This window comes from Lynx rufus, unplaced genomic scaffold (genome assembly GCF_022079265.1).
Source record: "Lynx rufus isolate CCGP_SWC_20201006 ecotype Redwood Valley unplaced genomic scaffold, mLynRuf1.p SCAF_6, whole genome shotgun sequence".
NCBI classification, from domain to species: domain Eukaryota; kingdom Metazoa; phylum Chordata; class Mammalia; order Carnivora; family Felidae; genus Lynx; species Lynx rufus.
Genome location: NW_025814878.1, coordinates 61,377,310 through 61,449,398, shown reverse-complemented (window position 1 = coordinate 61,449,398; position 72,089 = coordinate 61,377,310). Strand labels below are relative to the sequence as shown.

Sequence of the window (72,089 nt, the reverse complement as noted above, 5' to 3'; positions counted from 1 at the left end):
ATAATGTCCTTCAGTATGTGAATGAATAAATGATAGGACATCCAAACAATGAAATATAATTCAGTGTTAAAAAGAAATGAGATATCATGCCATGAAAAGACATGGGGAATACTTAGATGGATATCACTATGTGAATGAAGCCATATGAAAAGGATACATACTGTATGATTCCAACTATCTAACATTCTGGAAGAGGCAAAAACTACGGAGACATTAAAAAGATCAGTGATTCCCAGGCGTTGAGTATGGGGAGGAAAGAAATCATCTATGAAAAATCACAGATGATTTTTAGGGCAGTAAAACTATCCTGCATGATGCTATAATGGTGGATACATGCCATTGGAACCCACAGAGAGTACAATACTAAGAGTGAAAATGTAAAGTTTGGGTGATAATGATGAGTCATTGTAGATTCATCAATTATAAAAAATGTATCATTCTGGTGTGGGATGTTGACAAAGGAAGAGACTGTGTTTGTGCAGGGATTATAAGAGAATTCTCCTCACTTTCTGATCAGTTTTTCTGTGAACCTAAAACTACTCTAAAAATAAAGTATATTAAAATATGTGAAAGTAAGTAATGCTTGATCTAGTGGTTAAAATGGTATCACCAAGGACTTGACTTTGCCCCACATCTCTTTTTTGCTTTCTGAGGTGTGTTATCTCTAATATTCTTTATGGTGGCTTCCTCTAGAATCTTCCATGCCTATAAATTATAGTGGCAGCTTAAGTCTTACATTCTCACAAAAATAGAGAATATAAAAGAGATAGTCTCTTCTACAGAGACTCATTGACATATTGGGGAGAAAGTGTTTCTCCCTTAGAAACAGAATGTTCTCCCTGAAATTCATTGGCCCTTATTAAGTTTTTGTACATCCCTGAGTTAAACACTGAGACAGTGGTATAGAACAAATGGATGGACCAAGGTTAATCAAAGAAAAGAGGATAGAAAACCCAACACTGATAATTTGTGTAAGTGAATAGTTCTTGAGAAGAAATAAAACGTTAACAGATGTATTTTTTAGTTCTTATTTCTTCCTGTAAATTTGGAGTTATCATTTGCTGGTGCTTCCTTTCAGCTTGAAGGACTTCCTTTAGAATTTCTTTGAGAGCAGTTTGCTCAAACTCTTTTATTCATGGTTTATCCAGGACCGTTTTTTTTTTTTTTTCATTTCAGCTCATTTTTGAAGAATAAGTTTGCTGAATATAGGTTTTATTTTATTTTATTTTATTTTATTTTATTTTATTTTATTTTATTTTATTTTATGTTAAGAGAGAGAGAATGGGGGAGAGGGGCAGAGGGAGAGAGGGAAAGAGAGAGAGAGAGAGAGAGAGAGAGAGAGAGAGAGAGAATCTTAAGTAGGCTCAAAGCTCAGTGCAGAGCCCAGTACAGGGCTTGATCCCATGACCCTGGGATTCTGACCCGAGCTGAAATCAAGAGATGGACACTCAACCGTTTGAGCCACCCAGGCTCCTGGTAGATGATTTAAAAAAAAAAAAATTAACATTTATTTATTTTTGACAGAGAGAGATAGAGCATGAGTGGGGGAGGGGCAGAGAGGGAGACACAGATCCCAAGCAGGCTCCAGGCTCTGAGCTCTCAGCACAGAGATCTATGCACTATGAGATCATGACCTACACCAAAGCTGGACGCTTAACCGACTGAGCCACCCAGGCACTCCTAGATGACTTTTTAAAATCAGCATTTGAATACTGTACATTTTTCCAGTGCTTTCTGTAATTGTTCCTGATGAAATTTTAGTCATTAATCATACAGATAGTCCTATACATGATGATTTTTTTGTCTTCTCAAGATATTTTGTCTTTGGTTTTCAAGTCTGACTATAATGTTTCTAGAGATGATCTCTTTATGTTCATTCTCTTTGGGATTGGTTGAGATTCCTGGATCTGCAGATTAATGTTTTTCATCAAATTGTAGAAGTTTCCAGTTATTATTTTTTTGAATAGTATTTTCAGTCCCTTTCTTTCTCTCATCTCTGTTGGGAAATCCAATTATATTTACAATTGGTATACGTGACCTTTTCCTATAGGTCTCTGTGGCTCTTTTCAATCTTTTATTTTTGTTGTTGCTGTTCTTCTTCCAATCCATGAGCATGGAATTTTTTTTTTCCATTTTAGTAGATGTATTCTTAATTTTCTTTCCTCTTGTGAGTCCTACATCATTTGAAAATGTTAGAGGAGAGTGGTACCCTGAACTGCAACACCTCTGTACCAACACCCCCATCATCCTGGTGGGGACTAAACTTGATCTCAGGGACAACAAAGATATGATTGAAAAACTGAAGGAAAAGAAGCTGACTCCCATCACCTACCCACAGGGTTTGGCCATGGCTAAGGAGATTGATGCTGTAAAACACCTGCAGTGCTTGGCTCTCACGCAGTGATGCTTCAAGACAGTGTTTGATGAAGCTTTTTGAGCAGTTCTCTGCCCACCCTTAGCCTCCACCACCAAGAAGAGAAAGAGAAAATACCTGCTATTGTAAATATCTGTTCCCCTCTCCTGCCCTGACCTCTCAAAACCTTTGTATGCTTTGCTAAAAAATGGTGAAGCCTTTACGCTCAGTGCCAAATTTCTGTAACAGATTAGTTTTTCCATAAAACAATATTGAACCAGTTAAGAAAAATGCCTAGATCCAGGCATGTGTATGGGTGAGAAAGAACACTCAATGTTCAAGTCATTTATGTATCTCTCCTGATTTTTACTTTCTACTGGACCTTTTTGAGTCTCCTCTTTCTATATGCACAAGCTAATGATATGCCAGGAGTGTTTAAATAGCTCAGGGCCTTTCTAGTCCACTTTCCAGCTAGGTCTTTTTGGTTCTTGTGAAAAACAGTGACTAGGAATATGCTTGCCCAAAACCAAATGCAACATCAGACTAGTGGAATAAGATAATAGCTATACCTCACATGCTACTTCCAAAAGGTAATTTTTCCAGGAAATAATAACCCCCTGAGTCCACGGCGATAAAACCCTAGTGGTCCTCATGGCCTACCTTACCTTGGCAGAACTTTTACATTGCCCAAGCTTGGAGTGAGGAGGTGGTGTCAACTGTAGGCCAAAAGGACAAGATTCTTGCTCTCCTTGCCTCAAGTTCAACAATTTTTAAATATAAATGCTTTTCAGATTGTTTGGTAAATTTCTAAAGTCTTATAGTGGTTGTTTCAATCATGCTCATTTTATAGTTTTCGGGTTATATCTCATTCATCCATAAGTCCTCTATAATCTCTTTCATGAGTATAAAAACAAGGAATGATCAGGAGCTCATGAGCAGGAAGAATAAAAAAAAATACATGTGTTTATTTTTAAAGTAGTCCAAAATCCTCAGAATAAAATAATTAAATGTCTTTGCCATATTTTGGGTTTCTCTATGAAAATCTACATACTCTAATTAACTTCCTATTATTACATTTTTATAAAATTCCAGGCAGAATATTTTACTAAACCAACTCTTTATTAAGCAACTCATTATGTCTATTTTAGCTCTCCTTTGCTCGGTTCTTAAATAGCAAATCTTTTGATTTATTTATTTACTAAATTTTTACTACTTTTCTAATACATGCTAAATATTGTTCTAAGAAGTTAGAAGGCAACTGTGATAAAGATGCAGATTTTATATTCAGGGAAATCATATTCTAAGGGAGAAGTTAAACAAACCAAGCCCATTAAAATATCAGCTGATAGCACAGAATATATGTTATTTGACCTTCATAACACTTTCAGTAGAAAATTTTTACTTTACAGAAGGTGTTCTGTTGCCTCTGCCACCTTCTCTCCAACATACTTTCACATAAGCAGCATCTATTGGTCCCTTGTGTGTGCAGAGAGAAGTACAGAAACCTATACGGTTTTAGAAAGCTGCACCAATAAATTTTCTGGAAGCCACTATCTTTTCTCAAAGTCTTCCTTCTTTCCCAGAGCTTTCAGTAAACCCCCAGCCCCCATGGTTCTATTGAATCCCCTAAGCCTTTATATTTTCTAAAATCTTAATTGAGTACTTAAAAAAAATAAGAGTGAAACTACATGTTTTTAAAACAAAAACATTTCCAACTTTCTGTGATTAATACCAAGAAAACACAGAAATTTTCATAATAATCAACTAAACAATTATTCTTTTGCTGTCATTTTCAAGGAAATAAATGTCAAAGCATGGTTTTATAGTGAAACACTGCAATAACCTATAAATTTTCCAGTGAAAGCAGCTCTATAGGGTAGATTCATGATGAGATGAAATGAAAGAAGCAGGATTAAGCAACAGTCAACTGATATTAAAATGTCAAACACAAGGTGAAAATAATCCTTTGATTGAAGATAGTAGAGTTTGTGGAATTCACATGTTTTCACAAGGATGAACAACTATTTCAATAAAGATATTTTCTTTCATTTTTTGACAAGACACTGTTCTGTTGAATAAATTGAGGAAAAAAAAAGGAAAGAAATACCAATGCTTAGCTCCTGTATAAGTCAAAATAGGTTAACTTATGCTATGATAATAAACTAACTCCAAATTCTCAGCAGCTTAAAGCAATAAAAAGTTACTTCTTGTTTTTGCTGCAGGTTCCATGCTTCCACGCAGTGCAATGACAAAGTCTCTGCTCATTATAGGCATTGAGGCTGATGGAGGCTCTGTTTCAATACTTGCTTCTAACAATCACCAAGCCACAAGGAGAGGACTCGGTAAATTGTGCATTGATTGTTAATGCTTTTATCGAAAAGTGACATACATATTTCCATTCTCATTTCCTTGACCAAAAAAGTCGCATGGCAATTCCTAACCACAAGAGCAAGAATGTTAAGTTCTTCCAGCCACCTGGAAGTATAACCAGAATATTTGTGAGCAGCTCTAAATACTACCTCTGCTCTTCACACAATCTACAATCTAATGAGGGGAATTAGACATCGACTCCAATGTCATTATAAGAACAGATATGATAAGGGCTGACAGCATAATGATAAAAATATAATGGTAATGACAATAAAAATGTTAATAATGTCTAGGGTTTATCAATTTATTATTTTGCCAGTCATCATTCTAAGTGTTCTACATGGTACTACTAATGCATTTTATTTTCAAAACAACTCTATGAGGTAGGTCGTATTGTTATTATCTAGTTTGATAGATGAGAAAACTGAAGTACCAAGAGGTTAAGTGACTTATGCATAACATATATATTAGTGAGCCAAGATTAGAACCTAAAGAATTTGGTTCCTGAGCTTGGACTTTACAGGCTATAGGACATAATAACCTGCTTGCCATAGTACTTTGATTTTCAACCTTTGCTTTTAATTTACAAGACGTGTCTTCATCTAAAAGCTTACTTAAAAAGTTAAGAACTAATCCAAGTGACACATCTTTAGTTAAAGTGGGGCAGCATGTACTGTCTTCCAGTTACAGATCTAGAAAGTTGGCATTAACATAAAAAAAAAACCTTGACACTTATTTGCTAAAAATATGACTAATTAATATAACCCTTCACATCCTCATACCTTAGCTAAATTATCTGTTTGTAACAGGTGCTTTGTGACATTAAAAAACAGAAAAAAAAAAAACAAGTGTCCTGAGACACAAAGTCATGAGTCTATTGTCAGGCTAAAACTTAATAGACTAAGTTTTTTATTTCTAGAGTTCAATTTTTTAAAAACTTTCTCAACTACATGGACACAAACAAATCCAGGATTAAGAAAGCTGTAAAGGAAGAATGGACAATGCTCCATAAGAAGGCTGAAAAGCACTATCCTACCAGTTAATTATTAGCCAGCTGGGTAATCTTGTTTAATTCTATAAAGAGGCCAAAAAGCACAGCTATCTGGCAGCCACCAACAGAGAAGGAGAGTCTGAATACCCTCTATACTCCATGAAATCCATGCACCTGTCGAAAGTATTTGCTCTTCCAATCTTCAATGTGCTTCCCATTATTCATTCTTCATTAACATTGAAATGAGAAAAATACTGAGATTTATATTTTTCTAACTTCTCTACCACTAACTGTTTTCTCTTAAATTGTCTGCATATAAGAAAGAAACACAAAGCCAATATCTATATTTCTTCTCAGAATACAGCATTTAACTTTAGTAGTCATTACTACATATAGTTTTAAGGAGATATATACTTGAAAACAAGCAAATACAAATATTTGGCATCTTAGCTACCTTTAAAGCAATTAGGTGAAATATGAGAAATAATTTAAATAACTACAAAAATAAATAGATATATAGATATTATACACACCCCTCTTTCCTACACACAAACACAAAGACATTCATTTACTGAATACTTCCACTTTCTATGGTTCTCTTTTAATTAACCTCATGAATATATTAATGTATTTCAGCCATGCTACATAAAACTGTTTTTTAACCTCCATAATTATAAGTGGGTGTCAGTATGTTTTTTTAAAAAAGGTTAAAATATTTCATTTCTTAGATTATTTTCAACTCTACTGTTATTAAGATTAATTCATAACTGTAAATTTGAAAAAGCATTTTGGGTTTAGACAGCAAAACTGATAATATTTCAAATGTAGTTGTTCTACATTTAAAATGGAATCAGGGCACCTGGCTGGCTCAGTCAGTTGAGCATCCGACTTCGGCTCAGTTCATGATCTTGCTGTTCGTGAGTTCGAGCCCTGAGTCAGCTTCTGTGCTGACAGCTCAGCCTGGAGCCTGGTTAGTGTTCTGTGTCTCCCTCTCTCTCTGCCCCTCCCCAGCTTGCACTCTGTCTCTGCCTCTCAAAAATAAATAAACATTAAAAAAAAATTAATGGAATCAAAAAATATGGTAATTTAATGTTGAAACTAGTATAACATGAAGTGTTTTCTTGAAAGTGATTTTATATCTCTTAGAACCTTAAAATATAACTCTGGCATATCTCCTACATCTCTTCTTCATTCTCTGCAGTTTATATTACAGTGTGTGCTACTGAATGCAAAATTCAAAGTCTCTTTTAATTTTCAAAACACCTGTAAGTGATTAAGAGGGTTTAACTGAAATTTCTTATGGTCCTTGGAGAAGTTGGACATAATACATAAAAAAATCCTAAAAAAATAAAAACAAACAAAAAAATCATACTCACTTGAGACATTCTTGGTTTTTCAAATCTTGTCTTGTACTTCCTGCCAATGGTACTTTTCTGTCTGAGCTGTTCCCTAGTAAATCATTCTGTCTCATTCTCTAAGACATTTAAAATTCTTCCTTTCGGGGCGCCTGGGTGGCGCAGTCGGTTAAGCGTCCGACTTCAGCCAGGTCACGATCTCGCGGTCCGTGAGTTCGAGCCCCGCGTCGGGCTCTGGGCTGATGGCTCAGAGCCTGGAGCCTGTTTCCGATTCTGTGTCTGCCTCTCTCTCTGCCCCTCGCCCATTCATGCTCTGTCTCTCTCTGTCCCAAAAATAAATAAATGTTAAAAAAAAAAAAATTCTTCCTTTCTCTTTTGTTTACAGTAGTTTGTTCTTTCATGGAAATCTGGGTACTGGGTAGTAACTTTATATCACATTTGTGTTGAACAATGAATTTTCCCAACTAAATAGTTACATTTGTTTAATCAGGTTATTTCACTCCCAAGAACCCTGTTTATATTCTCAGTACTATAGGTATAAAATTTGATATTAGATTTATTTTTTTAGATTCCACAAGCATCTTCCATATATTTTCTCCTATATTGTAATGGGACATTTCTATAAAACACTATAGTCAAAGATATTATCATCATTGTCCCAGTAAACTACAAGGTTCCATTGCTGTCATTAAGGACTTATCTGCCAAGTTAGAAAACTTACGTTTTAACAAAAGTCTTTCCTGCCATCCAAATGGCCACAGCTGCCACAGTAATAAATGCCATCCTTCCTCAGTATCTATCTCTCTAAATCTCCAAAGAGTAATGTCTGAACAAAAAACAAAAGGGGTAAAATCACATAGAGCCTGATTATATTTTTGGAATGAGCTCTATTAGCTGTACCTGAAGAGTTTAAATGGAATGGGAAAAAAAATAGAAATTTTTCCCTAAGAGAATTTTTTTTCTGTACATATGAGTATTGGTTATGCTAAATTCTGAAGTTTCCTTCTCTGGGTTAGTAGGGCATTCTAAGCCAAATAATTTCATCTGGCTTTGAGAAGTGCCATTATTTCTGTTAAGCCAACTAGAAGTTTAGCAAATTTTCTAACTTCCCTTTGATTTATTATGTAACCTTAAAGTTCTTTAATATCACTCTTTTTTTTTTTTTTTGCTATCTGACCTCTCAGTTACATTGTCATACATGTTTCTTGCTCTCTCAAAGGGAGGTGATCTAGATTAATGAGTTTGAACTCCACAGATTAATACTCTATAAGTAGAAATCATTTTTCAATTGGTATTATTTCACTATTCAATTTTCTCAAATCACTCGGGACCCATACTAACCTAGAGGGATGACAAACAATAAGATTAAGCTAGAACAGCCATGATGTAAATTCTCACACAACCTTCAGAAAAATATGAGTACCAACGTTGTTAGGATTAGACCAACGACAAGCTAACTGCTACCAAAGCAGAAAGCCAATTTGTTCTTAAAGGATCTTACCAAGCTCTTTCCCTAAGGCTTCCCCTTTAACTAAAATCATGCCCAGGAGATAAATGGAAGCCAGTGAGTTATAATGTACAGAAGCACAGATTGTTCACTGAAGTTTGATCAAAGAGAATCAGACTAACAGAGCACAGAGACAGCATTGGTGGTGCAAATTAGTCTGGAAAGGTGATGTTACGGTTGTAACAGCCTTCCATAGAATCAGGATTTGTTAACATTGAACACGTGTTCTATAAATGTAGGCAGAATACTGTTGGAAAAATTAACAGATGGATTAACATTAATATTACACATTATCAATTATGTATTAAATGTTATTTATAACAATACCGTATTTTAGAAGGAAAAAACCTCAACACTGAGATTTTCATCATCTGTCTTTAAGAATTTCAGGTACTGTAACCCTGTTCTTCTAAGATAGTAGTATGGTGGTGGTAGGAGTAGTAATCGGAAGTAACTGGTAACTCCTAAATAATTGCAGTCGTTTGCACTATGTACCTTGTGAGTGACAAAAAAAGCATTCCTCTTTAAAGACAAACTGTTAAGGACACGTAACATTTATGATATTGCTTACTACATTGTAAGCACATACCAAGTGATTTACATACATTGTCTATTAGTAGTGAGGTACAGAAAGATACATTTCTCAAAAGTGCTTCAGTATTTACTGAAATTTGATCAAAGAGAAATTTGACTTTTTAAAATCACATTATACAATAAAATAAACTATCTTCATTATGAATATATGTTAGAAAGTTTCAATTAATTCATTGTTAAGGGATAATATGAATGGTGTTGCAAACATTTGATGGAGACCATATGACCACCAGAGAGTTTAGCTCTTTACCATCATATGATCATGTGAATATTCACTACAATAAAAATACTCTGAACAATTGTTTGACCAATATTTTCAAGATAAAAATAGAAGAAAGATGCTGCTAAAAGCTTTGAAAGTACAGCTTCGGAGTCACACGTGACCAATTACAGTGCTTTTGGGGTATAAATATTACTCCCATATTACAACTAGGAGGAAAAGCTAAGTATATCAAAAGTAAAAAGCAAAACAAAACAACAAACAAACAAAAAAACCAAACCCCACACAAAAAAATTAATATTTAAGTAGTGGTTAAGTGGCAATAAAAGCACTGTTAAGAGAAATTGTAGACGTAATTCTCCATTAATTGATACAACAAATTGAATATTATCCATAAGCCAAAGACAATCAAGTAAGTTTTATCAGAAAATAATTTAGTTAAGAGATAGATCTAGAAGAATTCAGAACATGTGAAAAGAGAGGAATATTATTAATGATAAAGAAGTTTTATGTGGTAATATGTAACCCACAATAAAAATGTAATAGAGTACCTTTATTTATGTATGTTTGATGGATGGTTTTTGAGCTGGTGACAAAAATAAATGGTTAATGTAACGTTACAAAGGTACTTTTGCCTTGGAAGATGTATGGAGAAAAATAAATGCTGGACAGTGTGTTGTAATCTTAGGTTTTACATAAACACCAGAGAGAAAAAAAATGCAATGAATTTGATTCCCAGTTGTCTCTTATAAAGATCTGATGTGTAAACATAAATTTAAAAATGTGAATTTCTAGGCAATTCAGAATTTCTTTTTTTTTTAATTTTTTAATGTTTATTTATTTTTGAGAGGATGAGAGACAGAGTGTGAGCTGGGGAGGGGCAGACAGAGAGGGAAACAGGAATTGAAGCAGGTTCCAGGCTCTGAGCTGTCAGCACAGAGCCAGACACGGGGCTCGAACTCACGAACCATGAGATTTTGACCTGAGCTAAAGTCACATGCTTAACCGACTGAGCCACCCAGGCACCCCTAGGCAAATCAGAATTTCAACAATTCTGTTCAGAATCTACTCACAAAAAACAAAACTTAAAATAAGTTTTGATGATTTCATGCAACTATCAGATAATTGGAAGCATTTTCTAAACTACCAAAAGTAATACATGGTTGTGGGATATCATCATGGAGGAAAGGAGTATGAAGTAAGTTTTAAAGGAGGGCACTTGTTGTAATGAATACTGGGTGTTATAGGTAAGTGATGAATCACTAACTTCTACTCCTGAAACCAATATTACACTATATGTTAACTAACTAGAATTTCAATAAAAACTTTTAAAAAAGGATGATGTTATTTTGAGTAATGAATAATATATTGGAAAATAGATTTTGAGTGTGTATTATAACCTGCTAAAGTTAATAATACTAATAGAACTCATTAAGCAAAGATTTATTGAATATCTTCTCTTGCACACAAACATGCTAGACCTCAGAAACATCTGAATGAATATTGAAAGATCGCCTTCCCTGAAGTAGTTTATAATTTAACGAGATAAACAGATATGCATCATCAAAGCAAACCAACAAAAAAAAATCAAGTCATATTTGACACTGTTCAAATATTTGTAATAAAAGATATTGATTGATTTGGAGAAGATGACCTTTGAATGTCATCTAAATTGATATACAGGTTTAATGCAATTCCTAACAACATTTCAGAAACAGTTGTGTAGATATAGACAATATTATTTTAAAGTTTCTATGAAAAGACAAGGAATCGGAATAACTCAAGCAGCTTTAAAAGAGAAAAAGGAAATAGGAGAAATAAGTCTACTTGATTTCAAACCAATATATATTTAAGTAATAAAGACTGTGGAATTAATTGGTGGAGGGACAGAGACATAGATGAATGAAACAAAATAAGGAACTCAGAAATCAACCCACACAAATGCCCACAACTCATTTTTTTGAATTAAGACTCTATTTTTTTAGAGAAACCTAAGGTTCACTTCAAAGTTGACAGGAAAATATAGAGATTTCCCAAATAACCCTTGCTTCCACACATTCATTGCCTACCCCATTGTCAACATCCCCAGCAGAATGGCACATTTTTTGTAACTGATGTACCCACGTTGACACATTATAATCATGCAAAATTCATAATTTATATTACTATTTAATATTGGTGTTGGGCATTCTGAGTTTGGATATATATAATAACTTACTTATATCTGTCATTATAGTACCACACAGAGTATTTTTACTGTGCAAAAAATTCTGTGTTCTGCCTGCCTATTCACCACTTCCCACACCCCAAAACCCTGATTACCATTGATCTTTTTACTGTCTTCACAGTTGTACCTTTCTATCACAAATATAGTTGGAATTATACATTAGGTAGGCTTTTAAAATTGGCTTCTTTTAATTATTAATATTCATTTAAGATTTCCCCATGTCTTTTCATGGCTTGATAGTTCATTTCTTTTTAACATCAAATACTCTCATATTCTGGATTTTCTACCATTTATTTATCCATTCCCTACTGAAAGACATCATGGTTGCTTCCAAGTTTTGGCATTAATAAATAAAACATAATGTGCAGGTTTTTGGGTGAATGTAAGTATTCAACTCCTTTGAGTAAATACCAAGGGACATGATTGCTGAATCATATGGCATGAGTGTGTTTAGTTTTTTAAGAAACTATAAATCTCTTCCAAAGTGGCTATAACATTTTGCATTCCCACCAGCAATGAATGACAGTTCCTGTAGCTCCACAACTTCATAAGTATTTGATATTGTCAGTTTTCTCAACTTTGTCCATTCTAAAAGGTATGTAGTGGTACCATCTAATTTATTTGTCCTTCTTTTTCTTTTCTCTCTCTCTCTCTCTCTCTCTCTTTCTGATGACATATGATGTGAAGCACCTTTGTGCCTGTTTATTTGCCACATGTATCTTTGTTGAGGTGTTTAAGTCTTGGTTCCTTTTTAAATTAGATTGTTTATTTTATTATTGTTGTTTTAAGAGGTCTTTGCAGAGCAGACTTTAATAGATGTGTCATTTTTAAAAATTTTTCTCCTAGTCTGTGATTGTTCTAATCATTGTTTTGTGACTTTCATAGAAAGGAAGTTTTAAATTTTAATGATGTCCAGCTTATCAATTATTTCTCACATGGATCATACCTTTGGTATTGTATCTAAAAAGTCATCATACCTTTGGTCATCTAGGCTTTCTCCTATGTTATCTGAAAGGAGTTTTATACTTTGTGTTTTACATTTAGGTCTGTGATCCATTTTTAGTTTTTGTGAAGAGTGTAAGGTCTGTATCTAGATTCACTTTTTTGCATGTGAATATACAATTGTTTCAACACCATTTGTTGAAACACTATATGTTTCATTGCATTGTTTTTGCTTCTTTGTCAAAGATGAGTTGATTATATTTATGGGGTTCTATATCTGAGCTCTCTATTCTGTTCTACTGATATGTTTCTTTTCTGCTACGACTACACTATCATAATTACTATACCTTTATAGTTAACCTAAGCCAGGTCGTGTCCTCCAACCTCGTTCTTCTTCAATATTGTGCTTGGTATTCTGGGTCTTCTTCCTCTCCACATAAATTTTAGAATCAGTTTGTCAATATCTCCAAAATAAGTTTGTTGGGTTTTTATTGGTATTGTATTGAATCTACTACACATCAATTTGGGAAGAACTGGTATCTTGACAATATTGAATCATCCTATCTATAAACATGGAATATCTCTCCATTTAGTTCTTTGAAATAAGACATCAGAGGGGCACCTAGGTGGCTCAGTGGGTTGAGTGTCTGAACTTTGGCTCAGGTCATGATCTCACTGTTCTGGGATCAAACCCTGAGTTGGGCTCTGTGTGGACAGCTTGAAGCCTGCAGCCTGTTTCAGATTCTGTGTCTCCTCTCTCTCTCTGCCCCTCCTCATTTGCACTGTCTCTCTCTCTCTCTCTCTCTCTCCCTCAAAAATAAATAAAAATTTTAAAAAATTAAAAAAAATAAGACATCAGTGTTTTGAGAGGTTTTCTTCATGTAGATCTTATACATATTTTGTTAGATTTAAATCTATTTCATTTTGGGGGTTGCTCCTCTATTATAAACGGTATTGTATTTTTAATTTCAAATTCCCCTGTTCACTGCAGGTATATGAAAAGCTATTTACTTTTGTATATCAATCCTGTACCCAGCATCATTGCTATAATCACTTATTAATGCCAGGATTTAAAAAAAATCCTTTTGAATTTTCTGCATAGACAATAACGCTATTATTTCTTTCTTTCTTTTTTTTTTTTTTTTGTCTTATTGCATTAGCTAGAACTTCCAACACAATATTGAAAGGAAATGGTGAGAGGACACATATTTGCTTGTACCTGACTTTCTGATCTTGGTGGAAAGCTTTGAATTTTTTTTTTTTTTTTTAGTATGAAGTACAGTGTTAGCTGTATTTTTTCTTTAGTAGATATTTGTTATCAAGTTGATAAAGTTCCCCTCTATTCTTAGTTTCCTATGAGCTTTTATCATAAATAGGTAGTATATATTTTTTTTTAATTTTTTTTTTTTCAACGTTTATTTATTTTTGGGACAGAGAGAGACAGAGCATGAACGGGGGAGGGGCAGAGAGAGAGGGAGACACAGAATCGGAAACAGGCTCCAGGCTCTGAGCCATCAGCCCAGAGCCCGACGCGGGGCTCGAACTCACAGACCGCGAGATCGTGACCTGGCTGAAGTCGGACGCTTAACCGACTGCGCCACCCAGGCGCCCCAATAGGTAGTATATTTTAACATTCTGCATCTATTGATATGATCATTCAGGTTTTTTTAGGCTATTTGTGTAATGGATTATATTAGTTGATTTTGAAGTGTTAAATTAGCTTTGCATACCTGGTATAATCCCCACTTGATTATGATGTATATTTTTAAACATTTCACATTTTATTTGTTAATATTTTACTGAGAATTTTTGCATCTGTGTACATGAGAGATATTGGTTTGTAGTTTTCTCTTCTTGCAGTGTGTTTGTCTGATTTTGGTATTAAGGTAATGCTTGCTTCATAGAATGAGTTAGAAAGTAATCCCTTTTCTTTTATCCTCTGAAAGAAATTGTAGAGAGTTATTGCAATTTCTTCCTTCAATCTTTTGTAGAATTTATCAATGAACCCATGTAGCCCTGGTGCTTTTTGTTTTGGAGGGTTATTAATTATTGTCTCAATTTATTTTATAGATATAACCTTATTTACATTGTCTATTTCTTCTTGTGTGAATTTTGAAAATGATGTCTTTCAATAAATTGTTTTTTTTTTTCATCTAGGTTATTAATTTTGTGGACACAGGGTTTTAATAGCCAAGCTGGTTTTGACAAAAACGCAAAAGCAATTCAATGAGAAGACAGCCTCTTCAACAAATCATACTGGAACAATTCAGTATCAATGGCAAAATAATTGCCTGACGAAGTTTCACACCTTGTACAAAAATTAAATAAAACATGGACCATTAACATGAATATAAAGTGCAAAAATTTTATAAAAACACATAGGAAAAAGTTTTCAAGATCTAGGACTAGTAAAAGTATTATGAGACTTGACATACAAAGCATGACCTACAAAAGAAGAAAATGGGTAAGTATGATTTCGTTAAAATTAAAAAAATATATACTTGCTCTATGATAGTTTTTGCCAAGAGAATGAATAGGCAAGTAAGAGACTGGGAGAAAAATATTTTCAAATTACACATCCAAAAGCCTAGTATCTAGAATATATCAAGAACTCTCAAACTTCAACTGTAGAAAAAAACAAATAATCCAATTAGAACATGGGCGAAAGACGTGAGGAAACATTTTACTGAAGAAGGTAAACAAATGGAAAAAAAATAAATGAAAAAAAGAAAATGAAAGATGTAAACATCGTTAGTCTTCATGTAAACGTAAATTAGAACCTCAAGAGTTATTGCCATGCACCTCTCAGAATGGCTAAAAAAATAAAATAAAATTTAACCACCAAATGCTAGCAAGTGTGTGAAAGTACTAGATCACTCATATATTGCTGTTGGGAATATAAAATGGGACAGCCACTATGGAAAATTGGGAGTTTAACATGCCAATACCAAGTGACCCAGCAACTGCACTCCTGAAAAATCTACCTGAAGAAAGGAAGATTTATGTTCATCAAAAAAACTATACACAAAATTGATATCAGCTTTATTTATAAGAGCTTCAAACTGGGAATAACCCAGATGAACCTCAGGGAGTGAATGGCAAAACAAAACATGAAGTACTACTCAGCAATAAACATAAATGCTCTGCTGATGTGAATTAATCTCCAGATTATTATACTTGTGAAAACATCCCATCCCCAAAGGTTACATATTGTGTGGTTCCATTTGTATACCATTCTTGAAATGACAAAATTATGAAACAGAGAACAGGCTAGTGATTGTCAGGGATTAAGGAGGGGTAGGGGCAGAGAAGAAGCAGGTGTGGCTACAAAAGGACAACATAAATCATCCAGTGGTGATGAGAATGTTTGTATATCAACTATATCAAGGCCAATATCTGAATTATGATGATGAACTGTAGTTTTGCATAATGTTACCAGGAAAGTAGGTAAAAGGTAGGTAGGATTTGGAATTATTTCTTACAAATGCATGTAAATCTATAATTTTCTCAAAACAAAATCCTAATTAAAAAAAAAATACGAAAATAAGGTCCTTATTTTTAGAGCAGGAGGTTATGTATAAGAAAACTCAGAAGTGGAAACAGTTTGTGGGCAATGTTCACGTTTTAAAAATACTGATTTTCACATGTCCATAAAATATTTTTACAGGTTGCATTCTTCTGGAAGCAGATTCCATAATGAATTAATGTACACAATATTTATTTTTGAGTGACCTTGGGATTAACAGATATTAAAGGGGGAAATAAAAAAGGAGCAAAAGTAAGTAGAAAGTCCAGCTGTGAAGCAGAATGGACTACAGTATTATCTGACCCTTAAAGAGAGGCTCTGGAGCTAAAAAAGCCCATCGGAGTCATCTCATGTTGGGTGGTAATGACTAGGCTTATAAACACTGATTTAATCTGTTCTAGATGGAATGTTTGCATCCACCAAAATTCATAAAATGAAAATTTCCAATGTGATGGTATTGGGAGGTGGGGGCTTTGGGAGGTGGGGGCTTCGGAAGGTGATTAGGTTATGAAGATGGAACTCTCATGAATACGATTAGTGCCTTTACAAAAGAGGACCCAAAGAGCTCTCTCATTCCTTCTGCCACAGGGGGACAGAGCAAAAAGATGACCATCTATGAACCAGGAAGTGGGTCATTACCAGATACCTAATCTTCTGGCTTCCTGATCTTGGGCTTTCCAACTTCCATCACTGTTAGAAATAAATATTTGCTTAAAAAAAATTTACGGTTAATTCATTTTTCAGAGACAGAGAGAGACAGAGTATTAGGGAGAGAGGGGCAGAGAAAGAGGGACACAGAATCTGAAGCAGGCTCCTGGCTCTGAGCTGTCAGCACATGACACGTCAGACAGCTAACCGACTGAGCCACCCAGGCACTCCTAAATACTTATTTTTAAAAACACCTAATCATATTTTTGTTATAGCAGCCAGAACAGACTAAGACAGAATTTGATACTGAGAAGTGGAGTGATGCTATAACAAACATCTAAAAATGTGGAATGGCTTTAGAATTGGGTAAGGCGTACAGGCTGGAACAATTTTGAGGCACATGCTAAAAAAAAAAAAAAAAAGAAAAGAAAAAAGCTTCCATCATTGTGAAAGGGTGATTTCGGGGAAGGCCCAGAAAAAAAAAGAGGAGAGCTAGGGGAAGAAAACACAAAAAAAAAAACCCCACAAAAAACAAAAAATACAATCTTCTTACAGAATATTTAAGAAATCCTGAACAGAATGTCGGTAGAAATATAGATAATAAAGGCCATTCTGATGAGGTCTCAGATGAAAATGAGAAACATGTTATTGAATCTGGAGGAAAAGGCTGTTCTTGTTACAAAGTGGCAAAAAGCACAAAACCAAAACTAAAACAAAACAAAGCAAAACAAAACTTGGCTGAATTTTGTTCATGCCCCAGTTTTTTGCAGAAGGTAGAACCTACAAGTTATGGATTTAGGTAGTTAGCTGAAGCTACTTCTAAACAAAATGTTGAAGGTGTGGCTTTTGTTCTCCTGATTGCTTATAATAAAATACTACAAGAGAGAAATGACTTAAAGATGAAATCTTAATCAAAAAAGAAGCAGAACTTAAAGATTTGTAAAATTGTCAGCAGACCCATATTGAAAAAAAGTGTGCCCAGAAGAGATCACTAAGGGTGTGGTTAACCAACCTTTCATAAGATTAGTCAGCTACTTCCACAGTAGCCAGGAGCTATTGTTCAAGACAAAGAAAGATGACCTCTTTCCCTAGCAAGGCATTTCAGAGATCCTCAGGGTTGCCACTCCCATTATGGGCCCGAGTGCAAGGGCGCCAGGGACAGAGTGGCTCAAAGGAGGAGCCACAGACTCTGGGACCTAGGGACACTAGGGCTCTGTTTCTCTTATTTAATTCCTTATTTTTGATTCCTTTTCCTGACTGTCTCATCAACTGTCATTGAGATCACCAAGGAAGAAAATGTGCAAGCAGGGTGGGAAGGGGCCAACTATATATAAAATGTAGTTTTATATATATACCCTCAGGGAGGGTAGTGACTTTCAGGAAAGTTAAATAAATCATAATCTAGGTCAATAGTAGCTGGAATAGTGTTTTTTGAACCAAATCTGTTAGATTCCAATTTCATGATTTTTAGACCTCACAATATAGGTTATCTTTATTCAAGCTGACAACAAAACAATCATTTACTTACCTACTTTCCTATTGGAAGGAATAATACTCTCCTGTATTATTTAAAAAGTTAATCTATCTCTCATTTTCTTACACAAAGCAACAGAGTGTGAAAAACCAGAGGGATTTTAATAGTAGCATGCACAGTACAATAAACAAGTCTATACTAAGTTCATCAGAGCTATCATTTCCAGTATTTTCAATCACCAAGATGGAGAGCTAATATTATTCCCATATTATAGATGGCATAATAAACTCAAAGAAGATAACCTGCTTTAAGTTACTATATTTTTAGATAAACAAAGACAGACTTAAAGAATAGAAAGTTAAAAAGATAAAATATGGAAAATAAATGTGACATTTCCTTTTTGTCACTAAAATCATATGTACATTTCTGTAAGTTTTAATAAGATCATTAGCTTAATTTTAGTGTGTCAATATATTTCTGAGATCCTGTGTAACAACTATTTATTTTATTTTCAAATGTGGAATATTTTATTTAAATTTTTTAATGTTTTCATCTTTTGAGAGAGAGAGAGAGAGAGAGCACAAGTCAGGGAGGGGCAGAGAGAGAGGGAGACATAGAATCTGAAGCAGGCTCCAGGCTCTGAACTGTCAGCACAGAGCCTGATGTGGGGCTTGAACCCACAAACTGTGAGATCATGACCCGAGTGAATTTGGACGTTTACTGACTGAGCCACCCAGGTACCCAGGAATATTTTCTTTATATTGCATAAGACCTAGTTAGGTAAAATCATATAAATATGGAAGTTTCATAATTATATGTGGGTATGTAAAAACTCTTGTTCAAAAATGGGATAATAGCATTCTAATGAATTCATTAAATGAATTCTAATTCACTTTCAATGAATTTTTTCTTTTGTTCTTCCCCCTTCTTACCTGCTAACTTAGTCTATTGGCAAGTTACCCCATCCCCACCACTTATTAACTGGTGCCATTATTAAAGGTTGGAGAAAACTCTTCTAGGAGGTAGCTTTTCTGAAGAGGCAACATGTTAATTTTATCCTGCCTCAACACAAGAAAAATATGTTCCTCCATTCTGCAATAGGTCTGGAATCTCTCCCCACCACACAGTTGTTGCCCCCAACCTAGGCTGGTGTGCATAGGAGACTTCCTCCCATTGCATGTCAGTTCCTTCATCAGGGAGACAAGGGCAAAATGTTCAGAGTATATTTTTGTCACCGTTGATTAATCAAAACAGAACCATAATAAAGCCAAGTGAGTGTAAAATAACCAAAAAACAAAGACAAAAACAAACAAAAACCTTGGAAATACTCTTCACAGAAATTTATTAGATGTTCAACTACACACTTGCATTCTATTTTCAGGAGATACATATTAACAGTTATACTAAAGTCAGTCAGGACACAATTTTTTCATTTATATTAATCATTCATAAGCTGTATCACTTTAATCTTCATTAATTGAGGGATACAATCTATTTAAGATTAATTTGTCCATATTCTAAATGCGCAATAATTATTTGAGTGAAGTTGGAGAATATGAATATTTATACCTCTAAGTTTAAATTTTATGTAACTTGATTATGTTAATTTACCATTAAAAGCCATAAAATCATCAGTAAAATTTCATAAGCCATTAACATTTCCAACAATGAGCACAATTATAAGGATAAAAAGATTGAAATTTTTAACACTGTTTTACCAACTAAATATTATAGATGTTAATATATAATTTCTTTTGTTTTTCAAATATTATTTAGAGTATGGTAGTAAAATAAAACCTATTTTAACACAAAATAGGTTTGTCAGAGATTATTTTTCTAAACATAATATATAGTTGTTCTATATCTAATCTTTCTCTAGATTTTGGGCCATTCTACCATACACACTGGAAACCGATGATTAATATATAAATATACTTCATATTGTTTATTTGTTGCCAAATAAAATATGTACATAGCTAAGAAACACAAAATAAATTGCAGCTGTGCCATTTCGAGTTTGTTCAGTTTTTCAATAGAAAACATTGTTTCTGTAACTTTTAAATTAACATATGCTATTTGCTGAATTTTAGAAGCCAAGTATTTGTTATCAACTATCCTTTTAGTAGTTATTGCCAGTGCTTTTTTTAAACATACAATAAACCCATATTTTACAAAAAACATGAAGATAAATGTGTCTAATTCCTCTACTTACAAGGATGAAATAAGAGGTCATAGGCAAAGTGTCTTGATAGACCCTTCAACTATAATAGAAATGGATTAACATTAAACATAATGGCAAAATACCACCTCTTTTGAGCTTACAATGGTTAAAAAAATAAAACAGGAAAAGGCTCTTTATAAAACCATGAACACAGTTTTAAAAAAACCTTCCCACTTTCTACTGCAGAAAACATAAATTATATACTTTGCAACCAGCTGTAATGGTAGGCATAGGCAGCTGGTCCAATTTACTGTATAGTACTATTGTACATATTGTTTGATGCACAAATTACTTATAATTTCTAGAAGTGCATCTTTGCAGTTTGATATTTTTAAGTAGCACTCCAACAACTTGAAAAGTTGTAGACTTTTGGAGAGGCTAATTCTGAAAAAGCTTTACCATTGCTGAGCATGTTTTTTCACATCATGGTTTACAATAGTCAATTTTGCATGTTCAAAAAAATAAACAGAATGCATGATGCTTTCCATAGACTTCAGGAAACAACTTAGCAAAATTTTGATGATTTTTATGTTCTGATTGTTGTGATTCTTAATGTTAAATCTTTTAGCTGTGTCCACTGCAAAAATAAAACCATACCTCAAAAATCTGCCATCATCATAATTAGAAAAAGGAATTCAAAACTTTAGAGAACACTGAATTTGGGTCAAGTATACTGGAAAAGAATTCAAGAATTTGAGCAAAGAGTTATTAAAAGAAAACTCCTGGTTTTCTAAAACCAAAGAGGAAAAGCAACCACCTAGATTAAAATCAAAGGTCACTTTACCCACTGTGAAAATGTAAGGAGACTGAAACAAGCGTTTTTTCCAAGTATCTGAATTTTTCTTTTCATATGTTTCAGTGTGTTGAATCAAGAGAAGAGAAGGTTAAAAATCTCTTTTCTCTCTTTTATAGTACCATGTCACTGCAAGCCAAGTGCCCTAGGATGGCCTCTTCTATCAGCAGAAATCTTGTGTTTCTGGCTTCTACAGGCTCTTGGACAGTCTGCATAGAGTTACTGCCACAGAGCACACTACCCAGACCTATTTGTCCCTGAACATGCAGGTTCCATTTTCGCTCATATACTAGCTTCTCTACTATGTTCTCCTATTGTTGTATCCCTATTCTCTTGTGATGACAGTCACAGATGATGAGTCAATAAGGGAACAGTAAGTAAAAGTAGTGTAAACTGGTATTGAATGGACTTTAATTATAAGCCCATTGAATGATTATGTTTCCCTAAATGTTTCCTTTAGTATTTAAGGCTCACTGCATTTTCCTTTGAAAACCTTGGTAGGCTTAAATAAGGATTAACTCATTATAACACTTGTAGATCTCCTCTATTGACCTTGGCTTTATGTTCCAAGCATTTTATTTTTATTCCATTTTATATATTCTGCATTCATAAAATATTTCAAGTGCTGACATTTGCTTTACCTTTATTCCTTTGTAGAAAGTTCTTAATACTACTGTGCAGGAATATAAACATAGGACAAGTCTACACAATTATATCCATATCCATATATATGTATATATACTGACTGATCTCACCTTGTGTATAAGGTTCCAATGATACTTTATGTTTTTTATATATTTTTTATATAATTTATTGTCATTAGCTAACAGAGTGGATACAGTGTACTCTTGGCTTCCGGAGTACATTCCCATGAATCTTCACTTACACACAACACCCAGAGCACATCTCAACAAGTGCCCTCCTCAATGCCCATCACCATGTTCCTTGAACTCCCAACCTCACCCTCATGAAGCCTCAGTTTATTCTCTGTATTTAAGAGTGTCTCATGGTTTGCCTCCCTCTCTGTAACTATTTTTTCTTCCTTCCCTACCCTCATGGTCTTCTGTTAAGCTTCTCAATTTACACATATGAGTGAAATTTCGCATTTTCACATATGAGTGAAATCACAATTTCACATATGAGTGAAAACATATGATATTTGTACTTCTCTGACTTATTTCCCTTAGCATAAGGCCCTCCAGTTCTATCCACATTGTTGCAAATGGAAAGATTTCATTCTTTTTCATCACTGAGTAGTATTCCATTGATATACCACATCTTTTTTATCCATTCATCAGTTGATGGACATTTGGGCTCTTTCTATGATTTGGCTATTGTTGAAAGTGCTGCTATAAAATTGGGGTACATGTGCCCCTACGAATCAGCACTCCTGTATCCTTTGGATAAATTCCTAGTGGTGCTATTGCTGGGTCATAGGATAATTTTACTTTTAATTCTTTGAGGAACTTCCACACTGTTTTCCAGAGAGGCTGCAGCAGTTTTCATTCTCACCAACAGTGCAAGAGGGTTCCCATTTCTCTACATCCTTGCCAACATCCGTTGTTTCCTGAGTTAATTTTAGCCACGCCGACTGGTGTGAGGTAGCATCTCACTGTGGTTTTTTGTTTCCCTGATAGTGAGTAATGTTAAGCATTTTCATGTGTCTGTTTGCCATCTGGATTTTTTCTTTGGAAAAGTGTGTATTCATGTCTTCTGCCCATTTCTTCACCAGATTATTTGTTTTTCAGGTGTTGAGTTTTGTAAGTTCTTTATAGATTTTAGATACTAACTCTTTATCTGATATGTCATTTGCAAATATCTTCTCCCATTCCATCGGTTGCCTTTTAATTTTTTTGATTGTTTCCTTCACTATGCAGAAGGTTTTATCTTGATGAGGTCCCAATAGTTCATTTTTGCTTTTATTACCCTTGCCTTCGGAGACATATCAAGTAAGAAGCCGCTGCTGCCGAGGTCAAAGAGGTTGCTGCCTATTTTCTCCCTGTAGGATTTAGATGGTTTCCTGTCCCATATTTAGGTCTTTCATCCATTTTGAATTTATTTTTGTGTATGGTGTAATAAAGTGGTCCAGTTTCATTCCTCTGTATGTTGCTGTCTAGTCCAGCACCATTAAAGAGACTGTCTTTTTTCCATTGCATACTCTTTCCTGCTTTGTCAAAGATTAGTTGGCCATACATTTGTGGGTTCAATTCTGGGTCCTATATTCTATTCTGTTGGTCTATGTGTCTGTTTTTGTGCCTATGCCACACTGTCTTGATGATTACAGGTTTGTAGTACAGGCTAAAGGCTGGAATTGTGATGCCCCAGCTTTGGCTTTCCTTTTCAACATTACTTTGGCTATTCACGGTCTATTGTAGCTCCATACAGATTTTAGGATTGTTTATTCTAGCTCTGTGAGGAATGCTGTGCTATTTTGATTGGGATTGCATTGAATGTGTAGATCGCTATAGGTAGTATCAACATTTTAACAATATTTTTGCTTCCAATCCATGAGCGTGTAATGTTTTTCCATTTCTTTGTGTCTTCTTCAGTTTCTTTCATAAGCTTTCTATAGTTTTCAGCATACTGAGCTTTTCCCTCTTTGGTTAGGTTTATTTCTACATATTTTATGGTTCTTGCTGCAATAGTAGATGGGATCGATTTCTTGATTTCTGTATTGCTTCATTATTGGTGTATAGAAAAATGCAACTGATTTATGTACACTGATTTTATATCCTGTGACTTTCCTGAATTCATGTATCAGTTCTAACAGCTTTTGGGTGGAGTCTTTTGGGTTTTCCATGTAGAGTATCACGTCATCTGTGAAAAGTGAAAGTTTGACGTCTTCTTTGCCAATTTGGATGCCTTTTATTTTATTTTGTTGTCTGGCTGCTCAGGCTAGGACTTACAATACTAGTTAAACAATAGTGGTGAGAGTGGACATCCCTGTTGTGTTCCTGATCTCAGGGAGAAAGTTTTCAGTTTTTCCCCATTGAGGATGATATTAGCTGTGGGCCTTTCATATATGGCTTCTGTGATGTTAAGGTATTTTCTTTCTATCCCAACTTTCTTGAGGGTTTTTATTAAGAAAGCATGCTGTATTTTGTCAAATGCTTTTTCTGCATCTATTGACAGGATTGTATGGTTCTTATCTTTTCTTTTATTAATGTGATGTGTCATGTTGATTGATTTGTGAATGTTGAACCAGCCCTGCAGCCCAGGAATGAATCCCACTTGAACATGGTGAATAATTCTATTAATATGCTGTTGAATTCCATTTGCTAGTATCTTGTTGAGAATTTTTTCATCCATGTTCATCAGGGACATTGGCCTATAATTCCCTTTTTACTGAGGTCTCTGACTGGTTTGGGAATCACAGAATTGCTGGCTTCATGGAAAGAGTCCGAAATCTTTCCTTCCATTTTTTTTTTTTTTTTTTTTTTTTTTTTTTTTTTTTTTTTTTTTTGGAACAGCTTGAGAAGAATATGTATTAACTCTGCTTTATATGTCTGGTAGAATTCCCTTGGGAAGCCATCTGGCCCCGGACTCTTATTTGTTGGGAAATTTTTGACAACTGATTCAGTTTCTTTGCTGGTTATGGGTCTATACAAATTTTGTTTCTTTCCATTTGAGTTTTGGTAGTGTGTGGGTGTCTAGGAATTTGTCCATTTTTTCCACATTGTCCAATTTGTTGGCATATAATTTTTCATAGTATTCTCTAATAATTGTTTATATTTCTGTGGTGTTGGTTGTGATCTCTCCTCTTTCATTCATGATTTTATTTATTTGGGTCCTCTCTGTTTTATTTTTGAGGAGTCTCACTTGAATTTTGTCAATTTGTTTCTTTCAAAAACCAGGTCTTAGATTCATTCATCTGTTCTACTGTTTTGTGTTTGTTTGTTTGGATTCTATACTGTTTATTTCCGCTCTAATCGTTATTATTTCTCTTCTTCTACTGACTTGGGGTTTCTTTGCTGCTGCCTTTCTAGCTCTTTTAGGTATGAGCTTAGGTTTTGTATTTGAGACCTTTCTTGCTTCTTGAGATACGCCTGGATTGCAATGTATTTTCCTCTTAAGACTGTTTTTGCTATATCCCAAAGGGTTTTGGACTGTTGTATTTTCATTTTCATTTGCTTTCATATATATTTTTAATTTCCTCTATAATTCCCTGGTTGACCTTTCATTCTTTAGTAGGATGTTCTTTAACCTCCATGTGTTTGAGGGATTTCCAAATATTTTCTTGTCGTTGATTTCAAATTACATAGTGTTGTGATCTGAAAATACGCATGGTATGATCTCAATCCTTTTATACTTGTTGAGGGCTATTTTGTGACCCAACGTGTGATGTATTTTGGAGAATGTTCTATGTGAACTTGAGAAGAATGTGTATTCTGCTGTTTTTGGATGAAAAGATCTGAATATATCTGTTAAGTCCATCTAGTCTAATGTGTCATTCAGAGCCATGGTTTCCTTACTGATTTTCTGCCTAGACAATCTATTTGTCCATTGTTGTAAGTGGCGTATTAAAGTCCCCTATAATCATGGTATTGTTATCTTTTATTTATGTTTGTGATTAATTGATCCGTATGCTTGGGGGCTCCACATTGGGGACATAAACATTTACAATTGTTAGCTCTTCTTGATAGACCCCTTAATTATGATATAATGCCCTTCTTCATCTCTTGTTAGTCTTTTAAAAACTAATTTGTCTGATATATGTATGGCTACTCCGGCTTTCTTCTGACATCTGGTAGCATGATAGGTGGTTCTTCATCTCTTCAGTTTTAATCTGCAGGTGTCCTCAGGTCTAAAATGAGTCTTTTGTAGGCAGCATATAGATGGATCTTGGTTTTTTATCCATTCTGATACCCTATGTCTTTTGATTGGGGACATTTAGTCCATTTGCATTCAGTGATTATTGAAAGATACGGATTTAGTGTCATTGTGTTATCTGTAGGTGTCCTATTTGTGGTGATGTCTCTGGTCCTTTGTAGTCTTTGCTGCTTTCCACTCACACAGTCCCTCTTAGGATATCCTACAGGGCTGGTTTAGTGGTCATGAACTCCTTTAGTTGGTTTCAATGATATTTTACACATTACTTCATGGTTAATAGATTGTTACTTCTAGTATATACATCTCTTTGACCTTCAGAACCATTGACTGAGTTGTATGCATGGTTTCTCAATTTGATTGGTCAATGACCTCTCAAACTCAATTGAACCTATAAGCTCTGATTCCCATTCCCCAGATCACTCTTTCTCATAACTTTCATATTTCAGGGAGCACAACTACAAAACATCCAGTTTCAAAAAAATGGATATCATCGTGTATTGGTTAGCTACAGTTACCAAAATAGAGTACCACAGATTAGGTTGCCTATACCGCAGATCTATTTTCTTATAATTCTGGGAGATGAAGTCAAAGGTCAGGTGTTGGTAGGGTTGGATTCATCTGAGGTCTCTTTCCTTGGCTTGTAAATGACTATAGTAATCTCTCTTTATCTAAGGTTTTTCACTTTATGAGGTTTTAGTTACCTCAACTGCAGTCCAGAAGCAGATGATCCTGCTGACATATCATCAGAATGTAGCCTAAGTCTACGTCACAATGCCCACCTCATTCACGTCACCTCATCTTATACATAGGCATTTTATTATCTCACACCACAAAAAGAAGAGAGAGTATAAAACTAGTATACATTTGAGACAGAGGCCACATTCACATAACTTTTATTACAGTATATTGTTATATTTGTTCTAGTTTTTGTTATTTTTAATCCCTTACTGTGCCTAATTTATAAATTAAACTTTGTCATATGAAGGAATAGGAAGAAAAACATAGTATGTATAGGGTTCAATACTATTTGTAGTTTCAGGCATCCACTGGAGGTCTTGGGGCATATTTCCTTCAGATAAGGGAGAACTGCTGTGTCTTTCTGTTTCTTCATATGATTTTCTCTCTGTACCTGTGTCTTCTTTAAGGACACCAATCACACTGGATTAGGCCCGCCTTAATAGCCTCACTTTAACTCATTAAAGACTCTCTGTCTCCAAATACACTCACATTCAGAGGTACTGGGGCTGAGAACTTCACCATGAATCTTGACATAACACATCCTTAATCTCTGCTTCATCCTTACTCCCCTATCTTCAATCACCAAACCCTGTTAATTCTACCTATTAAATATACCTTTAATATATCTACTTTGTCTCCATCACACTGCACTAGCCTAATCTACAACAGTATCAGTTTTCACTCAGATTTCTCAGACTCCTAGTCTCATTCTGCTTCAATCATTTCTCTATATTGGTTAGAATGACCTTTCTGAAATTCAGATCTGATTATATCACAACAGTGACTGTATCAAGTAGTGTTAGAAGCTCAGATGAGCTGCCAAAGTGAAAGGAGCCCATTAAACAACAATCCAAAAATGAAGTAGTTAAGCCTTTAATTACCTACTGCCATGGTATAAGCAATAGTCTAAAGTGGAGAAGGTGCCAATTCCCCTGGTTACATTTTATCCCATGGAAGGGTGCACCAGTTGAGGGTTACACAGATCAGTGCAGATGTAACGGTTGTCTTATAATTGAGGAAAACCTAGATAAAAGGCTCCAGCAGTTTTATGAACCCTGAGGCTAGGGGAAGATGTGGAAAAGGGCTGGTAGTGGAAAAGTACTGGATACTGAGTCAGAGTGGGGAAAAGTGTCTTCCCCTTCCTCTCCTCTCTTCTAGAAGAAGGACCTCTGACAAAGGAGCTAGATAAAGAGATCTAGGACTGAGATGCCTGGGCTAGAAATGCAAATATTCCGAAGAGCAGTGCTGGCTCAGTAGAGCCTGAGTTCTTGACTACAATTCCTTTGAGAGCAACTGCAATGTTATATCTATGTACCAAGTCTGGGGTGTGTGTGTGTGTGTGTGTGTGTGTGTGTGTGTGTGTGTGTGTGTGTGATGGGACACTGGAGGAAAGGGGGGGGGGGCAACTTTATCCCATGAGGCCTGCCAGGTAAAGCCTCTATAATTGCCTATTATCAAACTGGAAAAATGACATAAAAGATTTTAACCAGGAGCTGGGCTTCTAAAGTAGTACAATGAGAGAGTTAAAATTTAAAAGTTAGAATCAGACTCCATGGAGTCAAATCCTGACTCTGGTATTCATAAACTGTGGATCATAGACAATATTTTAAACTTTCTGTACTTTACTTCCCTCAATGAGATTTGGTGTAAAGATAGCATGTATATTTCATGGATTTTGTGCCTTAAATGAATTAATAAAAGATTCTTAAAACATCACCTTGTATATACTAGTTGATCAATACAGTTCAGCAATCATTACTATAAGCATGATCATTATTATTATGATTTTCAAGAGGAAACTAAAAAATATGTATGCTAAAATTAATTTAATCACCTTATAGTTTCAACTTATAAATATGTATGTTTCTATAGACAGTTTGGAAGAATAAAAAAAAATGGTCATGATGCAGTACAAATTATCCTTATTATGTCCTTACTAAGGTGACTAACAAAGATTTCTATATGAAAAAATGAGCTGCCTATGAGAATATTAAATGGCAAACATTAAATTATGCTAAACAGACATATTTTCCTATCTTAAAGATGAAGCATGTAAAGCTCTTTCTTTCTCTCAAAAAAAAAAAAAAGAGGGTCATCTATTACCATCATTACCATCTGGTGCCTTGAATGAAAATACATTAGTATACTGAATACAAATCATAAAATTATCTTAACAATTATGTTGCCTATCACTGAGTTAAAATGTTCTGGACAATAAATGAGGTAATAATATGGTGCCTTTAATCACAGATGTAAGATCAGTTCAATAGCTGGCTGAATTTTTATTTAAAATTTTTTTAATGTTTATTCATTTTTTGAGAGAGAGATGGAGACAGAGAGTAAGTGGAGGAGGGGCAGAGAGAGAGGGGGAGAAAGAATCTGAAGCAGTCTCCAGGCTCTGAGCTGTCAGCACAGAGCCTGACATGGGGCTCGAATCCATGAACTGTGAGATCATGACCTGAACCAAAGTCAGATGCTTAACCAACTGAGCCACCCAGGCACCCCAGTTGGCTGAATTTTTATAAGAATTACTCCATTACCTAAGTTTTGATCATTCTCATCCTTTTTTAAAGCTGTAGATCTCCAAATACATTGTGACCTTTCCATGAAGAGAAATATTTAAAATATTCACTTGGTAAAAATTCTTAGGAATAGCTTTGTTAGTGTGAGGGGAAAAGCATAGAACAATCCAATAAATGCATATTGTAATAATATGGCCCCCTTGAAATTTCTTACCATGTATAATTTCAGATAAAAAATTCAGGATGGAATCAGTATTTCTAATGCAAGTCAGCCAATATTTATTTAACAAGTGATACAGAAAATCTGAGGTAGTTTGTAAAGAGATGTTGGCAGATCTCTAGAGGATTGTGATTACTCTAAGGCTTGATAAAACCTAGTAACCCTGAATGGCATATGCTTAATTGATAATGGCTGGATTTTATTAACTTAATAATAGGATTGAAAATGGATATAATGGTTCTGCACATCTAATCCTTATATAGGAGCCGTTTAGCAGTGAACATCGAATATTTGGTTTTCAAGTCATAACTTGAATTAAGGGGGTTTAAAACTTATTCTTAAAACTAAATCTCAAACAGCAGGCTATATTTAACTATTGACAATATGCAAAATTAGGTAGTGTAATCACTTTCATTTAAGCATATCAGAGAACCTTACTCCACCAGCATGCATGCCTTTATTGTCTATTATCTATTATCACCATCAGTTAACAATCTTACTACCTTTTTTCCATTTCTTTTCATGTGGAAAGACTCTTCTGTTACACTAACTATTGTTTTGCCTGTGAAAGTGGTATTTCTGCTTAACTGCAAGGCTAAGTGGTCAAACAACCTGGTTAAAAGTCTAAGCAGGTAGTGACAGGCTAAAAGATAAAATATTGAATCCTGAGACTCCATTTGTAATGAATCTATATCTTACATGCCAAAATCATTTGGCTACCCATAGTTTAAGGGATCCAAGGGAACACTTCAAAGAAATAGATACAAGGGAGGATGAGTCTTTGAACTAGGAGATTCTTTTAGAGTGAAAACACGAATTGCCAAAAAACCACAGATGTTCACCACATGAACAGGTGAAAAAATACTACTCTTTCAAATATATTTATCAAAGTCTTTTCTGCCTTTCTGTAATTTCATTTTAAATGGGCCTCACTTTTCAGCTGTTCTCTGCTTAAAAACCTTAATAAGTAAAGACAGATTGTATGACTTCATTAACAATAGTGAGCCAGAATCTCAAGGCCTTTTCTGGGCCTCTTTTCTCGGCATATGTAATTTTCTAATTGCTGTTCTCTAAAGCAAGAACTGCAATTAGAAAAATGTTATCTAAGGACACAACTCAACTGAACATTATTTGGCATTTCAATTTGTTTTCTAGCATTGAATCATTGTAATGGAAATTCTACTTGAAAACTTGGTTTGTCATAATCACCTGTTTATAGTTTATCTACATGTATGGATTTCCTTTTTCAAATCTTCATTGGCCCATAAACATACTTATTAGCACCCATGAAAAATTCACTGGAAAGCCCCTAATAGCAACTAGTGCAAGAAAGCAGAGCAGCAAAATGCATTTTTAAAATACATTTATTTATTTACTTATTAGTAACACTGTGGAATTATTAAGATGGTCTTTGGTAGATTAAAGATGACTACAAATTCTTTGCAACTTCTGAGAGGTGGAGTCTAATTCCCTTTCCATTGAATCTGGGCTGGCCTCAGTGAACCGTTTGGCCAGAAGAATACTGCAAAAATGTTTTGAGACTTCTAAGGCTAAGTTATAAGTGTTGCAGCTTTCATTTGGGTCTTTTGGAACACTTGGTGATTGAAATCAGTTGCCAATTTGTGAAGACACACATGCAGACCCACAGAGAGGCTCATGTGAAGCCTTATTTATTTATTTATGCAGATTTATCATAGCAAAACTATGATTGCTGTCATTTTACATTGCTAAATTTAAGATTTAGTGATTTATTAGTAATGCAGCAATAGACAACCAGAACAAGGACTGTGGCTTAAATAAAAGTATGCAAAAAAGAAGGGGCAGGGAGAGATTTTAATTTTTCCGTTTACTTATTTAATGTATTATATTGTTTTATTCTCTTTAGAGTTCAGTTGTTAATAAACATTCTTCTGGTCTACCAATCTGGATGTCTGTAAATCTTGAAGTTTTTTCTAAATTGCTTGCAGTGATTACTATGCCTTGAAGAGAACACTTCAATAACTTCCTATCAGAAGTTTCTTTACAGAACTTCCTCTGTTCAGGTAATTCTTAGTAATGGGAACCAAGAACATATATTAATCATGTCAAAACAGCATCACTCTGCATAAGCTACAAAATAAATATGAAATAAAGAAAGTGATGATAATTAACATTATTGATCTAGTGAGAGATCACTAGTTCCCTCAAACTCCCTCCCTACCTCAGTAGCTGACAATATTACCTATACAGTTACTCAGAACTGAGCCATATCTGAGTTCTCTATATCACCCAGACTTTGAAATTCCATTCACCATGAGTTCTATTCAAATTATAGCTCACACCTGTGCACTTATCTCCATCTCCTTTGCAATGCCATGGGTTATGTCACTATCTTTTCTTACGCACAACCACAATAATAAAATTCCCTAATTCCCCTTTCCTTCAATATTATCCATTCTCAATGAGAAGCTAGAGTGAACTTTTTAAAAGGAAAATACCGAGTGTATATGGCTGAAACTCTACAATGAAAACCCTAAAGATTTTTACAAGACCTGATCTCCAACCACTTTATCCAGGAATCTGTTTTGACTGCAGTATCTTCTGTCACTCAACACTACAGTACATTACAGTACAATCACATTTTCTTCCTTTCCCACTGCATCTTCCTTAACGTCTTGAATACTCTAACCTGGATCTTCAAGTAGCAGGCTCCTCTTGTTTCTTAGATCTCAGATCTCAATCCAAGTAACCCTGACCACTGTGTAGTTTACAGTTATTTCTCTCCTTTAATCTCATTCGATATTAGTTTATTCATAAAACTAACTGCAATCTGATATTACTTTGTTGATTTTTTTTTTAAACTTGTTACTTAATTGAATATCCACCCACATGATCTGGTACCAAGTGCTGGAAGAATAGGGATTACATTCTTTTCTGTCCCAGAGCCTAGAAATGTTGTGGCTTGTGGTAGCTTTTGCATAGATATTTGCTAAATAAACAAATACATAATTCTTATATTTGTTTCTAGAATATGTTTCTCAAAGAACTTTGAACCGCATAATAGGCATAATGCCATAAATCTTCACTCTAATTCTAAGGAAATATAATCATCAGGAATTTTTATTATCTTTTGAAAACAGCACAGATCCACTAAATGATTCTTTACCAAGTTCATGTTAAGAAAAGACAAGGACAGAAAAACAAGCCAGTCTCTTCACTGTAGACTGACTCTAATTTTCTGTGTTTTTTTGTTGTTGTTTTCCACTCAAATGCACTCATTCAAATAGAATAGATCTTAAAAAAGTATTTCAAGAAAAGAAAATGTAACCATTATAACCAAGAAGAAAGGAAAAGGTATCTTAGAGATGAGAAATGGTATCAGTATTCTTTTTAATAGTCATATGCATTGGGAAGTGCAATAATTTTGAAATGATTAACAACTCTTAAATATGAACAAATCTGTTTTGCAAGGAGACATGAAATCCTTATCCAATTTCCTTCATTCAGTACAAGGTAAGAAATTGTGGAACATCAAATAAACTATTTTTTTGGAGTTTAAAAAATGAAATTTGAGTTTTGTTAGAATGAAAGATTACATTTTCAAAAGCAGGGGTAAAAAAATCAGTGCTGAAAGATGTTGGAAATCTCTACTAAGTCATTTATCCACAGAAGTTTTATATTAATGTGTAATTTTGTTCTAAATATTTTTTATTTCCAATAGTCTTTAGAAAGTATTAACTAAATTTGTCTCTAAACTTTTTTAAAAGACTCTTCTATTCAGAAGTATGTATGTTAGTAATATATACTTATCTTTAAATATATACATACACATATATACATATATATATACATGTATATATATACATATACATATATATATATACATATGTATACATATATATATATATAAAGTACAGAATTTATTACATCAATGTTATCACCATCTGGTATCTTTTTAATTTGTAGCAATAAAATTAAAATTGGTAAAACATAAAGATGTGCTAGACCTCTAAATTCCAGGGAATTCACTCTGTCTTAGAGTAAATCACAAGGTAATTCCATCTTCTTTAAAATAAATCAGAGTATTGCGCATCTTGAAAATGAACATTTAATAATAATAAGACGAAGGATGAAACAAAATTGGAGGTATAGTTAACAGTTATTAAATGCTTACTATGTGTGAGACACTAAATTCATTTCATTAATAAATTTCAATAATCAGATTAATTAATTTAATCCTCATAATAATCTAACAGGGTATAAACTACTTTTATACCCAGACAGTAGTGCTAAGACATGTTAAATAACTTTCCTTACTCAAGTCATATAGCCAATGTACTGAAATTAGCATTCAGACCAAGGTGGGTAGTCTGATTCCTCAGTGTAAGTTCCTGATTATTATACTGTGCTGCCTCCCAATGGAAGTTTTAGGTTCTCAGCACATATAGATTTATCCAGTATAGTACATTTAGATCAGGATCTTTGGAGTTAGGCATAAATGTTCAAATACAGTTCCACCACATACAATTTTTTGTCATTTTGAAGTTTCCTAACTTTCTGAGTTTTATTTTTCTGTCTTCATTAGAAAATGATTTTTCCCACCTTTCAGGAGTCATTATAGGAATGAAATATTTTTACATAATGAGGTGTCCAGCATTGTGCTTGACATGAGCTTGGTGATTAGTAAGTGTTAATTTCCATTCTTTACTTTCTAATATGACAAGGAATGTATATAGAAGTCAGAGTATGTTGGCATAGTCATCATACATGAACTCAAGGACTAGTTAGACCACTGAAAGTCATTTATTAAAATAGAGCTGACTTCCTAAATAATCTGAATGCTCTTTTGACTGAGATAAGAAACTATCACTAACTAAAGGAATGTACCCAAGGTTGTCTCATAGGTTTTACTCTGAGATCTCCCTCACAGAGAGTTGAAAAATGTTTAATCTACATTTGGAAGTGAGTTCAAGGTTATAATAAATTATGATTGATGGAAGTTTTGAGTTAGCAAAAGTGTTGGCTGTTCAGAACATCAGAATTCCAGTACAAACTCATGCGGTGAACTTGCATCGGCATAAAGACCTAATGAGACTACCAAAGATGGCTGTGCTGGTTGTGTCCAGCAGAAGAATACCCAGTGTACAGGATGAGTGGGGACTGAAACTTAGCCAGTGTTCCATGTGCCAAATCCTCCAGTTCAGCACAGGAATTATACAGTAACAATACCATACAAACTAAGATAAGTGCATGCTCAAATATATCCCCACCATTCCCTAAACAAACAAAATCACAGGGTGACCAGGGACCCAGGATTTCAGGACCTTGTATATTTTTATATTTAGACCTGGCTGCACAAATGTCTTTTAGATAAAATTATTTTCTGTTTAAGACACAAATTAATACTTACTATAGAAAATTAATTAGTAATAATTATAATTTTGGTATATGCCCTTTTCAGTATGATGTAAGCAGATAACACATGTATTTTTTCTCCAGAAATAAGATTCATATCATACACATATGTCATAATCTACTTTTATAGTTTATCATTAGATTTTTCTCTTCTGTAGATCTTATGCTAACCTCTTTATTTGAATTGATCTTTGGAAAAAAGCTAAGAATTAAATAATTAGTTCAAGAACATGGGTATTTTAAGTTTTTCTTTGTTTGGTTTCAGTAAATTGCTAAACTGTTTTTAAGAAATGTTGTGATATTTTACATAGTCAATAGCCATATATTAGAGTGTCATTTCACCACCACCTCATAAAACCTTGATATGCTATTATTCTTCATCTTCAGTACTGAACAAATGGTATCTTATTATAATATTAATTATATGTTACTATATTAATCTTAATCCAGAAAGAGCCATTTGCTTATTTTCTTTGAAAATTATGTAATGATAAATTTAGCCATCCTTCTATTGGGATGTTCATCTTTTCGTAAAGTTTTAAAAGCATTCTTTTAAATTTTGTTCTGGAAAAAGCAATCATTGAAATAAAGAAAAAAAGCTACAACTAGAAGCATGTTTATAAGTTAAACACAATATATGCATAACTCAGATGTATGTATGGAACATTATCAACACTTCGACTGTCTTCTTTTTTTCTTTGCTTTCATTCATTCTTTTATACCCCCAAAGGTAACCTCTATTCTGATTTCTATCACTGTAGAAAGTTTTTGCCTTCATATAATTGAAATCATATAATGTCTGGCCTTTTTTTTTTTTTTTTGATCCTTATTTTCTATGGGATTGATCCAAGATTTTGCTGGAAGCAGTTAATTATTTTTTTTCCTTTTTATTCACCATGTGTAGAAGCATTAGTTAATCATTCTTATTCACTTCATGAACTGACTGCAATATATTTATATATGATATGGCTTACGGACATTTAAGTTGTTTCTAGCTTTTGCTTATCTTGAATAAAGTGGCTATGAATATTTTGGTATATATCTTTGGGAGCACATACCTACCTATTTCTGTTTTGTGTATACATAGGAAGGGAATTACTGGTTTGTACAATATGCATACCTTCAACTTTAATAGACGCTGACAGTGTTTGCAAGTAGTTGTACTCATTTACACTTCTAATAGCAGTTTATGAGAGTTCGGGTTGCCCTATCTCTTTGCCAACAAAAAGTCATCTGGTGCATGTTTGTAATTTACTGTAGTTTAAAGGGGTATTTCTCTGATGATTAATCATGTTGAACAATATGTTAACTCTTCATCAGGATATTCTCTTTACAAAGGTATTATTTGAGTCTTTTACCTATATCTCTATTAAATTTTCAGCTTTTTTCATGTGGATTTGTAAATACTTTATAAAGTTTTAATAATATGCATTGCAAGTATCTCCACCCACATTGTGTTTTTTCATGGTTGCATGGGTTCACTTTTGATGAACCAGTAATTTTTGATGCTATAGTGGACATTATGGATAATGTATAGTTTTTCAGAATATCATTTGCTTCATCCAGGAGTGTCAACGTTATTTGAATAGTATTTAACAAATTATTATCTTGTAAGTATTTCAATGTCCTTTTATTCTTCTTTAGTCATTTTCATCTTTAATTCTGTGGTTTTATAAGCACTCATCTTTTTTTTCTTAAGTTTTCAAAGATTTACTACTTTATTATTTTGTATTTATTAAATACTTTTTATAATTTATTTCTATTTTCATATGTGTTCATAGTTTTTCTATCTTTCCTTATATTTATTTTGGCCATCTCTATCATTTTTTAGTTCAACACTTAAGTCTATTATTTTAAATATTTCTTATTTAGAAAATAAAAGTGTTTAGGGCATAGATCTTCATCTAAAAACTTCTGTAACCGTGCTCACAGATACTGATACATAATGTTTTCATTCCATTTCTTTTTAGACAGTAAGCAACTTAGGTATTTGTTTTCATTCTGCCAATAGGAATTTTTTAAAAGAAAAATTCTTGTTTTTGTTTGATTTTTGGTAAATTTAAGGTGGTTGGGATTTTGTTACTAATTTTTAATAGCTTTTATTTTTTCAAGCAGTTTTAGGTTTACAGCACCATTGAAAAGAAGGTACAAAGATTTCCCATATACTCCTACCCCCACACATGCACAGCCTACTCCTTTATCACTATAGCCCAAAGGACTGGTATAGTTGTTACAATTACTAAATTTACTTGACACATCATTATCATCCAAAGACCATAGCTTACATTAGGGTTAATGTAACTAACTTGTAATTTAATTTCATTATGGCCAGAGAATATGGTACATACTATTTCTTTTTGTATAGAATTCCTTGAAGTCAGGGTCTGTTTCCATGTTTCAAGAGCATGAGAAATGAGAGCACATTGTTCATGTTCAGGGCATGAAATATATATGAAGGGGTGTGTGTGTGTGTGTGTGTGTGTGTGTATGCGTAAAAAGATCAAGCATGAGATAAAGAAAATTTTATATCTCTTTATTAGTTTATAGTATTCTAGATGTTATTAATATTCTCAGTATCTTCACTTGTTCGTGTCTACATAAGCAGTAATGGACCCAGTTTAAGTTTCTTATAATTGGTTTGTGTCCTATAAAAATTTATTTTTGTATTTATGGAAACTTTTGTTATATGAATTCCAATCCATACATAAAACTTCTTAATAATTTCTCATTGTAGATTTTTGTAGTTTATCATTATAAGTTCTCTTTGCTTCATTTTATATGATTTACATTAATATTGTATTACTAACATCCTTATTTGTTTTGATTTGCATTTATCAAGTAGTTGTTCTTTTTCTTTTAACTTTCAAGTAGTTATATAGCATATGGAAGAGGCTGGAGTTTATATTTTGGATTAAATAGGAGTATATTCATTTTCCCAAAACAATTGAATCTCATTTACAAATATTGATATTTCAAATATTCCTGTGTTTAGATGTGTCTTATACATTTTGATACTTGCTTCTTTGTTTTCAGTATCTGGGTCAGTAACTTCCAAAGTCCTGTTCCTACTATGATGTATGTTTACTGGTAATCCTCCTTTAGTTTGATTGATACCACTGATTTAACAATCATTCCTTACATTTTGGGTTTGTAATTATTCCTCCTTTCATTGGAGAGAATTTTGTTGTTGGTGGTGCTGAATTCTCTCCTATTGTTTTATGTATTCATTTGCTTCTACAGTTACAGGTAGAAATTGGGGTAAAAATGCCTTTACAGGACTGTTTTTAAGTGAAAATTATGTCTCCCATTTAATAAATTGGTAAGTTTTTATCTTGATTCCAACTGAACCACTGTCCTGCACCATTTAGGGTAGAATGCAACTCTGCCTATCATGTGGCTAGACCCAAAGATGACTGTCATGACTAGGGGAAAAAACAAAAAGCAGTCTGTTAATTGTGAACTGACAACCACATACGCTAATTAATAGAATGATTTATAGGATAGATAAACAAGGAGCGTAGATAAAGGTCATTACATTTAAGAGAAATGAAAAAAAATCATAGGTAATTTGAAATTAATATGTAACTGATCCGTGTCTGTAACTCCATTCCCTACAGGCGAGTGTTATCAGAGAAGAGAGGTTTGTTTCAGAAGACGGTATTCTATCTTGACTCTGCTTTTTAACTGACTGTAATTGTTACTGAAATACTTCCCTGTGCTTTGGCTGCCTTATTTGTAAAAGTGAATATTGATGACATTGCTCTTATCAGTTTGTGTGGGTATTTTTGGAAATGCTTTGTAAAGTTTTACTCAAACAATTGTGGTACTATTTATCTGAACTAATATAACCTCTGGAAAAATACTAGCAAGCAAAGAAAGCCAGAATTCAATAACAAAATAAATTATATTGGTTATAAAAATACCCACAGCATATAGTTCAAGTGGGTGTGTTCCAGTACACTGTCCTGAGTCACTCTAAACTTGCATTCTAATGACCTCATCTCCTCCTACTAGTATTTTTTTTAGTCCACTGGCTAAACTGTTGTGCAAATTTGTTCTTGATTGTTAATAAGTTTAATCAATCTGTAGAGAAGATGAAAAATTTTCAGTGATGATTAACCTCACTCCTCTGTAGTTATTATCAAGGACATTATGCTCATTATTATTATTTTTAAAATTCCCATTTTAAATGTATTATTAATCCTTCCTTTCTCCAGATGACAAAAGCAAAGCTGGGTGATTATTTAACAACCAAGCACCACCAGCTGGTACTCCAGGCTGGTGGAAGTTACCATGTGTTCCCACTTCATCCTACCATAAATCCTTTAAAATGAGAATGTGAAAAGCAAATTAAGTTCATAAATGTCTTTGGATACGAACCATGAAGAAACATCAATATTTTAATGCTATAACTAACCATCAAGGAGATGGGGTGGGAAATGAAGGATATCAAGAAAAATTGATATACATTAATTAGTTTAGCTAACTTATGTGACTTTCATCGTAAGCGTCCTCTGAAAGTGTCAAGATGCCACACTTAGAATTTAAATGAAGATAGTGCATGTTTAGTAATGTCAAAAAAGATTAATCCAATTATAAAGATATAGAAACAATGGAAAAAAAATACACAACAGAAAATGAGCAGTGTGCATTAAAAAGCTTATTTTGGTCCATTTTACACTTATGCCACTGCTTTATTGCTTATTTTAGGACAACTCTGCCTAATATGGATCAGTAAGTAGTTTCTTTTCTTTCATTAATTCTGAAGTGTGGACTTCATTATCAACTCATAAACTACTCCATTGACTCACCTCTTCTCAAGTACTCAGGGAAAAGATGGTTAATTTTAGATTTGACACCCTAAGTCATTAAGTGCTTCACTTACAGAATTAAAAATTCCTAAAGTACAAAACAAAAATGTAATGAAAATATTTTAAATAAGTTTTAATTTTAGAAAATAATAAAAGCAAGGTATTTTTTTTTTTGCATTATTCAATATACTTTACTGAAGCAGAGAAAAAAGAGCGCCATTTTGAGTTATAGATGAATTATATTTGCCACTTTGCCGAGAAGATTTGTCTGGAATAAATGTGAAGTGTTCCTGGGACGGAAGTTAACTTTCTTACTGCTTATCCCACTACTGCTCTCTCCTTCAGTAAACTCAAACTCTCCCCTTAACAATGACTTTGGAAATTGATCCCTTACATGAATCTCCCTTTTGAATTACTGTGACTATTACAGTGCAGGAAGAAAAAGGGTCTGGCCACTCTAATGATGTGTGGCTACTCTCCTTCTCCCATCTTCTGTCTTTTGCTTTGCTTCTCCAAGCCACTGGAAATCTGGGTGGCCATGGCAGAAAGCATGAGTAAGTGATACCTTCATCCTTCCCACCCTTGAGAGGGAGGTCACACTGTCTTTCAGAGTTCTCTGACAAGGCTGTGGGCAAGCATGAATAGTTTTAATACTCAGCTGGCTCTTTGCACATAACTTTATAATGTTTTATTCTGATGGTCACAATTAGGAAGAAATGGGAAATAATCAGGTATGGTGTTATAGCCTCTAACTGAGAGAGAAGGTGAAAGGGCAAAAGATGATCCGGACTGGTGTCATAAAGGAACAAAAACCTGAAGGCTTCTATGGCCAGGTTGACCTCATGTAGATGCTCTGACTGGTGTGGAATATTGACTATCATGAATGTATAATTTAAATGTTCAGTACCTTTTAGCAATTTAAATCATCTGGATATTTCAAGTCTGCTGGAATTTCATCTTTTACTTCTAAAAGATGAAAACAGAAAGTAATTTTATAATGTTAAATGAGATAAAACAGACAACTTTAACATCAAATTATTTTTAAACATTCACTTCTAAGTTGTTTGCTTGAATTTAGGAGCATCATTCCCCACCCGCACCCCCAATTAAATAAGCATATAAAGTCTGACTATATTTCCAAGGCCCTTCTAGGGCCCTGTCACTTTATCCCTCCACTTCTCATTCCAAGTACTATTTGACAATTTTCCCTTTATAGACCCCTGCATGTAATCTTGGCCCTGTCCCAGATTAGATCCAGCGTTCATTAGCATCTGAGCTTTTTTCTTGTTCTTATCTGAAACCACTGACCTTGGAAAGTTACTTCTTATGATTGACTGAGCCTTTGCTTTGTTCCTTTTGTTAAGCCATTTTTTTTATAAGATTAATTTCTCTAAGACTTTTAACAGTAGCTCTCTAAGTAATATTTTGCTACTACTAACCTTTCACAAGGAGACTAACATTTATGTAATACTGCTATAAATAATTTAAATGTATCATTTTTAATGTTTATTTATTTTGAGAGTGAGAGTGAGAAAGAGGGAGAGAGAGAGAATCCCAAGTAGACTCCACACTCAGCACGGAGCCCAATCCCATGACAGTGAGATCATGAACTGACCAAAATCAAGAGTCAGATGCTTAACTAACTGCCTCAGCACCCAGGTGCCCCTAAATGTATCATTTTATATCATTATTATTATAAACTTCTGTGGCTGGGGCAGTTTAAGAAACCAAAGCACATAGTAATTAAATAACTTTTCCAAGATCACAGAACTCAGAAGCACTCAGAAGAGCTAGGATTTGAGACCTAGGATACCTAGGATACCTAGGATACCTAGGTCTCAAATCCATGTTGGAGAGCATTGTTAATCACCCAGTCTCTCTGGTTCATCATATAATTTTCTTCTAAACTCCTCATTCCCATGTTACTCTCTCTGACCCTGATCCTACTGGAATATCATCTACCCTTTACCTCTTAGAATTCCCTGACATGCCTTTTTAAAGCTATGCTTTTAGTGTTGTCTCCTGTCTATCCACTTCAATTTGGTTGAGGAACTATCCTGCAAATACATAAATTAAAAAAAAAATCCTTTGCCCTCCATAAACTTACAAGCAGTAAAAATTGTTTAGAAAACAAAGAAATGCTAGAGTATGATAGGAATGAGATTAAGACTAGACACAATCTTCCTCCTTGAGCAGGGCAACTGAGACAACAGCTGTGGGCTCCATGCTTGGGTAAGAGGTAACCCATAGAACAATGTGATTTTCATATCTTCTTTGGACCTTAACAAAATTTACTTTCAAAATTTATGTTTTTAATAATACAAAGAACAACAAAACATGTTGATTTATTTTAAAATAATTTAGGCAAATTTAGGACTGGTTAAGTTGTTTGAACTCTTCACTCATCTAGAGACGACTCCATATAGCAGAATAAGAAACAGTGGACTAAAGTGTTTAATTTACTTGAGGAAATAAGAGAATGATTCAGAGTCAGGTGAGTCTTATAATTATATTAGTTGTCCACGATGGTAAAGGACATCCCAAAACAAAGATAGGTGCAAAGGTACTAAAAATTTGAGTTAGTAATTTTGGGCACCACTTATTATTTCATTATTACTTCTATAATATCTGTGATTATTATATAAGTATACAAGATACTATAGAAGTATATTATATTATAGAAGTATACAAGATGCCAGAAACTTTTCTAGGTACTTCATAATATTTGTAATAATCACAAACTATTTCAATGTAGTTATTATCACTATTTTCGATATGCCATAACTGAAGTTCAGAGAGGAATAATATTTTTATATACTTATATCGTGATGGTTGATCTGAGATTCAAATTCGCAAATGTTTATCTTCTTAAATCAATACACACTGCTGTAAATCAGAGAATATATTGTGGCCTAGACAGAAGGGAGCCAAGTGGGGGAGAGATGCTAATGGGGCTAAAAAGTTAGATGGGGTCAGATTACAAAGTAAAACAACATGATCATGTTGTTGCTATGAAAAAACAACAAAATTCTACCAGTTCTATAAAGATTAGAGAAGATACAGAGGATTAGTAATATATTGAAATCACGAAACAAGAGCCTTGGTGGCTCAAGACTGGAGTAGAGTTAGGGAGAGAGATATTTGGAATTAGAATACACAGGGTTTAATGGTAAATATGTATTGTTGATTTTAATTCCTTAATTTGAACAGAGTTGTTTGAGTGTTGCAGAAGTAGGGTAGGGGTTAGAAAATGAGTTCACTTTAGATACTTTTTAAGTGGAGGTGAGTGGTTAAGAATGAGAGAGCAAGAGTGAGTGAGCACGTGATAGAGCACAAGGAGTGAGAGAGTGGGCAGAGCCTGAGATAGAAACATTTCAACTTCTCGATTTCTTGCTACTGAGCCTGCTTGCCAACACCTGTCCCACAAAGACAGATTCATTTAGTGGCTGGGCAGGTGTATGCACCTTCTGTTCTGACCTGCACCCCTGGCTAACCTGCTGCTCCTTTAACACCAGCAGACAAAACCAACTTAAATGAAAAATTAGCTGATGACAAAACAGCTCTACAATGTAATGACCCTGTTCTGCACTTTTATCTATGGAGATGAAGAATGATAGTTATCATTTATTAAAAACTTACCATTTCAAACACAATATTACTAGATTCTAACATTATTATCTCTGACTCCTACAAGACCCTGTGAGGTAAATACTACTACTACTACTAATAGTAATAATGATCATTATTATTATTATCTTGCAGATAAGAAATTGAGGCTTAAAAAGTTTAAATCAATTACCTTGTAAGTGATAGAGCCATTCCTCAAATCCAGCTCTGTTTGATTTCAAAGCCCAACATTTAAACATTATCCTAAACCGCCTCTCCAAATTCTTCCTGATTCCAGTTGGATAATGCAAGGTTGCATCCCCATCATCTATATTATAATATAATCCAAACTCTGTAAAATTTAATTCCAAAAACTCTATGTATAGCTTGTGCAAGAAGCTTAGCTTGGCTTCAGCTCATTCTCTGAGACATATCAATGCTTTCTATACGCCAAATTCCATCAATTCCCACTCTGTACTTGAACAGACCATGTTCTTTTTTTATAACCAAGTCTTTGCTCAAGCAATACATAGAGGTCTTCCTATCCGATACTACTCTTTAAATGGCATCTTCTTGGTGAAGCCTTCCCCACATTCTCACCCCCAAAAGACTGTATAAAACTATTTATCATATTGACATCATAATTATTTGTGCTTCCATCTCTGATTCTCTCCTTAGACTATGTACATCTCAAGAATTTTGCTTGATTCATTTTCTTGTCTTCTTCAAGCAATGTCAGTCATTATATTGGCACTGAGTCACATTTGGAGAACCAAAAGTTAAAGAGGATTTATTTGCTGAGAAAACTGTGAGATTCCTTTCTACCACCTCTCTACCTCAGAAATGGCAGTTAGGACCACTTAGTAGGCAGGCATGGGGTGTGGGGGGGTGAAAAGGCCAGTGGAATCAGCTTCTAGGGCAGGTTGGGACAGTGCTCTGGCCCGGGTGTAGTGAACAGAAAGAAGTTCCTATCACTGAGTTGCTTTTTTCATGAATTAATCTTTAAGTCGTTATACATGCAGTGAATGATTGTAACAGTTTTTCTCTTGAAATACCTTTCTAATAGAAAATAAAAATGGCTTTAAAATACTGAAATATTTTGAGGGGAAGGATTACTGTCTGATAGCGGTATAATAAATGAGAGTATATAACAGGAGAGACCAGAAATACAGCGATACCACTTTTGTCTTTTTTTTTGTTTTTTGTTTTTTTGAAATAATGCAATCACTGTCAAAAATAAAAAATAACAACTTCAAATTTTTACATGGCTCCCTCTGGTTCTGACATATTTTAACAAACATTATGTTCTTAATTATTTGCCAGAGAATAAAGCATTTGGGATCAAATATTGAAGATAATAAAAAGAAATATAGAAGGAAATTAACATTTGAAATACTTTTAAGCAGCATATAAGCTCCTTACTTGAGGGGGAAAACATTATCTTAGATATATACCCTCAATGTTTTAAAGTATTAAATAATTCAAGACAACAAATACTATGTAATATAAATTATACAAAGCAATGATTATAGATAAATTAAAGTGTTTAGTCATAATGCCATTAAAGAGGGAAATGGGATTAAGAGAAATTGAGAAAAGATGGATTTTAAATAGCAATGCTAGAAGAGGAGACATAAGTTACAAAATATTAACTATAATTTCCATGGGTGTCTGATCACACCCAAATAATGTTCACAACTCAGAGATATTTTTTTTTTTTACAATTTAATATGAGCGAGAAAAGGGAAGAGGCATGCTGAGGCAAAATTAGTTGTATAAAGTGCTAGATTACATTAAGCTAGGTGGCAGCCTGTAGAGCATGAGTAGAGGGGTGCTGACAAGGTCAGACTAACCAAAATATGTTTGTTTTTCACTGTAAAAAATGTTTATAATGTAAAATGTTCAGTCTACACACATACTGCTTGTAGGTAACCCTCTAACCGTCATCCATGAACCGTTAATAGTTGCAAAATGATTCCTAAGATAAGTTAGTGGATGCCTTGAAGCCAAACCAAAAGAAATAAACCATAGGGACTGGAATTTCCCTTGGGAAAACCCAGGAAGGGATTGTAGAATAAAGAAGTGCCTAAAAGTAGTAGAATTAGGAAGTAGGATCTGGGATTAGGGAACAGGGCACTAAAGGTTGTTTATAATCAATGATATCAATATAGACTGATTTTCTGAAGACAGGAGGATACCATAAAAGGTAGATACTGGCACCTGAAACAAGCATAATGGGTCACTGTCTCGGTGAAGGCTGATCTTCTCTTAAAGATGGTGGTGGAATCCATGTAAGTTCTCCCTGTGAGCGGTTTCACCAGTGCCTCACAGGTGATTCTAGAAATCCACAAGGGAATACATGTTTGTATCTTGATTAGCAAAACAGACTCCCTACCAGGATGACATAAATTTTTTAAGATCAAATCTTACTGTAAAGAAACTATTAAATGCTTGATAAATGAGAAAAGAACCATAGGAAAAATATTTGGACATTTATTTGAAATATTATTTTATTACTACTTAAAAATATTCTCGCCACAAAGAAGTCCAAATGATTCCAAGAACTTAACTACAGACCTATCACATTCCCTAGGGAAACTAGGATATTTCTACAAGGACTTGAAACAGTATCTTTTCCTTTAGTTTTGAGCAGTGTTAAACATTTCCCCTAAGGAATTTTAGCAACAGTAGAACATTATTTTTTAAATTAACTTTTTCATTAAATGCTTGTTTCCCTCGAAAAGGGAGCAGCTGTTAGTGCTGGCAGACTTTTCTCCCCCCAATCTATGAGTACAAATCAAAAACAATTTGTTTTGTGAATAATCTACAGTATGACAATTTGTCTACAAATATGTCACTGCCTGTTTACCTCAGTGTGTGTCAATTGGATTTAGCCCCTTATTTGCGGAGAAGAGAGAAAGGCAATCTTGACAGCATCCCTGCCTGCAGGCCTGGCTCTGCAGCCGCTCTCTCCCCCAACTTCCTGTTGCCACTAAGAACCACAGGGAGTGAGAAGCCACACACTGTGCAGACTGTGGGCTTCGCAGGACTAGGCCAGCTACAAAATTAGAGACCTGGGCTCTCACCGAGACGAGAGAGCTGTTCACACAGAGGCAGATCTTTCTGTACAACACTTTGATTAAGTCTAGGAAGAACCTTAATAGACTGCCATTTACTAGAAAGGAACCTTTAGAGACAAGTGTTGTGGGGGATGGAGTCTGATTTTTTTTTTTCTATCAGCTCCCTCTATACTGAACAGCTGATGCTTGCATGAAAGGAAGATCAAATAAAAGGCTTATTCAGCATTTATCAGATTCCAGGAAGGAAAAAAAGAAATGTCAGCTCTATCTTACTTATATATAGGTATATCCTACATGTCAGCTTGTATCACCCTGTGTGATATACAGTTCACCCGGTATACTTAATATTATAATATAAATTATATTAAAATATAGTGAAGTGCCTTCCCATCACCGGGTATAGTTCGATCTTTTCACATAGGCACTTGTGCTGCATACATTAATTCACAAGACTGACCTGAGCAAGTGAACCCAAGAACTGCACTAGGTTGTTTCGATGGTCTGTGGATTACTAAAACAGATCCTAACATTGTTATTTTGTGACAAATGACAAATGTTCTTTTTCATAGCATTCAGCAGCAGCATTAGTGTTATGATAACTGAATTATTTCTATCTCTTTTCCAAATGTTTATTTATATATATATATATATATTTTTTTTTTCCAAAACTGAGATGTAGGAAGGAAATGGCAAACTCAATAGAGAAATTATTTAAAGGGCAAGGCATGTATCCACTCACTACAGAATATATATTATACAGCCTTACTTATTAATGGCTTCAAAAATGTTTAGAAATAAATTTCAAGATCAAGGGCAATCTAAAAATATTCACCGCAAGCCTAAAGTGTGTAAGAAGGTAATTATTTTAAGAAGGTAAAATTTTGAGCAAAAATGACGCCATTTATTTTATACTGATATATTATGATATTACATACGGACAGGGGCTAAAGAAAATCAACATTACTTCCTTCTTTAAAATGTATTTGTAAAATTACAAACTTTACACTACACACAGATTTCTTTATGAAAGAGAAGTTTTATCTAACTACCTGGACTGGTTCCTATTCAGATTCCATCATAAGAAAATAATAATGTAGAGTGGCCCAAGTTGGGCAAGAAGAGTATCTCTCTATCCCAGCTACAATGACTACCATAAAATAGCTTAAAATAGAATTTGCTATGTGGAGAGGGTAAAAACATCTTTATTTTTAATATGTAGAAAAATACTTATAAAGATATAATTAGAGACTATTAGATGAAAACTGAAAAAAAAAAAACAGATAAAACTTTGACATAATTGAAAAAAATGATTTCCCCTTAATTCCTCTATGTATAGGGAAAGAGAATTGTATACAATGATGAAAATACACAGTAGACTTTTGAAAAAAAAAATAAGCAAAAGGTGAGGCAGAGGGAAGCACAACACTTTATATATTGAGAGTGAGAGGCCAGGGACATATGGGTAAAGATGATATACTGAACACCCCATTAATATTTGCTTTCCACTGGAAAGAGAGAAAAGGATTTTCAGAAAGTTTTATATCTACAAGGATAAAGAAAACAGGGAAAAACAAAACAACTAACTTTATGGAATCTGGAATGGTGATAGATGCATATGACTGATAGCACACAAGGGACCTAAATCCCAAACTGGTAGTGGGAAAAACTGAATAACACCATTTTCACAAGAGAACTATGAAAAGATGTGGAGATTGGTAGCACTGGATGCTTCTTGAAGCGGGGGCGGGGGGGGGGGGGAGAGACAGAAACAAACAAAACAGAACTATATTAAAGTTTGTTGAAGTAGTAGTTAGTAGTAGTAGTAGCTCTATCTCTCCATGAAGCTCTTGTGAATGCCCGTGCTGCTGGATATTCTAATGAACAGCCCAGAGTCCCCTTCAATGACTTGATACCTCTTTGCTCTGAGTGGTGCTGCAAACAAACTTCAGGTGTTAGTCCCTTCAAAAGGCCTTATCATCCAAGATCTCAGCCCTACTCAGAGTGACCTACAACTAATGGCCAATCAATGCAGGATGATAAAGGTCTAGCTCTTTAAGTCCGAATAGGGAAAATTCCGAAGGGTTATTTTAGTTTCATAGTTGAGTGAGTCAGCTGAGTCTGTCTGTGGGACTATATCATATCTATTCTCCTCCTGTCTATAGATATTGAACCCAAGGGTTTGCATTAATACCCATTCTTAACACTAATCCAATCTCAGAGCCTTCCCCCCAGAAATGAGACCTGCAGCAATGACTCTTCCTAATCTCTGCAGAAGACGGGTGACTTATTCTTTGTAAAGTAAAGGATCTACAGTAGAAAGGGGAACACTAGGGAGAGTTGAGGGCAGGGATTTTATACCTAATAAAACTCAAATAAGTGAATATTTATACACTAAGGCAGAGATACAAGCCTTCTTCCTTCAAAGACTGCCTTTAGGGTACTCAGATAAAGCCTTCTCTGGAGAGTCTGAACAGCCTAATAGGGAAGACATAAATACTGTATGTCTATATTAAGATGAAATGGCCCAAGCAGATAACCTTATAGTGAAGCCCAAAGGTGACCCCAATGATGGCAAAAAGCTTACAATAAGCTCTTTTGAAGCTTTAGAAGAAAATCAAAGATAAATAAGTGTACATAGCATCCCTCTAACATAAAAAATAATAAATGCCAGAATATATATATTTATAAAAACTTTGTTTTAATGTTTATTCATTTTTCAGAAAGAGAGAAAGAAGAGACAGTGTGAGCAGAGAGGGGCAGAGAGAGAGGGAGACACAGAATCCCAAGCAGGCTCCAGGCTCTGAGCTGCCAGCACAGAGTCTGATGCAGGGCTTGAATGCTTGAATTGAGAGATCATGACCTGAGCTCAACCAACTAAGTCACCCTGGAGGCCTCAGAATATATTTAAAAAAAAAAAACAAAAACAAAAACAAAAAACAAAACAAAAAAAAAACCTTGGAAAAATCAGAGATGATTAAAAAATTAAGAAAATAAAATCATTAATATTTTCAGAAAGAAAAGAGAAGGTATTATATGCATGAAAAAAGAACAACATAGTATAAAAAAGAAGAAGAAAGATAGAGTTCTGGGAAATTAAAAAAAAAAGAAACTCATTAGAAGATAAAGAAGAGCTGAGACCACCTATCTGAAAATATACCACAAAGGCACAGATATGGAAAATAAGATAGAAATTATAAGAAATATGGAGACTCACTCTAGAATTTCCAACATAAATTCATGAAATTCCCAAAAGACAGAATTGGGAAAATAGAAAAGAAGAAATCATCAACAGAATATTCAAGAAAACCTTTCAGTTTCCAAATTAAAGGAGCCAAGATTGCAGCAAAATAGTTGAAGAAAAATGGAATTCTACTATGTCCTTGGAATGTGATGTAGTAGAGTATATAGAGTTCTTTGACTTTCTCAGAACAATCTCAGAAGGTAGGATATAGTGGAACGTTAGGACATGCTAATGTCAGTAAGACACAATCAACAAAATTCTGCTAGACAAATGGCCAATTGTTTCAATAAAGCCATACAAGGCCGGGCATAGTAAATTGTTAGACATCAAAAGAAACTTAAACATATGAACAAAAATACAGCATATGGATCATGTGGACCTTCTTTGCCTGGATATTTATTCTCATCAGCCAACTTAAAAAAGAGAGAGAGAGAGAGAGAGTTGGGAGTGACTAAACATGACCTAGTTATTAACTATTTTCATGTTTAACTTACTGGTTGTGTTACTGTCACTTGGTTCTGGTTAAAAAAAAAATAGCTCTTATTTGGTATGGATACATACTGAAATACAATAGACATCATGATTTGGGGAACTTTCTTTAATGTTGTTCTGTCCTTTTCCTTCTCCCCTCCAAGAAAGGTATGGAGTGTGAGTATATGACAGTGTAGCAGAAAAGTTGATGGGTCATGATGCTGGGTAATGCGGACAGGGAGATCTAGGCATTACACTTTTTCCTGTTGTATCTGTTTGATAATGTCTATTATATATACATTTTTTTTGGTTCTGTAGAGATACCCAGATAAATAATCAAATGAGATGATAAAATGTGATATTTTTAGAAATACAAGATCTCAAAAAATTTACCTTTCATATATAGTTTCTCTAAAAGCTATTGGAGGAGATGGTGCTCCAAAATGAGAGAATAAAAGCAAAAAAACTACATGAGGTAGGGTAAGGGACATAGGAAAAACAACACAGAAAGGATATAAAGAGAATACCTTGGAATGATTATATCACTTTGTACTTCTTGTGACTGAAAACACACACACACACACAAACACAGACACAAACACACACCACACATCTATTTTTCCATTGACATTTAGTTCCAGCTCCCTCCCTACAGAAGCAGATTACTTTAGGTAAGTTAAGAAACATAAGCTTCCATTAGAGTTAAAAAAAAAAAAAAACATATTTATAAGAATTTCAGCTCTCATAGGTCTTAAAATATAAGATTAGAAAAAAAAAAGCTTTTAGAATAACTAATTAAGAAATTAAAGTCCATAAGGGTTAAATAAATCAGATCAAACATTTTGCAACACCAAAACTAGTTCAGTTTTGGTACTAGTTACATTCTGTTACCGGTTACCAATCTGGTTCTGGTTCTGGTACTAGTACATTTTAGTACTGGTTACATTCTGAACTAGTTCTGAGTCGCACCAACCGGCCACCTCTGTCCCCTTCCCGGATGATCCGGAAGATGAAGCTGCCTGGCCGGGAAAACAAAACCGCTGTGGTTGTCGGGATGATAACCGATGACGTGCGGGTCCAGGAGGTGCCCAAACTGAAGGTGTGCGCGCTGCGTGTGAGCAGCCGTGCCCAGAGCCGCATCGTCAAAGCTGGAGGCAAGATCCTCACCTTCGACCAGTTGGCCCTGGACTCCCCCAGGGCACCGTGTTGCTCTCTGGTCCGCGCAAGGGCCAAGAGGTGTACAGGTATTTCGGCAAGGCCCCAGGGACCCCACAGAGCCACACCAAACCCTACATGCGATCCAAGGGCAGGAAGTTCGAGCGCGCCAGAGGCCGCAGGGCCAGCCGAGGCTACAAAAACTAAGCCCAGAACCTGCCGTGTTATTAAAAAGATTTCGACTGTTAAAAAAACAAAACAAAACAAAACAAAAACTAGTACTAGAACTAGTTCAGAATGTAACCCCCAATTTATCAATTCCATGCAACCCAAGCTGGGTCTCCTTTCTTGCAACAGGAGCCATGAAGGAGTTTTCAAATTTTCTTTCTTTTTTAGATTGTGCTTAGGTCACAGCTAATGGTTACAGTACCTAATGTATGCATTGTTCTGGTTAAACTTAAATAATCTTGTTTACAATATAAACATTTATAAAATACTTCACTTTGCAAAATAGGTGTTATAATGTAGTACCTTAGAGTGATGTAGATAGTAATTTATTAAAGACCAAAATATAATTTTCTACTCTTCTAAGAAAGTTTAGAAAAATATATTTTAAATATCAATTAGCATAAAAAGTAAAACAATGCTTGAAATAAGCAATTATTTTAGAAATTCTCAAAATAGTGACATTATATAGAATTCTATAAAAGTCACCTTAATACCTTCAGTGTTTCATGTTATATTGGACCTGAACTTATTTTAGGTTACTGTATCATGTAAGTTGTAGTTCATTTTTTAGTTTCTGATTTCTATTAGTGTGTAAAGGATTTACATTTGCATTTAAATAGGAAGGAAATGTGATAAAGATTTCAATTAAAAGGCTGTCTGTTTGGGTTAATTCATTTTTAATAGGAACAGTAAATATTTTTCAGTTGTTTCAGTTCTTACTGCAAGATCAGTTCATTGTTCTTTTTTATCTAGTTATGTCAGGTGGTGCTCAATAAAGATCACTATAATGTCAGTCCCTACTATTTAAGAAACATTTCTCATTTCTTCATTGATTTTTTTAGAAACCAAAGCAAATTTCTGAATAGTACTTGAGAAAACTGATGACAGCAGGTCACTGCTTTAGTACAAAAGATTCTTAACACACACACACACATATATATATATATATTACTTATTAATATAAATGTGTTCAGACAAGTGTATACATAGACCTATACACATATGGAGATTTTCATTCTAAAGTCATCTGATGGAAAGAAAAAAGAAAACCTATCCTATCTTGAAAGTTTAGCTAAGTCTTCAGAGTCTCATCTACTTTATACGAATAGCTCTACAAAATGAAAGACCATCCATTAATTAGTCTTCACATATATTATCTGATTTTAAAGTGCAGGGAGGTTTTATAATGACAATATCAATCTTAGTCTGATGTCCCATAAACTTTCTACTTCTGAAGCTAGTTCTTTGAAATTTGGTCACTTGTCTGTTAATTTTAATGTGTGTCCTTAGATTCTACAGAAATTCAGTTAATTATGTGGCATCTATTTGAAATATACTCTGAAAAATAATTGATACATGTTTATCATATTTCAGGATTTTTTAAAATTTTGTTTGTAGTTACAATTATCTAATTTGTAATATGTTTCTTAACTTACCAGTTTCTAAGAAACTAGCTCACTTTCTCCTTCAAAAACCCTAAAACTTCACTGGACATGCTTTTTTGGGGATTGGGGGAGAAATATAGGCATTTAAATAATGAATTCAAGTGTTTTATTAGTATATTCTGGCCTGCTGCCAGCAGAACATCATACCAATAAGTAAATGGATTAAGTTGCCTGTAATGCCAGCTAGGAGATATCTTGACAGTTGTGTTTTTCATTCTCAGGTGTCTAGTTAAGGAAAACACAGGGGTCCAATTCAACCTTTAAAAATGTTATCTTTTGACTAGAAAGATTACTGCTTTGAGATGCAATGGGATTTTCCACAGCAAACTTAGCAGAGGATTATGTGTTTCATTACTCTCTGAATGAAAAATGGAGTGAATAGATGCTGTAAATAGAGGATATTTCTAGAGAAAATTTCTGTAGAAATTATGACTTATTATCATTTCTACAAAAAAATTCATAAAGCAAGTGGCAGTTGGATTAGAGAAAGGTTCATATTATTTTGAGAAACTGGTCCTTACCCCCAAAAATATTTAGAGGATTTCAAGTGTTAAAATAAATTCTATTTCATCTCAACTTATTTTCAGCTATTTTATTCAATTTTTTTTATTATCATTAGAATCTATTTTCCCCACAGTGTATGTGTATTTTTTAGGCAGTCTCTAAATTGACTGTTTCATGGTTGATTTTTTTTTCCAGCCATATTTAACCACTGATCACAGCTGAATTGATTAGAGTGATTGTGGAGTAATTCAAACAGATAAGATGGCTGAGCTCACCAAACAAACCATGCCATGGTCCAGTAATTGTGTTCCTATAACTACAACATAATGCACTGCAGTAAGTTAGACATGTTGGGAACACAAACTGTAAGAGCTACCTGTAATACAGTTTACAGCTTTTGTTTATTAGAACTTATCTTCTTAGATTTTTTAACTCTAACTTAGAGATGTAAGTCTTCAAGCAGATTTCCCTACATAACTCGTAAGCTTTGAGAAACATAATGTGAAATAGAAAAATGGATGAATATTGAATTTAGCATCAACAATTTCAAATATCTCTGCTCAGTATAGGTAAAAAAAAATGTTCAACTGAAGAATTCCCAGGACTTTTCATGGTAAATTTCAGTTAATGTCTTATCAGGTCTCTGCAAAGTGAAAAAGTAATACTACTTGCTGGAAATTGCCAAATTAAAACACATACAAAAAACCTGAATCAAGATATTTTTCCATAATTTTATGAGAACCTGAAAGTATAAAACTTATGTGTACACACACACACACACACACACACACACACACACACAAGGTCGTATGAGCAGAAGTATGCACTAAGTCTCTAATACTATTTAAAATATATCACAAATGACCTTTACTACAAATGAATCTATTTTCACAGCTTATCATAGACTTCATGCAAAGCACAGGTTTATTTGACTGAAGTTGTATTTCCTACTCTCTACAAGCATAAAAAAACCTATGACAACATGTTCAACATCTACCATTGTAAGGGATGTTTCTAGACACCTCAGCAAACCATCAGGCGAGTTGGACTGTTTTTTTGGTGAAAATTAGCAAATTATTCAAATGAATGTACTCAAGTGGTTATTTTGATAATAAAGATGAGAAATTGTTCATATAGATTTATAGCTATTAGTTGGGACACTTTCGACAATTTTATGATTATTTTAAAATTGCACATTATTTTTTCTCAAAAGCAATCCACAAATTTCCAAAATGCAATAAACCTACATGGGTATTTCCTAGTGATCATTAGCTATTGAGTATAGCTATGACACTCTTAAATTATAAAAAACAAAATAAAATTATTCTTCTATTTCAATGTTTTAACAATGAATTGCACAAGTATATCTACCATTTGGGGATTCTACTGGGTTTACCATTAATAATTTTTCCCCCTCAATTAGCATTACTGAAGCATTACATATGTCACACAGCATATTATGAAAGAGCTACTGCTGTTATAGGGGTCAATGGAAAATGGCTTGTGGCAAATTATAGACGTCTTCAGTGTTGGTTTAGTTAGGTAATTTCATGTAAATTGATTACATTATTAAGCAAATATACAATCTCAATATTATTATTTTCTCATCTTACTCTTTGCTTAACTAAAATTTAAAGTCTTACATGAAGAGAGTGCTGTGGCAAATTTGGAATATTTTTGGAATATTTTAGGAACATATTTTGAGAGATTCTTTCTTAGGATTCTTGTGTTTCTCTTTACTAAGAATTACTTCCTCAATATGTCCACAAATGAGAGTGTAGGTTTTGTCTATATAAGAAAATATTCATTTAAAATGACTCTTTTTTAAAGAAATAATCCTTCCAATAATGGCTATAAAACCATTACCTTTAGTTTTATTTTTGAATTTTTACTTACTAGTATTTTTCTTTAAGGCAGAGACTGTTCCTGTTAAGTGTCAATTAAAGGAAAGTATAAAGAAAAAAATAATTCCTTTTAGTAGAGTCTTTTTGAGGTCTCTGAATGCTTACATATTGAAGAATACCTTCTTTAGCTCATAGAAGACATATGAAATAGTGTCACTTTGGTAAGTGAGATGTTGACAAACTTTATTAACATATGTAGGCTGGCAGGGAGGGGGAATAGAAACTATTGGTAAAATCTAGTTCAAATTTTAAAAATAAATTTTAATGGCATACAGACACATACATACACACATATGCATATGCACACTGAAATTTTTTTTTTATATGAAGTTTATTGACAAATTGGTTTCCATACAACACCCAGTGCTCATCCCAAAAGGTGCCCTCCTCAATACCCATCACCCACCCGCCCCTCCCTCCCACCCCGCATCAACCCTCAGTTTGTTCTCAGGTTTTAACAGTCTCTTATGCTTTGGCTCTCTCCCACTCTAACGTCCTTTTTTTTTTTTTTTTTTTTTTTTTCCTTCCCCTCCCCCATGGGTTCCTGTTAAGTTTCTCAGGATCCACATAAGAGTGAAACCATATGATATCTGTCTTTCTCTGTATGGCTTATTTCACTTAGCATCACACTCTCCCGTTCCATCCACGTTGCTACAAAAGGCCATATTTCATTTTTTCTCATTGCCACGTAGTATTCCATTGTGTATATAAACCACAATTTCTTTATCCATTCATCAGTTGATGGACATTTAGGCTCTTTCCATAATTTGGCTATTGTTGAGAGTGCTGCTATGAACATTGGGGTACAAGTGCCCCTATGCATCAGTACTCCTGTATCCCTTGGATAAATTCCTAGCAGTGCTACTGCTGGGTCATAGGGTAGGTCTATTTTTAATTTTCTGAGGAACCTCCACACTGCTTTCCAGAGCGGCTGCACCAATTTGCATTCCCACCAACAGTGCAAGAGGGTTCCCGTTTCTCCACATCCTCTCCAGCATCTATAGTCTCCTGATTTGTTCATTTTGGCCACTCTGACTGGCGTGAGGTGATACCTGAGTGTGGTTTTGATTTGTATTTCCCTGATAAGGAGCGACGCTGAACATCTTTTCATGTGCCTGTTGGCCATCTGGATGTCTTCTTTAGAGAAGTGTCTATTCATGTTTTCTGCCCATTTCTTCACTGGGTTATTTGTTTTTCGGGTGTGGAGTTTGGTGAGCTCTTTATAGATTTTAGATACTTGCCCTTTGTCCGATATGTCATTTGCAAATATCTTTTCCCATTCCGTTGGTTGCCTTTTAGTTTTGTTGGTTGTTTCCTTTGCTGTGCAGAAGCTTTTTATCTTCATAAGGTCCCAGTAATTCACTTTTGCTTTTAATTCCCTTGCCTTTGGGGATGTGTCGAGTAAGAGATTGCTACGGCTGAGGTCAGAGAGGTCTTTTCCTGCTTTCTCCTCTAAGGTTCTGATGGTTTCCTGTCTCACATTTAGGTCCTTTATCCATTTTGAGTTTATTTTTGTAAATGGTGTGAGAAAGTGGTCTAGTTTCAACCTTCTGCATGTTGCTGTCCAGTTCTCCCAGCACCATTTGTTAAAGAGGCTGTCTTTTTTCCATTGGATGTTCTTTCCTGCTTTGTCAAAGATGAGTTGGCCATATGTTTGTGGGTCTAGTTCTGGGGTTTCTATTCTATTCCATTGGTCTGTGTGTCTGTTTTTGTGCCAATACCATGCTGTCTTGATGATGACAGCTTTGTAGTAGAGGCTGAAGTCTGGGATTGTGATGCCTCCTGCTTTGGTCTTCTTCTTCAAAATTCCTTTGGCTATTCGGGGCCTTTTGTGGTTCCATATGAATTTTAGGATTGCTTGTTCTAGTTTCGAGAAGAATGCTGGTGCAATTTTGATTGGGATTGCATTGAATGTGTAGATAGCTTTGGGTAGTATTAACATTTTGACAATATTTATTTTTCCAATCCATGAGCAGGGAATGTCTTTCCATTTCTTTAAATCTTCTTCAATTACCTTCATAAGCTTTCTATAGTTTTCAGCATACAGATCCTTTACATCTTTGGTTAGATTTATTCCTAGGTATTTTATGCTTTTTGGTGCAATTGTGAATGGGATCAGTTTCTTTATTTGTCTTTCTGTTGCTTCATTGTTAGTGTATAAGAATGCAACTGATTTCTGTACATTGATTTTGTATCCTGCAACTTTGCTGAATTCATGTATCAGTTCTAGCAGACTTTTGGTGGAGTCTATCGGATTTTCCATGTATAATATCATGTCATCTGCAAAAAGCGAAAGCTTGACTTCATCTTTGCCAATTTTGATGCCTTTGATTTCCTTTTGTTGTCTGATTGCTGATGCTAGAACTTCCAGCACTATGTTAAACAACAACGGTGAGAGTGGGCATCCCTGTCGTGTTCCTGATCTCAGGGAAAAAGCTCTCAGTTTTTCCCCGTTGAGGATGATGTTAGCTGTGGGCTTTTCATAAATGGCTTTTATGATCTTTAAGTATGTTCCTTCTATCCCAACTTTCTCAAGGGTTTTTATTAAGAAAGGGTGCTGGATTTTATCAAAGGCCTTTTCTGCATCGATTGACAGGATCATATGGTTCTTCTCTTTTTTTTTGTTAATGTGATGTATCACGTTGATTGATTTGCGAATGTTGAACCAGCCCTGCATCCCAGGAATGAATCCCACTTGATCATGGTGAATAATTCTTTTTATATGCTGTTGAATTCGATTTGCTAGTATCTTATTGAGAATTTTGGCATCCATATTCATCAGGGATATTGGCCTGTAGTTCTCTTTTTTTACTGGGTCTCTGTCTGGTTTAGGAATCAAAGTAATACTGGCTTCATAGAATGAGTCTGGAAGTTTTCCTTCCCTTTCTATTTCTTGGAATAGCTTGAGAAGGATAGGTATTATCTCTGCTTTAAACGTCTGGTAGAACTCCCCTGGGAAGCCATCTGGTCCTGGACTCTTATTTGTTGGGAGATTTTTGATAACCGATTCAATTTCTTCGCTGGTTATGGGTCTGTTCAAGCTTTCTATTTCCTCCTGATTGAGTTTTGGAAGAGTGTGGGTGTTCAGGAATTTGTCCATTTCTTCCAGGTTGTCCAATTTGTTGGCATATAATTTTTCATAGTATTCCCTGATAATTGTTTGTATCTCTGAGGGATTGGTTGTAATCATTCCATTTTCATTCATGATTTTATCTATTTGGGTCATCTCCCTTTTCTTTTTGAGAAGCCTGGCTAGAGGTTTGTCAATTTTGTTTATTTTTTCAAAAAACCAACTCTTGGTTTCGTTGATCTGCTCTACAGTTTTTTTAGATTCTATATTGTTTATTTCTGCTCTGATCTTTATTATTTCTCTTCTTCTGCTGGGTTTAGGCTGCCTTTGCTGTTCTGCTTCTATTTCCTTTAGGTGTGCTGTTAGATTTTGTATTTGGGATTTTTCTTGTTTCTTGAGATAGGCCTGGATTGCAATGTATTTTCCTCTCAGGACTGCCTTCGCTGCATCCCAAAGCGTTTGGATTGTTGTATTTTCATTTTCGTTTGTTTCCATATATTTTTTGATTTCTTCTCTAATTGCCTGGTTGACCCACTCATTCGTTAGTAGGGTGTTCTTTAACCTCCATGCTTTTGGAGGTTTTCCAGACTTTTTCCTGTGGTTGATTTCAAGCTTCATAGCATTGTGGTCTGAAAGTATGCATGGTATAATTTCAATTCTTGTAAACTTATGAAGGGCTGTTTTGTGACCCAGTATATGATCTATCTTGGAGAATGTTCCATGTGCACTCGAGAAGAAAGTATATTCTGTTGCTTTGGGATGCAGAGTTCTAAATATATCTGTCAAGTCCATCTGATCCAGTGTCTCATTCAGGGCCCTTGTTTCTTTATTGACCGTGTGTCTAGATGATCTATCCATTTCTGTAAGTGGGGTGTTAAAGTCCCCAGCAATGACCACATTCTTATCAATAAGGTTGCTTCTGTTTATGAGTAATTGTTTTATATATTTGGGGGCTCCGGTATTCGGCGCATAGACATTTATAATTGTTAGCTCTTCCTGATGGATAGACCCTGTAACTATTATATAATGTCCTTCTTCATCTCTTGTTACAGCCTTTAATTTAAAGTCTAGTTTGTCTGATATAAGTATGGCTACTCCAGCTTTCTTCTGGCTTCCAGTAGCATGATAAATAGTTCTCCATCCCCTCACTCTGAATCTAAAGGTGTCCTCAGGTCTAAAATGAGTCTCTTGTAGACAGCAAATAGATGGGTCTTGTTTTTTTATCCATTCTGATACCCTATGTCTTTTGGTTGGCGCATTTAATCCATTTACATTCAGTGTTATTATAGAAAGATACGGGTTTAGAGTCATTGTGATGTCTGTATGTTTTATGCTTGTAGTGATGTCTCTGGTACTTTGTCTCACAGGGTCCCCCTTAGGATCTCTTGTAGGGCTGGTTTAGTGGTGACAAATTCCTTCAGTTTTTGTTTGTTTGGGAAGACCTTTATCTCTCCTTCTATTCTAAATGACAGACTTGCTGGATAAAGGATTCTCGGCTGCATATTTTTGCTGTCTAGCACCCTGAAAATCTCGTGCCAATTCTTTCTGGCCTGCCAAGTTTCAAAAGAGAGATCAGTCACGAGTCTTATAGGTCTCCCTTTATATGTGAGGGCACGTTTACCCCTTGCTGCTTTCAGAATTTTCTCTTTATCCTTGTATTTTGCCAGTTTCACTATGATATGTCGTGCAGAAGATCGATTCAAGTTACGTCTGAAGGGAGTTCTCTGTGCCTCTTGGATTTCAATGCCTTTTTCCTTCCCCAGTTCAGGGAAGTTCTCAGCTATTATTTCTTCAAGTACCCCTTCAGCACCTTTCCCTCTCTCTTCCTCCTCTGGGATACCAATTATGCGTATATTATTTCTTTTTAGTGTATCACTTAGTTCTCTAATTTTCCCCTCATACTCCTGGATTTTTTTATCTCTCTTTTTCTCAGCTTCCTCTTTTTCCATAACTTTATCTTCTAGTTCACCTATTCTCTCCTCTGCCTCTTCCATCCGAGCCGTGGTGGTTTGCATTTTGTTTTCCATTTCCTTTAAAGCGTTTTTCAGCTCCTCGTGACTGTTCCTTAGTCCCCTGATGTCTGTAGCAAGAGATTCTCTGCTGTCCTGTATGCTGTTTTCCAGCCCAGCGATTAATTTTATGACTATTATTCTAAATTCACTTTCTGTTATATTATTTAAATCCTTTTTGATCAGCTCATTAGCTGTTGTTATTTCCTGGAGATTCTTCTGAGGGGAATTCTTCCGCTTGGTCATTTTGGATAGTCCCTGGTGTGGTGAGGGCCTGCAGGGCACTTCCCCTGTGCTGTGGTGTATAACTGGAGTTGGTGGGCGGGGCCGCAGTCCGACCTGATGTCTGCCCCCAGCCCACCGCTGGGGCCACAGTCAGACTGGTGTGTGCCTTCTCTTCCCCTCTCCTAGGGGCGGGATTCACTGTGGGGTGGCGTGGCCCGTCTGGGCTACTTGCACACTGCCAGGCTTGTGATGCTGGGGATCTGGCGTATTAGCTGGGGTGGGAAGGCAAGGTGCACGGCGGCAGGGGGGGCAGGCTTAGCTCGCTTCTCCTTAGGTGATCCACTTCAGGAGGGGCCCTGTGGCAGCGGAAGGGAGTCAGATCTGCTGCCAGAGGTTTGGTTCCGCAGAAGCACAGAGTTGGGTGTTCGCGCGGAGCGAGCAATTTCCCTGGCTGGAGCCGGTTCCCTTTGGGATTTTGGTTGGGGGATGGGCGGGGGAGATGGCGCTGGCGAGCGCCTTTGTTCCCCGCCAAACTGAGCTATGTCGTCCGGGGGCTCCGCAGCTCACCCTCCCTTTGTCCTCCAGCCTTCCCGCTTTCCGAGCAGAGCTATTAACTTATGACCTCCCAGACGCTAAGTCGCGCTTGCTGTCGGAACACAGTCCGTCAGGCCCCTCCGCTTTTGCAAGCCGGACTCGGGGGCTCTGCTTGGCAGGCGAGCCGCCCCTCCGCCCCGGCTCCCTCCCGCCAGTCCGTGGAGCGCGCACCGCCTCGCCGCCCTTCCTACCCTCTTCCGTGGGCCTCTCGTGTGCACTTGGGTCCGGTGACTCTGTTCTGCTAATCCTCTGGCGGTTTTCTGGGTTATTTAGGCAGGTGTAGGTGGAATCTAAGTGATCAGCAGGACGCGCGGTGAGCCCAGCGTCCTCCTACGCCGCCATCTTCCTGGACCCCTCCAACGTTTCTGCACACTGAAATTAAATTCGCATTGGCCCAATGGGAAGACCTAGTTGACTTAAAACTTAAGCACTGCTCATTTTGTGACATTATTGGTAACAAGGCACTTCTTATTAGAGTTTTATAGATTTCAAATGATCTATTTTGCAATACAGAAAATACTGCAAATCCATAAAACTGGTTTCATCTACTTTTGATGCATGAAGAAACTAAAGTCCAGAAATTTAATTGACATTCATACCCAAAGTTATGTCATTAATTAGTAGTGGATCCAAACTAAGGTTTTCCAACTCCCAGGTTGCTACTTTATCTAGAAATAATTAAATATTATCTTACAAAATCCATTCAAATCTATAGTGTTTTATTTGTATAAAACTACATTTATGAATATACATATATAGGTATTTCAATATAGCATTAACCTCTAATATATACTTAATATTAATAGGTAATTAGGTAACAAATTAAGAGTCTAAAATGCAGCAAGGGGCATAAAGAAAAAAATGAAAATTGAAGCCAAAATAATTCATACCAATATGCTTATCATGACTTTATTGTAATTTATGCTACATTAAGAAGTTTCAAAATTATGTGAACAGCCAGTACAATCCTGGTCTTTAGTGTTCAGTGGGATCCTTCAGTGTTTATAGTGTTTAAGCAGCATTAGTTAGCCAAAATTCATTTACATTTTATTTAATCTTGGTCAAACTTTGCAATAATAGTTTTTTTTTTTTTTAATTCTAAAAACCTATTAATGTACTTTGACACTACAAATGCTCTTACAAATAAAAGTTTATGAGGTGGTATATACTTTCGCTGTTTTAAAAGACAAGCATAGGCATGTGTCTCTGGGACTGACACAGAAGTATTGAACAGAACTGTTGATCCATTCCATTCTGCTAGAGCAATCTCAATATTATAAAGAAAGGTGAAAAAGTTATCTTTAATGCTTATAAACACAGACCAATAAGGATGTAGTCAGTTGAAATCGATCAGAAGTATGTTTCATGACTGGCATGTTCTTCAAAGCACAAAGTAGCACTTTTTTGTTTTACTTAAAAGCATCTGGGTGTATTTCCGTTATATTCAAACATTAAAAATAGGGGATCCTGTTAACTATTCAGAAGGTACAGATTTAAGGCAATGGCAGACTTCAGTTTGGCAAGTAGTTCAACATTTATAGCAGTTAGGAGAGTTGAGGCAGAAACTGTTTTTAAAGCTACTCACTATACATCTGAAACTGACAGCCAGGATAGAAATGTAGGAAAAATAAATTGAAGACTACTATGTAGAGTTAACAAGTAATAAAAAGGAAGCATATAGTCAGAATAATAGAAGCCAAAGTGAGTCAAAATATAAGTTTTCTTTGTGTGTGAAAATGACTACACTTTAATCATTTAAGAGTTATATGTTGACTTGGCTGCTCATGGAAATAATGATCTTTTGGTATTTTATTGTAAAAAATTATGAATCCAGTTTCTTGTACCATATAATGTCTATGGTTCTCTATACATTATATAAGAAAATAATGCTCTCCTAAAATATAGATTACTAATTGAAATAATAAAATAACAAAATATTCATCAATTTTGTTAAGAAATGTCTTTTAAATTTATTCTAATATCCATAGTATATGTACAGATTGAAAAATTAAAAATAATTCTGATAGATAATCATTTTGGAGCTTTCCTGGTTTTCTACTCTAAAGGCTTCCATGTTTTGAATGTATACTACTCTAAGTAAAACGAGTGAATCTGCATCTCTAATATATGAGTATTTAATATTAACTTCATTATTAATGGACACTTATATTAGTAAGTAGTACAGAATTTGAAGTGAAGTATGAGGAAACTAAAAAATTTGAAATAAAATTTCAATATTGCCATTCTTCTCCCCACGGACTACTTTGTACACCTATCGGGAAAGTGTACAACCATCTGTTCTGGGGACCTCTGGTCTACTCCTAATGTCAAGGTGTAATTCAATGGAAATATGGGTCAGGACCAAAGCAGTATACTCTGGGGAATAATATACTAAAATGCTGTCAGAGGTTTGAAAAGGAGAGCTAACTCTCCCTTCCTTATCCTCTAAGATGGAAGTGTTGTTGAATTGACGTTAAAGTGAAAATAATGGATTCTCTAGTGTCTTATAAATGTGGCCTCCATATTCCATTCCAGTGTTCTATGGTCAACATTCCTATCATTGGGCAGTTTACACCTCTGGAATAGTTATATTCCAGGTGTTAGCATAAAAAATAGTAATGAAAACCCTTGGGCCAACTTACCACGTAATAACTATATGAGTATAATGATTCTCTCAATAGGATATAAGAGGTGTCAGTTGAAAAGTAAATATTTTCAATTGTATACTCTGATTTCCTTGGCTAAAGGACATTTTCCCCATTTGGTTGGATTTGTTTTGCAGTCCTAGGCAAGGTTTGAGTCCCTACTGTTTAGGGCACCCTTAGGGTAAATTTCTAATTAAAATAAACATTATAAGATCATAAAGTCATCTCCAATTTCAACTGAGTCACTTAAAAGCATATTTTGTATGTGTCCTAAGTAGTGGTTTTTGAACTTTAATGCATACACATATGATTCTGATTCAGTATTCTGCTTTTCTAATAATAACCCAGGTGATATAAATACTATTGGCCCATGAATCAGTTTGAGTAGCAAGGTCCTAAGCAATGTTTACCAGCAGCTGTTGCATCTACTCAGTAGGGGACTATGTAGACAGGTGTACATGTGGTGGCATTTATTACCCAGTAAAGGTAGAAATGGTAGAATTTGCAAAAGGATTAATGTCTCATTTTAAAATTGAGAAACTGATGAAGTATGAATCCCAGTCTCAATCAAATCTTATTAGAAATTGATCAAACAAATAACCAGGGTAAGGATCAAGAGAAATAAGATGATTTTAGTGAGTACCCATTGTAGTACAATATGCCTGTTTTCAAAAATTTTTGTCTAATTTGAGTCATAAGAATAAAAAATCCTAGGTTAGATCTTCTTTTTCAAACGGTATGTAAATTATCACAGAAAAGAAGATATTTTTGCAACTTCTTACAGCTTTTAGCTTCTCTACCACTATTCCTACAACTCATCAAATGCTTTAAATATATTTGATTTGATCATTCTACTTAACTAAGTATGTATATTGCCTAGATTTATTTTCATATTGAGTTAAATGGGGATTTCTGTAGTTATGGAAGCATACATACTTATAACTAGATCAATATTCAAAAATTGGGTGTCATTTATTATTACCCACTATAGCAGTTGGCAAATTATGATCCATGGGTCTACTCCAACCTGCAGCCTGAAGCCTGCTTTTATAAATAAAGTTTTATTGGGACACAGCATGCTATTTACATTTTTTCTACAGCTGCTTTCCCACTACAATGGTAGAGTTAAATACTTGCAAAGCCTAAAATATTTACTATCTGGCCATTTACAAAAAAAGAAAAAAAAAAAACAGTTTGCTTAACTCTGCTCCAAACTCATATAAAACATTATCAAATAATAAAATACACTCCCTGTATGAACTATTCTAAAATACTCTCTGTATATGAGAGAATTCTAGAGATAATAATGTAAGTGTAATTACAACATATATTTAGTGTGAGGTACTATTCTAAGTGCCTATGCAAATTTGTGGTCCTTGAGGTGTATGGATTACATGTTGATGTTATATATTTCCTTCTAGTGAGACCATGCTTTTATTTTTCCTCTTATGAGTCTGCTGAAAAGAAAATTAATAGTCTCAACCACTTGTCACATTAAATAAGAAATGCAGCACTTTAAATACAAAACTTGATTCAACGGGACCACTATAGGTGTCACCCAAGAGAAAATGTACTTTGTGGTGATTACATAAGCATGTCAGTGTTTCATCTGACATTACAGAACCACTGTTTACAGCCTCAAATGGAATCTATGAGTTGAAATTTTGGTTCTGAGATAATAAAAGATAAAGTCCTTGACCCCAGTAGTTGCTTTGCTTTGGTCTTTTATATAAGCTAAATTGCCTATAGTAGAAAACAAATCCACAATGTTCGGAAAGACTAACAGTGACCACTTCAGCAGCTATACATAACACTAGCACTTAGGGCACATGTCAGGCATAATTTGTAATTAGTCTATGAGACTATTTAAGTGTATCATTTCCTGATGTCTTCAATTTCCTTATGTGTAAAAAGATAATTCCAAACTAGAGCAGTTATTGGAGCTCTCTGTGTTAGAATTTCCCAGAAAGCTTTAAAATAACAATGATGCCCTGGACCGACTTGTAACTAATTCAATCAGAAAACTTGAGTTGTTTTAATATGAGACATGGTTTAGAATTATTAGGCTAAATTATAAATAGTGTCCAGTTTTTCACTGATGATGCCAAACGTGATAACATTGCTCCTCTGATTTCTATTGGGATGCTGAGAGAAAAAAATAGCAGGAATTTGGCAGTAAAAAAAAAAAGTCTCAGGGGTTGCCTACTGCCAATTCCCTTCACTGCTAATATAAATAGACAAGAGAGGAACACACATATTTATGGTTACATCAAATAGAACAATAAGATGGAGGTTATATGAGCAATTTCACATGCACAGTTTCTTAGGCAGAATAAGTGTGAATGGAATTTTTTGTTGTTTTTTTTTGTTTCAACTTTACATTTCAACCAGTAGATTTTATTTTTAAGAAATCAAGATTTCCAATTTCTTTTGAAAAATCCACTAACATCATATCTGAAATTCTACATGACAAGGGTTGTCAAGATCTGAGTAACATCTATTCTTTCTAGAAGGGGCATAAACTACCCAAATCAACAATTTCCACAATTGTTTTTCATCCTCCTGACATCACAGAAGAGTGACATTTGCCATTCATTGTTGTCCTCATTCTGCTGCTCTCCTTATACTATAGAAATATTATCTGTACCTATGTCTTTGTCAAAAAGGAAAGACAAAAGAAGAACCACAGACTCTAGATTTCAAAAATAGAAATAAACATTTATTTGTGGCCCATCTTACTCCTCTACATTACTTACAAGTGTCTAATATTTGGATTTGTCACTCAGCCAAGGGCAAAAATAGATTCTTGTCCCAATACTTCTTTGCTTTGAGATTAAGAGTTTTTCCTGATGACAAACTCAGAGTGGCTAATGCTCACAAAGTATTTAGGATGGCAAACTCCAAGCTTCCTAAAGACCATGTGTGTGCACACACTTATGTGTGTACTAGGCAATCGAAACAAGCCTAGGTACTTTTTTTCACCCTTTTAATAATGTGGAAACTGAGGGTCTGAAGAAAAGTAATTAGCTCAAGGTCACATAGTTATTACCTTAGGTAACTTGTAGCAGTACCATGGTTTATGCTACTTCACATCCTCCTAAACTCTGGACTGTGCTGCCTCCATAACTTAAGAGGCTAAGTTGCTTCACCAAATTCCAACAGAGGCAGTATTTTCAAAATTGATGTGCTATGGCTTGGTATCAATATGTTAAAATCAGTATGTTAACATGTCCTTCTTTATTGTAAACTTAAGCATTCCATGCATTTACTATTTTCCAAGTTAGTAGCTCCCTTGTTACCTGGAGGAGGTCAGGGTCACCTCTGAGACTTTAGACTCAAAAAAGTCTGGCTTTGAACCTCAATGGTACTTTCCCCCTTCTTCTGAGACACCTAAAATATGCCATTACATCATCTTCATAATTACTTTGTCCTCCACACAATTTTAGGAATAAGTTCCTTGAGGGCATATTTTTAAATTTTTATGTCTGCCTTTGTGTCTTGAAGAGTACTGAATTTAATCGAATATTGGATCTGTTTAACAGTAGTACTTAATGCAGAGGGAGTATGTAAGCTCTCTGAAAAATTAAAAGTAAAAAATTAAAAGGCTTGCATATGAGCCGGTGGTGAAAAGACTCTCTTTTAAGCTGGCAGGAATGAAGACCTCCTTGTTTGTTTTGTTTTGTTTGCTACGCATCTTTCCTAATTAGAAATAAGTTTGTCTGAATTACTTTGAGTACTATAGACTGAATGGCTTTGATGGGACTATGCAAATCTTCCAGGGATAAGCTTCTAAGATTTGAGTTCAGTAGTGGAACGGGAAGAAAGGTCTGGCTATTGACAGTTTCTAATGGAGTTCACCATGTCTGTTTTACAAGCAGGCAGCGGGTATCTACGAATTTTAAAATTCAGTTACATATGATTTTAAAATTACAGTTCAATTGATAGGTTTCTGAATAGACTTCTCAGCCTGCTGTATTGTAAAGTCTTTATTTTGTTAGCATGTTAGTTGGCTGCAGTCTTCAAAGAGCAAGAAAACAAAAGTTTCTTAAATTCCTGACATACTAGGAAAAGAGCTTGGACATTTATCTCCATGTGAGGGATAGATCTCCCTCTGTATTTATAGAAATAGCATTGTAATATTGCTCAAAGGATCTTTAGCAAGAATAAAGTGAAACAATTATTTGTGGGGGTGGGTGGGTTGGGAGAAGACATGATTTAATTATCCTCTCATCTCTAGGCCAGACTTGGAATTTTGGCTACAGAATGCATATGGAGCATGACTTTGTGCTATGATCTCTAGTGAGTTCTTGATACTAGAAATCTGTCCATGAGAATCTTTTCTTGAGGATCAGCATTAAAAATATCTCATAAAGGGAAACAGTTGCAAGGGGGTGTCACTGTTATTTGACACACTCCTAAACACTTGGTATTGTAGCTGCTAGAAGTCTACCTTCCAGAGAGCATGCATTCAGGGTTTGCTTTTGTAATCTGAGTTTAGATCCCTCAGGCACTCAGCGTGTTGGCAATCCCCTGTAAAACGGTATCAGCGGGGGACAAAGTGAAGTAAAGCGGATTGTATCTGACAGAGCTCCTTAAATAAGTTGTTCAATTGACAGGGGAGGTAGGAAGCCTTCTCAGGGTGATTCATTCGAATGATCTAAACTAGTTGATATGTACTTTTAAATGATTAGTTTCTTATTGTTCTCCTAAAGAATAGTACAAAATGCACTACAGAGAAACAAGTATTTCCTAAAAGTTTAAATATTTGAAGTCCTATGTTACAAATAGTTTACCTAAAAGTAGTTGTTCTCAAAATAAAGTGCACAGGAGAATACTCAGGGGTGTTCTATCATGTTGATTTCCTTGGTCCCACTATGGTAATTCTGCTTCTGGGCTGGAGCCTAGGAAATTAGATTTTTAACAAGCACTTCAGGTATTCATGATGCAGATAATTTAGGGTTAGGTGTTAATAAGAGGAAACTTCAAGAAAAGATGTAAATTTGGTCTCTAATTGAGCCTTTTCCTCTACTTACCTATACAGATTAACCTTTGGTCAGGAAGTTGGAGCAGATAATAGAGAACCAGAAGAATGTCATCTAAGGTATTTGAGGGAAAAATGAAAGAACTAAAGCTTCCTGGTTGGAAGGTTCCCTGGAAAGTAGCCTTCAAAATGTTAAAGGGGAAATAACCAAAGTATTGGCCTGCACCTCTGTCCATGATTTGTTACAGGTATTCTGTTTTCAAGTAAGTATAAAATTTTTCCTATTCTCTTTAAAAAACAATATGTTAAAGTGCTGTCTCAATCAGACTTTAGGAGTAATGCAAATTTAATAAAAACAAAACAACACAAAACACTGAGTTAAAACAGTATTAATCATGCTAAGATTTAGACCTTGGGAAATCAAAGACACATGTTTGTATGTCCTAAATATTGTATTTTTTTTAAATTTTTTTAACATTTATTTACTATTGAGAGACAGAGAGAGACAGAGCATGAGCAGGGGAGGAGCCAAGAGACAGGGAGACACAGAATGTGAAGCAGGCTCCAGACTGAGCTGTCAGGACAGAGCCTGACGCGGGGCTCGAACATACAAACTGTGAGATCATGACCTGAGCCAAAGTCGGACACTTAACCAACTGAGCCACCCAGGTGCCCCTAAATATTGCATTTCTGATCCTCTGTAAGATTCTTAGACATTTGCAGTGTTGTCACAGAAAATAAATTATAAATAAAGTGTAATACACTGAAGTTTAATAAGGAAACACTTTCCATATCATACTGTATATATCATACAGTATACATATACTGTATATGTATATACATATACATGTATACATGTATACATATACATATATATCATACAGTATATCATGCTGTATATCATACCATATAAATTTCCAAAATTTTTTACATTATTTAGAGTCTTGAACTTTAATAGCTAAATGTTTCTACTTCTGACCCCACTGACAATGTTTCTGCATCACTCCTTATAACTTTCCTTTGTAATACATTAAGACTTTACATTAAACACGGGGTCTTGATGCTCAAAACTAATATCACTTTGAGAAATCCCACTTTTTTATGTATCTCCTAATTATAACTCTACTTGCAATGCTGAATGGTAAGAATAGAATAATATATGCTCATATAATTTAAGAAAAAAATCAGTGATTCTGAGGGAAGAAAAATACTGTTTTAAATATTCAGGTTATGTTTTTCTTTGTTGCTACTGCTATAATTAAATTAAAAAGAATGTAAGAGAAGGGGAGGTTGAATTATGGCTATGATAGCTTTTTTGATATGTTAAACTTGCTAGGTTACAGTCCCTAGTCTTTCAATCTCATATTTGTGTATTGCTGGAAAAGAGTTTTTCTGATTCAATTAAAGTCCTAAACAGTTTAACTTTTGTAAGAGGAATCATTCTAGATTATTGGAGTGGATCTTCCTTACTCCCTTGGAAAGCCTTAAAAGGGTATGCTTTCCCAAGGAAGAAGAAATTCCATCTGTGGATAATACCTCTGGTCTTGTGCCAGTTGAGTGCCTTCCTACTTACAACCTCCCCTCCTGACTACCTACTCTACTGATTTTGGGTTTGCTTAGGTACCCCCCCATAATCACATAAGGCAATTCCTTGTAATGAATCTCAGAATATCAATCTCAATAATAAACCAATACATTTTAATATAAATAATAAATATCTCTAAGTGTGTGTGCATGTGTGTGTGCAGGACAGTATTGGTATCAGACTAGCAGAAAAAAACTCTCAACAAAATTTCAGTACCATAAACAATATAAAGTAGCTTTACTTGAGAATAACTAGCCAAGATAGATATCTTTGTTTACATTTTTAATGTTTATTTATTTTTGAGACAGATACAGAGACAGAGTGAGCAGGGGAGAGGCACAGAAAGAAGGAGACACAGAATCCGCAGCAGGTTCTAGGCTCTAAGCTGTCAGCACAGAGCCGACATGAGGATCGAACCCACAAACTGTGAGATCATGACCTGAGCAAAGTTGGACACTCAACCGACTGTGCCACCCAGGTGCCCCAAGATTGGTATCTTTAAATAGCGCTACTTACATGTATTTTAACTCATTTGATAATTTATATTATTATTTTCCTAATTATGGTAATTTTAGGATAAACTCTTTATTTAGATGTTTTTTTTTTAGATTTAATAAGAGTGTATATATAACTGAATAGAAACTTTAATTAACTTTTGGATATATCCCTATTCCCAAAGAAAATTGGGGAAATTCTAAGGTATTCTATCAAAATAATACCAGCAGCATTTATGGTAAGATTCATCTACAAAAATTAACTTTTGTTTCTGACTGAACCATAGTTAATAATATTATCTCGAAAAATATATATTTAATAGTGATATTATTCAGCAATTAGTTTTTGGGAAAAACAAAACTGTCATGTTTAAAATTTTTAAAGGGATAAAACGGCATTACAATGATCCTTGTACCTATGAGATAACTACATCAGTTACAGAGAATGACATGTTTTCTGTGATGTATGTTGCTGATGGTATCTCACAGGAAGTACCTGATAACACTGTTTAACTTACAGAAATTTATCAAGAAATCTATTGTTGCACTGTTCCCCAAAACCTGAGAAGCATCCTTATAAGATATGACCATTGTTTTCTTGTGAAGGTCCTTCTAATTTGGTGTATATAAATTATCTCTATATAAATAGAGATAATATTGCCATTCACCGTGCACATTAGAAAAAGGAGAAAGTTTGCCATTGAGAAATGGTTTTGTATCCTATTTTGAGGATTTAAAACTCCATAGTTCCTAATATCCTAATAGTCCTAAAATCTCCTTATAATCTTTAACAATAATATGCCCATCAAAGTAAAGATATTCCGGGGCGCCTGGGTGGCGCAGTCGGTTAAGCGTCCGACTTCAGCCAGGTCACGATCTCGCGGTCCGTGAGTTCGAGCCCCACGTCGGGCTCTGGGCTGATGGCTCGGAGCCTGGAGCCTGTTTCCGATTCTGTGTCTCCCTCTCTCTCTGCCCCTCCCCCGTTCATGCTCTGTCTCTCTCTGTCCCAAAAATAAATAAAAATGTTGAAAAAAAAATTTAAAAAAAAAAAGTAAAGATATTCCAAGAGGAATCAGAGATAATATTTTCCAACTGTAATGTGGCACACAAAATATT

At 34.8% G+C, this 72,089-nt stretch overlaps 1 pseudogene; it reads left to right on the top strand.

Annotated features, from left to right (window-relative positions):
- Window positions 1–49,796: 49,796 nt before the first annotated feature.
- Window positions 49,797–51,504, top strand: LOC124529121 (ribosomal protein L18-like; annotated as a pseudogene).
- Window positions 51,505–72,089: the final 20,585 nt, after the last annotated feature.